The following is a 71,885-nucleotide window of genomic DNA, read 5'->3' as shown; positions in this document are numbered from 1 at the left end:
AGCTGGTTCTCCTTATACATGGGAGGCAGCCAGAAGCCAGTAGCTCAAAAGAAAGCTTTGCCAACAGAATCTACTGCCACCTTTGAAGTCCATGAAGTTGGCCCAGATGAGCAATTCCATTGTAGCTATGAAATCTGGGAGGCTGGGAAGGCAATCCGCTCTCCACTCAGCCAGCCTGCAAACATCACAGAAGGTGAGTATTAAGCTGAATCTGTCTTCTCTCTCCCTCCCTCCTTCCCTCTCTCCCTCCCTCTTGCAACAAATTGTTATAAGTCAAGTACTACCTGTACATCCTATAGTTCTTCTGTGCAGAAAGCTGAAAATTGGTTTCAATGAACCTCATTTTATTTGCTATTCTCTGCAATCAAGGCTAATTTACCTCCAAAGCTAAAAAAAAAAAAAAAAGTAAGAAAGAAGAATCCCTTTTTTTAATTTTGAAAAGCTACACTATATTTCAATCCTAACTAAGTATATGTTGTTTGAAATATGTACAGATGAGATCAAACATCAACCCTGATCCAAACTGGGGCAGGATAGAAGAGCACCCAGACCTGTGGAAGAGCAATTATTTTCAGTTGTAAAATTACTTCTGGTTTATAAAGTCTTCAATTCCCATTGTCCTCAGCCTGTCCAGCTAAAAGAAGGCTTGGCTAGGAATGCCGAGTTCTAATTGCAGATATAAAAACTTGGTTTTTATCTACATTTAAAAAAAAAACAATAAAAAGCCACACTTTATTTAAATTAGAAAAGCTTGCTTCCAAGGAAACAGATCTCGCTACTATTCTTAAAGAAAATATATTGTTTTCCATTCCTTCCTGCCTGGGGTACTGGCATACACTAGGCAGAGATTAATTTTTATTGTGTTTTGCTTCATTTGATGCTCTGGAGCAGTGTTTCCCAACCTCAGCTGTTAGATCTGAGGTGGATCAGTTCGAATGAGACGCGAGACCATTCTAGTGAGTTCAGCTCTTTATTTAGTGCAAGGATAGTCTGAAGAATACAAGCTGCGGCAGCCCTTCATATAGGGCTGGCTCGCGGCTCGGCAGCCAATGGCAGCGCTTTGAATCTCCCGCGATCGGCACAGCCAATCGCGGTAGATTCTTAGCGCTCCAATCACGGCCGGGGCTTCGACCAATCAGGTCGCTGTCCGTCTGGACCAATCAGTTGCGAGGGTTTGGAGTATGCTAATACAGCACATCAGCAGTTTTAAAGTGTGTGGATTTCAACTCTCAGAAGTTCTTAAAATTGCTGAGGTTGAGAAACATTACTGTAGAGCAGGAATATCCAACCCTGGCAATATGTGGACTTTAACTCTCAGCATTTCACAGCCATCATGACTGGCCGGGGAATTCTGGGCATTGAAGTCCACAAGTCTTAAAGTTGCTGAAACCCTGCAATAAGTAGAGAGGGTGGGCCACATACATTATAATAACCATACCATAATCAATTAACTTGGTTAGTCCTGAAGATAAATGTAAGGCTTTTGTCTCCTCCAGTGCATTTCCTGAAGCCGTCAATTGTTGCAAGTCCCAGCACAGAAATCTCAGTGGGACAGGACTGGATACTCCATTGTTGGGCTCCCTTTTCAGGTGTCAGCTTCGTCTTCTACCAGGCCAGGGACTTCCGATATGAGGTCACTCCTCAAGGGAACTCCAACATGGCTGAATTCTCCCTGAAGAATGTCTCAAAGACTGATGAAGGACGGTACACGTGCTACTACCACAGCCTCAATGACCCTGTCATCTGGTCCAATGCCAGCAACCCTGTGGTGCTGAAAGTCCTGGGTGAGGAAAGGCAAGAAGGTTACATCTTGCCGAAATTAAAGCAGATGGATCTTTCCTGAATTGTACAATGGGTGGGGAATGGTGGCTCCAGGTTGGGATTGACTGAGACAGAGTTTGGTATAGTGGTTAAAGGCAGCAGGCCAGAAACTAGGAGATTTGAATTCTAGTCCCACCTTAGGCATGAAAGCCAGCTGGGTGAATTTGGAACAATCACCAGGAGCTTGTGAGCTCTAGTCCTGTAATAGGCATGAAAACCGATTGAGTGACTTTGAACCAATTACCAGGAACTGAATTCTAGACCAGCCTTAAGCATGAAAGCCAGTTGTGTTACTTTGAGCCAATCACTAGGACAGCGATCACCAACTGGTGGGCGGTGGCCCACTGGTGGGCCATGAGAAAATTTTGGTGGGCCGCAGAGAAATCTCACCCCCAGAGCACCCCCTGTGCTGTCCAGACAGTTTATAGTTAATGGGGAATTGGGATAGTTAGTTAGGAATTGGGAGCTGTCCCCTTAAGGAAATGCATCGTGGTAAATGTAGTTAAGGTATCCTAGGAAATGTAGTCCATGTCATGTGGCCACATCTGTAATCCTGATTGGTCACTGAATTGACCCTTGGTGGGTTGGGGGAGGTTCTCTCAATCTTGCTCGGACCCCAGCGTCGTGCTGGCGTTTCTCACCTTTGCTCCACTACTATGGGATGAAAAGAGCACTATCCTTTTACATCATAAAGTTCAGCTATGCAGAGAATTGGACATTGAGATGAATCTCGATGTAACTGTGAGTTATATTTGAGGATGCCTGATGAAACAATAAGAAGACTTTGTATGGATGCCTTTGTGGAGTTTAATCTGTCTGCTTTATAATCAGAAATGGGTTGTAAAGTCCAGAACAGATTAAACTCCGCAAAGGCATCCATACAAAGTCCTTTTATTGGTTCATCAGGCATCCTCAAATATAATTCACAGTTACATCGAGATTCATCTCAATGTCCAATTCTCTGCATAGCTGAACTTTATGGTGTAAACGGATCGTTCTCCTTTCATTCCGATAATGGTGGAGCAAGGGGGTGAGGCAGCGGCATGCTGCTGGGGTCTAGGCAAGAGTGAAGAAACCTCCCCCAACCCACCAAGGGTCAATTCAGTGACCAATCAAGATTACAGATGTGGCCACATGACGTGGACTACATTTCCCAGGATACCTTAACTACATTTACCATGATGCATTCCCTTAAGGGGACAGCTCCCAATTCCTAACTAACTATCCCAATTCCCAATTAACTATAAACTGTCAGGACAGCACACTTCCTGCCTGGAATTATAAATTCCACTACCAACTAAATATGAATTACCTATATAACTAAGAGAAACAGTAAGCAATAATAAAGCATCAAACAAAGCAAAGCATGCAAAGCTTGAGGTTCAATCTTCAAGTTCAGCCTTTCTCCGCAGCAACATTAGGTCGGTGGCTGGTCTGGTGCAGAGCTTCTTGGTGAAAGTCTGCTGGTCGCAGGAAGAATCTTGCGACCTCACTATCAGGACCTTGACTTGGTGGACTAGTCCATCAGAACTGGGTAGGACTTGTTGCACAAGTCCCATAGGCCACAAGTTCAGATGCACATCCTTGTCTTTTAGCAAGACAAGGTCTCCTTCTTTGAGGTTCAGTTCTTTGGTCTTCGATTTACAACGTCTTGTAGGGTAGACAGGTACTCTTGCTTTCAACGGTTCTAAAAGGTATTGGCAAGCTGTTGAACTTGTCTCCATTGTTGTTTGTACAAGTCCTTAGAGTCAAGGTTCCCTAACGGTGCGGGCCAGTCATCCATCTTCTGAGTTAATAAGGTAGCTGGAGTGAGAATAGTCGGATTCTCAGGATCTGAGGAAACCGGAACTAATGGTCGACTGTTGATGGTGGCTGTGACTTCTGCCATCAGGGTGGATAGAGTCTCATGTGTCAGCATAGGTGCCTTCATCAACATGGAATCCAGGATTCTGCGAGCTATTCCAATCATGCGTTCCCATGCCCCTCCCATATGGGATGCATGGGGAGGGTTAAATATCCACACACAATTGTTAGATTTAAGGTAGCCATCAATTGGCGAGTTAGGGCGAATGCCTTCCTCACTTCAAGACAGAACTGGGATGCGGAATCTCAGGAATAGTCTGTGTCGATCGACAGCAGACCCCAGCCCAGGCAGATGCCTTTGCACCATCCATTCCAACAGCCTTCCAACGCCCTTTGGCACCATTGGAAGCAAGAATACCGGTCCACTCTTAAAGGCCTCCAGGAGCGACCAGCAGAGTTTCACCAAGACGTTCTACATGGGCAGATGTCTTCACAACATCCATTTCAACCACTTGTCAACACCCCTTAGAACTGTTGGAAGCAAGAGTACCTGTCCACCCTAAAAGGCCACCAGAAGCGACCAGCAGACTTTCACTATGAAACCCTACTAGGTCATCAGAAGCGACCAGCAGACTTTCACCAAGCCGCTCTACACCAGACCGGTCACCGACCTAGTATTGCTGCAGAGAAAGGCTGAATTTTAAGATTGAACCTCAAGCTTTGCATGCTTTGTTTTGTTTGATGCTTTATTACTGTTTACTGTTTATTTTAGTTTATAGTTTAATTGATAGTTAGTTAGTAGTAGAATTTATAATTCCAGGCAGGGAATGTGCTGTCCAGACACTTTATAGTTAATGGGGAATTGGGATAGTTAGTTAGGAATTGGGAGCTGTCCCCTTAAGGAAATGTGTCATGGTAAATGTAGTTAAGGTATCCTGGGAAATGTAGTCTATGTCATGTGGCCACATCTGTAATCCTGATTGGTCACTGAATTGACCCTTGGTGGGTTGGGGGAGGTTCTCTCACTCTTGCTCAGACCCCAGCATCATGCTGGCGTTTGTCACCTTTGCTCCACTACTATGGGATGAAGAGAGCACTATCCTTTTACACCATAAAGTTCAGCTATGCAGAGAATTGGATATTGAGATGAATCCTGACATAACTGTGAGTTATATTTGAGGATGCCTGATGAACCAATAAAAAAAACTTTGTATGGATGCCTTTGTGGAGTTTAATCTGTCTCCTTTATAATCAGATATGGGTTGTAAAGTCCTGAACACCCTCCCCAAAGCAATTAATCCAGGCTGCGCAGAAACACAAGGCTGCCCACATGGCCCATGGGAACCCTCCCTGCCCATTCACTCCTTACCCGGCAAATTTGCCTGTTCAATTGCTATTTTTCCTTTTTTCGACCATCAGTTGTTCTGCTGTGCCAGGGAATTTAGATTAGCTAGGAAGAAGGAAACGGTTGGATTTCTTGCTTTCTAGCTAGTCTTTAGATCTTTGGCTCTGCTTTTAAGCACAGCTGAACCTCCCTTAGGACTGGAGGTTCTATTACTCAGTGCAGACTCCTGGCAAGCAAATTTGAGAGACTGAGCTAGCTGATGGCAGATAGACAGATCACTGAATGATTCTGTGAGCAACTCAATCTGCCTGCCTGCTTTGCCTGATTTGGGGTAAAAGTTGCTCTTTTTTTATAAAAAAAATATCAATATTTATATTAATATTTATAATATTTACATACAAGCCCTGCCCAGTCATTCACATGACCACAAGCCACACCCACAAATTAGGCCACACCCTCAGAACCAGTTAGTGGTCCCTGAGATTTAAAATTATGAGTTTGGTGATCCCTGAGGTCCAAAAGGTTGGCGACCCCTGCGTTAGGAGATTGTGAGTTCTAGTCCTGCCTTAGACACAAATCCAAAAGAGGGTCTTGAGATCAGTTCTTCTCTTTCAGCTCCAGAAAGAAGAAGGCAATGGGGTGGGAAAACCCACTTCTGAATATATTGCTGAGTCAAAACTGAATTTAAAGGCATATTCGGATATGATTAAAATGGCTGATTTTATCCTGATCTCCCACCTAGTAAACTCCCTTTGTGAGGTTACTCTTTTGAGTTATTTAATATACAATTGCCATTTTCTGGAAGATCTTTTGTTTGAAGTAAAGAAAGGTGGCATAAGAAGGGAAAATACTGGATTAGTCATAATTTAATTCCTGCACTATTCTCTCTCTTACTCATACATACACACATAACACACAACCGTACCACAATATTTATTTCAGAGAACTGCTTGTTCTCTTGCTTTCTTGGTCCTTTCATTTGTTCCTTTGTGTGAAAAAAGTACACGGAAAAGTTCATGTCTGGACACCCTACATTATCAGAAATTCCAGTAATCTTTGCGGGAATGACTGTAAATTAATAAAACCATCCAGCTTTTGTTTCTGCAATATGATCTGGGGAGTAAATAAAAGGATAACAAAAAGAAGGCTGAGTTCTTACTTACCAGCTGAGAGGACAAAACTGCCACCACAACTTTACAATCCAAACCTCATCCTCATGTTGACTTTTTTGACCTATTCCTGGCAAACTCCCTTGCTTACTCATTTTATTGCCTTTTTACACAATTACTGATTTTTTTTTTTCAGGTGGGTCTGATGTTAGCAGATATCAAGAGGTGTTGGTTGACCCTGAAGGGAAGCATCGAGTGAATTGTTCAATGCCTCCCATAGCTGAGGGATGGTTCCATCTCTATGTTGATGGGGAGTTCTTTGCTGAAACCAGAGCATGGCAGAATGGGACAAGCGCCAGCTTTGGGCTCACAGAAGATGCCCTCAGCAACCTCAAGGGAAAACTGAGCTGCCAGTTTGGGGAAAACCAACTCAACGACACCATAAGGCAGACACAAGGTGAGTTCAGAGAGAATGAGGGCAGGAGAGACTGAGAGAGCGGAGGTGATTGTGATGTACCATCAAGGTAAATGAGGGTTTGCAAAGCCTTCGAGGAGCTTACAGTCCAAACTTTGAAGAAAGTACTACAGTTAAGGAGGAAGTGTGGGGACCTTGGTGCCTCTCTGAGCTTGGTTGTTTTCTTGCAGACGTTTCATTACCCAGCTAGGTAATATCATCACTGCAAATCCCATTCCTTTCTAGCACTGATGATATTATCTAGTTGGCAGGGCTGTCTTAACAGCATTATGGGCCCCAGGCAAAGCAGTGTACTGGGGCCCCTGCAACAACTACTCACAGGAATAAAAAGGAATGGTATGAGTGGCTGACATTGCACATGTGTTGAACCACAATGTTAATTTTGGAAGTTTTCTAATTTTCAGTGTTAATTTATATTAATGCATGTTAGTATTAATAAAAAGATGCAGTAAAATGTAATAAATGTGGTGCTGTATTTATATGATACAAGGTGCATTGAAGGGTTAATATACACAGATTAGTATGGGGCCCTTGTACTGGTCGGGCCCACGGGCAAGTGCCCATCAGGCCCATGCGTTAAGATTGCTAGTTGGATAATGAAACGTCTGCAAGACGCTGCCTGCAATTTGCCAGTTCGAATCTCATCAGACTCAAGGTGGACTCAGCCTTCCATCCTTCTGGGGTGGGTAAAATGAGAACTCAAAATTGTTGGGGCAACATGCTGACTCTGTAAACTGCTTAGAGAGGGCCATAAGGCACTATGAAGCGGTATATAAGTCTAAGTGCTACTGCTATTGCTATCATTATGGCCTTCCTCCCCACATTGCTGGAGTCTATCCTGCAGATGTTCCCAGTGAGTGATGCTTTCCTGAGTCTGCATATGTAAGGAGAGTTAAGTAAATGGACTGGTTGATGCCTCCAGCTTTGTATCCCAATCTCTCTTGCTGTCATAAGGATCTAGTTTATAAGGAGGATGGCTTTGAAAGAAAGGGGGAAGATCTGTTACCAAAACCACTAAGAAGGAAAACCCAAACAGTGAGGGAGGATTACAAAAGTGTTTCAGACACCACCACCCTAATTCACATCAGTATAAAAGTTAGGAGGGGTTAAGCCTAATCAGATTTACAAGATTATGTTGCTATAACCAATCTAAATAAAAGTAGTTTTTAAATGTTCTATAGCAGGGGTCCCCAACCACCAGGCCCCGGACCAGTACCGGTACCGGTCCGTGGATCATTTTCTACCAGGCCGCCGGTTTGCTGGGCACCGCCATCTTGTTTTGACGAGAAAGTGCTTCCGGGTGAGCTTTTCTGGTTGGAAAGCGGCGTTTGGGTCCTGAAGGAATCCTCGCGCCTTAGTTTCATCGAAGGGGGGGCGGCGGCTTCGAACGAAGAGCTGTCCCGATGGCGGAGGAGATTAAGAAAGCACAAAAAAGCACAAAAAAGGTACAAAGGAGGAGTTGAAGATGGTGGGGAGAAGCGGGGGACGGCTGGCTGGCCGGTTGCTTGGCTCGCCTTGCCATGCATGCTGATGCCGGTACCGGGCCGTGGATCATTTTGTGATGCCGGTACCGGGCCGTGGCACAAAAAAGGTTGGGGGCTACTGATCTATAGAGTCTACAGGTAGAGTCCTCGACTTATGATTACAGATAGTCCTCAACTTACAACCACAATTGAGCCCAACATTTATGTTGCTAGGTGACAAACTTGTTAGGTGAGTTTTGCTCCATTTTACAAATTTACTGGCCATGTTTGTTAAGTGAATCACTGCAGGTGTTAAATTAGTAACCTGTTTCGTGAATCTGGTTTCCCCATTGACTTTGCTCATCAGAAGATTGCAAAACTTGACTCCGGAATGCTGCAACTGTCATAAATGTGAGTCAGTTATCAAGCATCCGAATGTAAACCACATGACCATGGGGATGCTGCAACGGTCAGAAGTGTGAAAAATGGTCATAAGTCATTGTTTTCACTGCTGTTGTAACTTTGAACAGTCACTCCATGAACTGTTCTAAGTCGAGGACTACTTGTAGTCTCTTAGCAACCATTCAACATCATAATGGGAGCCCAAAAAGCTACTTACAACCTGGATTCAAAATTCCAATGTTTGGGTCCCCACTGCAGTTACATGCCTACATTTTGGGTGCTTGGCAATTGACCCACAATTATGGCTGTTTGCTGCGTTCTTTGATCACATGACCATGATTAATGATATTTTTGCTGAAACTGGCCTTTATTTCTGATTACTGGCAACAACAAAAAAGTCCCCTGGTGAACAATGGGTTTGCTTAACAACCTCAGCATTCACTTAACAAACACCATATTCAATTTACGAGTGCCATAATTCCCTAACAACAGCCACAAAAAAGGTTGTAAAATTGGCCACGTTCACCCACTTTAGTGGCTCGCTTTTGAACCGTCACGACTTAGGAACAAAATTGTGGGCTCAATTACAGTCGCAACTTGAGAGCTATCTGTATTTCCTGATCTGGTCTATTCACCCAGAAAGACATTTGTCAAGAGATTGTCCTCTGTAGGGATCTCACTGGGTGTTGGAGAGAAAATGGGAAATAGGGGGCTGGGGGGCAGCCAAGGGCCTACTTATATTAAATCTCACTATGGTACAATTTCAGCTTTGGACAAAGCACTCTTACCAGTACAGACAGGGCAAGCCACTAGAATGTAAATTGAGAATAAACCCATTCCTTACTAGCGCTGATGATGTTATCTAATTTGGGTAATGAAATGTCTGCAAGAAAACAACCAAGCTCAGAGAGCACCAAGGATGTTTCATGAGTATGCCAACTCAGCCAGCTGTTTGTTCAACAGTTATGGTTAAGCACATCATGGCAATGATTTAATTCTGGTTATGAGTCGATTACAAAAGTTTGAAGGATCAGTGGCAATTCTGTTCCTTTCTGGGAAGATTTAATCAGTTGTGCTCAAGCCAGCCAGAACGAAATTTAAATAACAGTCTTATAATTAAACTATTAAAGTTCAAACCATTAAAAGCTCATCAAATACAAAACATCATTAAGAAAGTCAGATTGCGTAATAAAGATCTATTGTGGAAATGCTTTCCTTTTTACATTATATCTATATATATATATATACACTTTTTTTTTTCCTTTAAAGAGTCACTTCTGCCGAGCACTGATTTCACGGCAGCCCATTCCATTCGGCTCGGTCTCGGGTTCACAATCCTTGTTGCAGCTCTGGCTTTTGTGGCTAATGCATTTTGGACTGAGAGGCATCCGGAAAACTGAGCCAGGCAAAAGCTTCTGAACCAGCAAGATATGTGGAGTCACACAAAAGCGTGGCTTGAAATGGTCTTTTCTGGCAGTTGAATCTAGTGAGAAGAGTGGTAACAGTCAAGTCACTGAAAGTTTCCTGTGCAGATTGAAGCTTTCATTATGCAAAACTGTTTATCAAAAAGTCGTATTGAACTGGAGAAGTGATTGCAAGTCCTTTTCTTTAGCACCTCCATAACTTGGAACAGCCTCTGAATGAATGGCCTTAACTCGAGGACTATCTGTATCATAAAAACAATGTCATCTGTATGTCATTTCAACAAATTACCTTTAGTAATGTCATCCATTTTCATCTTAAAAGGAATACTTTGGGAGTTTTGAATGTATTTTAGCACATGTGGCAACCTTTAAGTCAATTTAAATTTAATTGTCCTGCTGTGATGGGTAATGGATTCATGCATCATTACCCGAAGAAAAACCTTCTTTTACCCAATTTGGGATAATTTGCCCAGATTTAGGAAGCTGTAGAAGCTGGTCTTCATATCTGCAATAAAGGCTGTTTTTATTTTATTTATGCACTTGTCTGTCTTATGGAAGATTGGAGGTAGGTAGGAGTTTTATAGAGAATTATTGCAGTAACCAGAATACTGTCAGAGCAGTCCTCAATTTACTCTCTTACTTCTGGGAAGCTATATTGAGGCGAACAAAATTCCCTGAAACAGGATTTTTTTTTCAACTTTGTGTTATGGATGCTTGTTAAAAAATATGGAAGATAGTGTTATCTGTTGAAGAAAATTACAGTACCGCTGATATTTCTCCCAGTGTAGGCAGTTCATCCAATCAGAGCACAGAATCTCACTGAATGGCTGAACTGATTGGGAGTAAAAGAGTGGTGTCGAACCTTAGAAGCAAATAGCATCTCCACTGGCCCTTGCAGCTTGGAATTATGGGATTTGCAGTCCAACCCTCTATAAAGATTCCCATTTCTTGAGGGACTGTCACAGAGAGAAGTGGGTCAACCTATTTACCAATATATCTGAAGGCCAGACAAGGAATAATGGATGGAAACTGATCAAGGAGAGATTCCACCTAGAAATAAGGATAAATTTTCTGACCATGAGAAAAAATTAACCATTGGAACAGCTTGCCCTCGGAAGTGGTGAGTGCTTCATCCTTGGAAGCTTTCAAGAAGAGACTGGACAACCCTCTGTCAGAAATGGTGTAGGGCAGTGGTGGCTAACCTTTTGGGGCTTCTGTGCCGAAACTTGTGTGTATGCTTGTGCGCGCACTCTCACTCACATGCCAGCACCCAGAAGGCAATGCACGCTGAGCCTCCTGCCCCCTGCACATGTGCACGAGACCCCCCACACACACTGCACTTCTCTGCACATGCACATGTGTCTCTTGCGCCCCTGCACATGCACACCAGATACCTGACAATTAGCTATCAGGTGGGCGGTGCGCACAACACATGTTTAGTGGGGCTCTTACGGGTGACCTCTTGCGTGACAGCTCTGTGTGCCTCTTCCAGCACACATGCCATAGGTTTGCCATCACGGGTGTAGGGTCTCTTGCTTGAGCAGGGGATAGACTAGATTATCTACAAGATCCCTTCCAACTCTGTTATTCTGTTACTATACGTGCCGTCTTACCTGACAATATAAACTAAAAATGAACCCTTATAGGGAAAAGGTTCAGAGTTAAATATGTGGGAAGCAAAATGGAGGGGTCTTACAAATCCACAAATCCCATGTCCCATTTCTTTTTTTCTACTGACACATCAGAACTAGTTTCACTGGTTTAATCAGTAATTCAATCAGTAATAGAACCCACTGGAGGCATCTATAACCAAGAAGACTTGACCTGGTGCTAATTAGCATTTCCAAACCTAAATCCTGTGGCTGGTGGAAGAAATTGTGTTCTTGGAAAGAGACCACTCATACTGAAAATGATCTTTGTGTGTCTTTGTGAAGAAGATGATTGCAATGTGCAATCAAACCTTGCCATGTTTTTCTATATGCCACAAGGCATGTAAAAAAAAAGAGAGTCAGGGCTCCAATTGTGTGGTTGCTGCCACCATCTTGACTTTTTTGACCTCTTTTTGGATACCCATGGGTTGTACATCATTTGCACAATAATATCGCAATGCCCTCGACACCACTTGCCTAATTATTTCTTGAATGGACATTCATGGATGAATGTTTCATCCATAAAAGTCTTCTGTACTTTTGTCTTGATTATTCTTTTGCTTTTAGCTTAGCAAATCACAAAATTGAGACCATGGTGGCACAGAGGTTACAATGCAGTACTGCAGGCTACTGCTACTGACTGCCGGCTGCTAGAAGTTCAACAGTTCAAGTCTCACTGGATCAAGGTTGTCTCAGCCTTCTATCCTTCTGAGGTCAGTAAAATGAGGACCCAGATTGTTGGGGGCAATAGGCTGACTCTGTAAATCGCTTAGAAAGGGCTGTAAAGCACTGTGAAGCTGTGTAGAATCTAAGTGCTATTGCTATTTATAAACCATAATATACAATTTCCAGATAATTATTTAACACTAAACAAGTCACAGCTTAGCATAAGCCAATATAAGAAGAAGAAAAAAGAACATAAGGCCCATATTTTGAATATAGAAGAAATTAAATTAAATACTAGCTATCCATCCTTTGTGTTAACTCAGAAATAGGTCCAGTGAATGTCACTGTTATACATATTCTTGGGGTTTAGAGAATAGGTCAAATGACGTTTACTTGTAACTAAGGAAAACATGCTTAGAAATTAGCTAAATATGCTAAAAGAAAGGCTGAGTGAAGTGTGTGAGAAGTCACAAGGTCTAAAACTAAAGCTGTTTACTAAGATCTATGAATGTTTTCATCATTAAAGCAGAATGCTTAAAATATGGTTTGCTACCTTACTATAGCACAAATCAATCATTTATTTAACGTATCAATAAAAAAAGCATGGATAGCCAAGATTTTTTTTTTAAAAAAAAGCATCAGTTTCACTTGAGGCACAACTACGCTCAAGTGACCATGTTCAGGATACATTATTCAAAGTCTTAACTCCAGAGGTGGTATTCAGCAAGTTCTGACCAGTTCTGAAGAACTGGTGGCGGAAATTTTGAGTAGTTTGGAGAACCGGCAAATACCGCCTCTGACTGGAGGTTTTAAGTATCCTTCCCCTGACATGCCCACCAAGCCACGCCTACAGAACCGGTAGTAAGAAAATTTGAATCCCACCACTGCTTAACTCCCTGGAAGAATCCATAAGGCTGGGAAAGTTGGAAGGAAAGAGAAGAAAAGGATCTCTACAACAAGGTGCAGATACTCAGGGCTCAGAATGGGACAACTCGCCACAGCAGGACGATTTAACAATTCAATTTAATTATTTAAAATATTTTGTTTTAATTTTTATCATCCACCTGTTTCATTTTATCCCTCCTTTCTTTAATGATTCTATTCCGCTATTTCTTTGATATTAGTGAAACTCTTGTTGTGCAACGAGTTGTCCCACCACAAGTTGGCTGTGGTGAGTTGGCCATTGGAAGACCTGAAAGACCAGCTTGGAAGCAGACCACTTTGGAGAAGGCCCTGGGGGCAAATAATCAATAAGCATTAGAAATGTGAGTTTAATGAGGTAGTCTCTGCTCTCTGCCACCAGCATGAAGCTATGTTGGGCTGCCGCTTAGAAGACAAAGATCATGTCCACCCTCAGCAGTAAAAATTCACTGGGAGATATTGGACCATCCACAATCTTTATCTCCACTCAAGCACTCTTACAAGGCAGTTTGAGCACCCCTGGAGAGAAGGTGGTGATGGGACTTTCTTCCCATTCTTCCTGATTTAGGATTGAAGGGAGACACCTCTCCTCCCCCCCCCCCAAACATATAATACAGGTAGGTACAACCGTTCATTTAGTGGCAGTTTGAAGCTGAATGGAAAAACAGAGACTTACAACCAGTCCTCACACTTACAACCATCACAGCATTCCCACAATTACACTGTCAGGTTCCAAGTAATGGAATCATCATAAAATGAATTCAGAGGCATTGCAATTCCTCAAAGAATCATTTTATTTAATTACACATCTTGGCACGAACTGGTGAAAGCCAGTACTGAAAGTTTCCCAGGCTTCCACATCACTATAGCTAGAATCTTCTCATTTTCCCAAAACAATATGTCACAATGTCCAACCAGGAGATGAAATAGTTTCTTGGCAACTTCACTCCTTCTTCTGCTGAGTAGCAGTTGGAATGCAGCTGACTCATTGCCCAGCTATGTTTTATTTTATTTATTTATTTTATTTGTCAAGCAAGTATTAGATAACAGGCATAAATATGAGCATGGTTATGAATACATGAAATGGATACGAATAAAAAAGAAATAATAGGGCAGAGAAGGTAGGCACGTTGGTGCGCTTATGCACGCCCCCCTACAGACCTCTTAGGAAAGGGGTGAGGTCAATAGTAGACAGTCTAAGGTTAAAGTTTTGGGGGTTTGAGGAAGAAACAACAGAGTCAGGTAGAGTATTCCAGACATTGATCACTCTGTTGCTTTGTTGTTTTGGCTGGAGCTTCATCCACTTCAGTTCTCCCCAATTTCTCAAGTGTGTCAGGATTCTGGCAGTTACCCCAATTAAATCATTAGTCTTAAGCAAACTTCCCAAACTTCAAAGGATTTATTAGAAGTTAACATGTCGGCATGACCTGGATGTAGCTGATTCTGAGTTTCTATGCCTGTTTTAGAGTTGCCAAAGTGTGTCAAACTGAATTCATATGATTCCACCACTAATCTAAATTCAGGCTTGACATACATGATCAAAATTCAGGCACTTGGCAACCAACCCATACTTATGATGGTTGCGGTGTCATTGATTGGTATTCTCAACCTTCCCAGCTGACTTCCAACAAGCAAAGTCAATGGGGGAAGCTGCATTCGTTTAACAACTGAAGTGATCCAGTTGTTAAGTTGTTAATTGAGTTGCTTAACCTTGGCAAAAGATGTCATAACATTGGGTGTGACTCACTTAATAACTGTCTTGCTTAGAAATATAAATTCTCTTCTCAACTGTGGTTGTAAGTCAATGATCACAGCCCTGGGGGTGGTGACCCTTTGAGACTTGTATGCAATGAAATTTCATTTTAATGTATGCCAATTAGTGTAAATTCGAAGTGACAATAGTCCAGCCTTTCATGTTGTCTCTCTGAAAAGGACTATTTTCTCATCTGTCTTTGAAATAGCATCATGAAAATGTTACACTCTTTTTGATATAATGAATAATTAAAAAGTAATAAAGAATACAATTGACATTTTTATTAGTTGAGTTATATTGCAAAAGTCAAAAAATGTAGAGCGGAATCTTCTTATTATTTCACTAGAAACAGGAAATATACTTTCTCTTTAACAAACAGGAGGAAAGGAAAGAAAAAAGCAAGTCCACTTTTCTCTACATTTACAAAGAAAAGGTTTCCTTCAAGAAAGAAACATAGTTAAATAGTACTTCTTGTTTATTTATTTCAGAATTGCTCATTTGTTTTTGAAACGTTATATATTTACACTGCATCCTGAGGCTGCATCCAAATTTCTGCAGCTTTAATCAAGATAAATATAATTTTATTCTATCAGCTATTCAGTGTTAATAAGTTTGTTTTTATCAGTAGTAAGCATTTTGTAAGTGGCGGCTAATAATATATTTCTTCTTATGTAGCTGTTCTGCCGCTTGTTTTCTTTGCCTGCTCCAATTTTAATTCATGTTTGTAACTGGATAATCTTTGATACATCAGATGGACTGAAATCCAAAAGCATGTCTGATAACAAAACTCTTATTTTTAAGATTTCACCTTTTTGTTGCTTTAGAACAGGGATCTTCAAACTTGACAGCTTTAAGACTTGTGACTTCAGTTAGCTCAGGAATTCTGGGGGTTGAAGTCCACAAATCTTAAACTTGCCAAGTTTGAAGACCCTTGCTTTAGAAATAAACAAGCTACCACATTATAACCCTAATTTCTTTGATTGTGCAATTTTATTACTGTACAAAAAACACTGATGATTTTAAAACATTCAAATAAATCATTGCAAAACCAGAAAAATGCATAGCCTTTAGAGGGGAGTGTGGGAGTACAAAAGAGAACAAGCAACTGTAACACATTAATTGTATTCCCAGGTGGAACCTATTACAGCTTAATGGGAAGTGAAAGATATATAAATTGCTAGTTAACGAACCGTGAAAGATAGAAATATTTTCATGGTGTTTGGGCTTAAGACATACCAGTGAAAGAGAAAAAACAGCATTTTGGTGAGTTCAGATGACATTTTTGCTCTGAAATCCAGTTTTCTTCTTTCCAAAAGCTCTGTTCTTTAAAAAAAAAATGAAGCTGTGATTTTGTTTATCTGAGTATTTATAAACCTGTTGTGTTTAATTCCAGGATTCTCAGATTGTGCTAACTCTAACATGGTCTGTTTAAATTTTTGTTTTATAAATCATTCTGTAGGGCTCAGCAGACTATCCAAAGATTATAAACCTTGATAACCAGTAAACCATGGCTAAACAAGCTATGACTTAGTGTCTCTTGTTGGCTTAATTATATAGATTTCTCCATTGTGATTTAAGAAAGCTTTAAGACTGTGTGTTATTCTTACTCATGATTAATTCAAGTGTTTGATTAACCGCTTTAATACATGGGACCATAAATTAACCACATGACTAAGTTTGACCGGTATACTACTGTAGGCTAAAAGCATAGTTCGCCTTTTTATGATTTAACATGGTATGCTAAAAAGCTTAAGTGTTGATTTGTGAGGATGCTGTTCATCTAATATCTTGAACACTTCTTCCTGTAAAATGGATAAAGCTAGTGAACACCCTCCACTTCCCATCTGGTGTCCTTTAATTGGATTAAGTAAGCGCCCCCATCAATTCATGATTGGAAAAGTTAGTTTTGACTCAATGCAGGGATACTGAATTGGGACTGTTGGAACCTGAATGACCACAAGATGGCAGCAGAGTGTTTCTCAATCTTGTCAACTTTAAGATGTGTGGACTTCAATTCCCAGAACTCTCCAATTGACATGGCTGGATGGGGAATTCTGGGAATTGAAGTCTGCACATCTTAAAGTTGACAAGGTTTGGTAACACTAGCATACTCCAACTCTGTTTTTTTCCTAGCGGGGAGGGGTGTCTGGATTTGGTATGCCCTGTAAAGCACACAGTATCCATAGAAAGTTTGATCCCATATTTGCATTTTCACACCCTCTGCAGAATTCACAGTCCTACCAGTCCCAGCAGAGTTGAATTCCCCATCTAGGCAGCTGGGATCACAGATCTAATTTTGGACCCCTGATTAAATAAACCGCCTTGAATTTCCTCAGGGGTCCAAGAGAGCATGTGTCCTCTTTAAAAAGTTGTCACGGTGTATTGCTGATAGAACAAGAAGTGATTACAACTCTTCTAACGCAGCTCTGTACAGTTGTCAGCAAGTTGAAGAATCAAGGGATGGCTGATGAGGTGGGAAGACAACCACAGATCTCAGTTCATGGCAAGAAAAAACCTCAGATGGGCCAGAATGCTCCAACCAAATCTGACTCTTTAAAAAAAACCAAATCAGGTAAACAGAATAAAGAGGTGGGTTTTGACTCAAAATCTCCCCATGAGTGGATGATAAAAGTTACCTGTGGGCTTACATACCGGGTGACAATGAAGAGAAACTCCCATCCTCGTGTAACCCATCCTTCTATTTCATCCTTGTTAATTTTCATTGTTTCATATTCCCCTTTTATAATTTTGTAAGCCACCCAGAGTAGCTTCAGCAGTGAGATGGGCACCCTATACCGGTAAGTAGCCCTCATCTTACAATCATTTTTAAGTTACAATGGCCCTGAAAAATGACTTATGACTGGTTTTTACATTTAGTATCCCTGCAGTCACATGATCAAGATTCAGACACTTGAGAACTGGTTCATATTTATGACAGTTGTAGTGTCTTGGGGTCAGGTCACCCCTTTGCAACTGTTGGAAGAAATATCCTTCTGGGTTCAGTTCCAAGTGGGGAAAAAGACACTGGAAACATGGAGGCTGTTTGGAAAGATGGTTTAATGATGAACAAGACCACATGGCTTGGAGCTCCAAAGTGAAAAGGATGATCACATGCTCCAAGGTGAAAAGAGAAGATCAAGAAGGGCTGATATGCTGAGAGTGCTGGAGTTTTATAACCTTTGTTGGGATTTGAATTGGAGCTTGTATTCCGATTGGTTGTCAGACTCCCATGGGGCCAAGCAGAGGCAACTCTGTAGGCTGTCCTGAGTTCCTGGCTTGGTTGAGCCTTGCTGGATGATGATGCACTGAAAGGGCTTTTGGGCAATTGCTATAGCTTTACCTGGAGATCTTTGTTATGTAAAGTATTCTGGCAGTTGGCAGAGTTTAGCCTGCAATACTACCTTCTAACCACTGTACCTCCACAGCTCCTAAAATCTCCTGCTTTGGCATTCTGCACAGATTCAGCCACTGAGGTTCCTGGCTTAGCCTCTTGTGTAAACCAAGTCAATGGTGGTATTCAAAGCAATGATAATTAAAAGAAACCGTGAGATAATAGGAAGTGTAAAGTTACCCCAGTCTTATTGGCTTAAAAACTTAAAATGTTTTGGGTTATCTTTATACCATTCAAAAGGCAGCTTGAATTTTCCAGAGAATGCATTGCTCTCCTGTTCTTGCCATTGACTGTCTGTTCCTCATTATGATGTCAACAATAAATTGTGAATTTGCAATGTAAAATGTGCCTTTTCATCCTTGTGCCATGAGATCACCTGCTGGTATAAAGGAGGCTGAGTTTACACTGCAAAATTGCAATGCAGATTTTGTCACTTTGCCTCTTGCACTGTGCTGTTGCTTATTTCTCTTGCATTCTTCAATCTTCAGACATTACCTGAAGCCAGAATTGCTCTTCAGTGCATTTAGCAGTGGAGTGAAACTCAATATGACTTTAAACACCTTTCTCCTTCGCTCCCACTTTATCTTTCTAACTAGCTGCAGTATGAGAAGGGTGGATTAGAGAGACAGGGTGATGTTTCATCTGGCACTGAATTGGCCATTTTTTTCCTTAAATGAGCTCCTGTCTTCTTAAATTAGATTTTCTGCTGAAGTTTCATTTTTTTTAAATGCGTGCTATTTTTAATTTGTTGCAAGCTGCCTTGTAATGTGTCAGGACATAAATATGATAAATACCTGTAATATTGCTGCTTGGTGGTAAGGCAAAAAGGTGGCATTATTTTTCAAGGGTGTGTGTGTGTCGAATTAATGCCTTAATGTATAGGCTGAGAGCTCCCCCTGCTGGAAAATTAGACATAGTCATCAAGAACTGAGATAATTTAACTTGAAGGAACTTTTATCTCCATAACTGCTGGGAAACAGGATAGGGTGAAAGGAGATAGAGATCACAGGTGCATAAGGAACAGGTAAATTCCTTGTTTCTTCTCCACTTGTGATCTAAAGTGCCCCCTGCCTACTTTTTTAAAAATTAGATTACCTGGTTTTGCCTTTACTTTGTCAACAAATAAACTTAATTTCAAATTTTGTCAATGTTTTTTGTCAACCTGACTCTGTGGTTTCTTCCCCAAACACTTTATCCTTAGACTGTCTACTATTGACCTCACCCCCTTCCTAAGAGGCCTGTAGGGGGCGTGCATAAGCGCACCAATCGTGCCTGCCGTCCCTGTCCTATTGTTTCTTTTTATTTTTCTTAAAAGTATCCATCTCATGTATTTGAAACTATGTTAATTCATATACCTATATCTTGTAAGCAATTGACAAATCAAATAAATACATAAATAAATAATGTATTCCCAAATTCATCCCCTGCTATGGACTTTCCATCTACAAACTGCCCTAAAGAGAAGATACTGGCTGTATTAACCCATGTACGGGTAAAGCTTAATTAACATATTGTACCTCCCATTGCATTCAGCCCTTGACCCAGTGTCTTCCAAATCCGAGTAGCTAGGTATAGAAACCACATCTCGTAACCAACATGTATCATTGCTGACAATGCTTTTTTGTGCAAAACCAAAAGTCCAGATCAGTGTTTCTCAATCTTGGCAACTGGAAAATGGATGGATTTCAACTCCCAGAATCCCCCAGACATGCTGGCTGGGGAATTCTGAGAGTTGAAGTCCACCTACCTTCTAGCTGTTAAGGTTGAGAAACACTGGTCTACAATCTAGATGTAAACCACAAAGTTAGTTTAAAATGCTATGCTGTGCAGCTTATAAAATAAGGCGCTGGCAAATGCATGTTGATCAATATAACTTTTTGGCTAAATATGTTGCACATCTGGTCTTTTTTGACACTATTCTTTGCCTGCATGAAATATAATGAACGGACTTCAATTCTCTCTAGGTCTCCCACAATCCTGGAATACATCACTCAGTTCCAGCAATGCTTGTTCTACGCAGAAGAGACTTAAAAAGTCATCTCAGGTAGTAGCAACATCTCACATCCCAGTCTTCTCATCAACATATGTTGTCAAAGAAGAACCCAGGCTGACTCTTCCTGCCAGGGCCTGTCTCCCTGCTAGTCGAATTCCTTGTCATATCAGCAGGCTTCCTAACCCGGGTCGTTCTTCAGGAAGTCATATAAGACTGAAGGGTGGCCAAGGAGAAAAGTCGGAGAAGGTCCAGAAGCATCAGAATCCACCTCTAGGAACTCCAGGCTTATATATGAAACAAGCCGTACTTATCAAGCATGGAAATGAGGGTAGGTTGCATCCTGTGTTTCAAGGGTGGACAGCTGCTGAAGCCACTCTTTTCACGTTTACCACTCCAATTCTTGCTTCCTTAAACCATGAATTCTTCTGTCAACTCTTCATGGTTAGTCACCAAATTTTGATCTTCGAGGGCTTCAGAGAATAAAACCAGAGGGCTATTCAGCCTTGTTTATTTATTTTTAATCATTTAAATTTATTATTACAAATAACTCAGGGCAGTGAACATATCCAACACACCTAGCTTCCTCCTCGTGTTTTCCCCACAACATCAACCCTGTGAGGTAAGTTTGGCTACTAGAGGAGGACTGGTCCAAAATCGCCCAATTGACTCTACGATGGAACTAGAACTCATGGTATCAGGCTTTCTAGCCTGGTGCCTTAACCACTGGCTCAAATTGGTCCTTTGAATATTGAGGTGAGCTTTACTTCAGACAATTTAGAAAGCATCAACAGAAAGAAATACCTTTTGGGCATTCACTGCTTGTAAAACCCCATGTGTTAGTCTACAATTCTCATCATTCCTACTCAACCTGTCTATGTAGCAATGATGGAAGCTGTAATCCAACACTCAAGTGTATGTTTACAAATGGTAAAGTAGCATGTTACCTAAGGGAGAAAAAATGTTACCTGTAGTGCTGCCTTAATCAGCACAAGACCAAATGAAGGAATGCTATTGAAAGGCTAATGATCTTGAGCAAGGGTTCTGAACCTTGGCAAGGTGAAGATGTGTGGATTTCAATTCCCAGGATAGCCCAGCCAGCATAGCTGGGAATTGAAACCCGCACATCTTCAACACTGATCTTGGACAATTCCTAAAACCTCAATTTCTTGGCCAGGGTTGGTACATATGAAAAGGGAGGGGAAAGATAATTTCAAATCAATAAATATTTACACTACTCTTATATCAAGGGTGCTTCAGTTCTGGATCAAACCATAGATAGGGATGGGCAAAAATACTGCAATAATTCTACAGTTAGTTTAATTGCGTGGATCAATTTTTTAAGTGCCCTTTCCATATGCAGGACGCAAAGCAATTGCTGCCTTATTCCCACAAAAGGGCCTGGCTGTAGTATTTAATAAATTCAGCAATGAGAAGAGAGTTATTTCCTCACTAGATGGAGAACTAGCCGTAATACTGCTTCTGTAGAAATTAGATATGAAGAAGGCAACCAACTCTAGTGCGTGGAAGCCACAACGTGTTATGAAGTACAGGTAGTCCATGAGTTAAGACCACAATTGAGCCCAAAATATATGTTGCGAAGTGAAACATTTGTTAAGAGAGTTTGCCCCATTTTACGACCTTTCATGCCACAGTTGTTAAGTGAATCATTGCATTTGTTAAATAAGTACCTGTATTTTTCGGACTATAAGACGCACATGGGCCCATTTTTGGCCTGCAGAGTGGTTCCGGATGCCAAGGAGGGCAAAAACAGGACAAGTGGAGGCAAAAAACTTATTTTTTTTCTTGTTTTCCTCCTCTAAACGTAGGTGCGTCTTATAGTCCAAAAAATATGGTAACACGGCTGTTAAGGGAACCTGGATTTCCCACTGATTTTGCTTGTCAGAAGATAGCAAAAGCCGATCACCTTGAGCCTAGGAAAGTGCAGCCGTCATAAATATGAACCAGTTGCCAAGTATCTGAATTTTGATCATGTGACCATAGGGTGCTGCATTAATTGCAAGTGTGAAAAATGATAACTTTTGCAGTGCCATTTTAACTTTGATTTAACTTTCCCTGTATATCGTGAAATGTTGGATTAGCAGAATGAACAAGTAATGAAACTTTGTTTCTCCTCAATCAAGTGCTTCCACCATCTGTTCGTGGAAAAGGGCTTCCACCATCTGTTCGTGGAAAAGGGCTTCCACCATCTGTTCGTGGAAAAGGGCTTCCACCATCTGTTCGTGGAAAAGGGCTTCCACCATCTGTTCGTGGAAAAGGGCTTCCACCATCTGTTCGTGGAAAAGGGCTTCCACCATCTGTTCGTGGAAAAGACACTTTGACCTCTATCAACCTTCCTTTGAAGACAGAAAAGACTTCTAGCACACTTATTCAAAGTAGCCTTAAGAGTAAGACCTTCAAGAATGGCCCTGCCTTGCTCTCCACTTACCACGTTCTGAAGAAGCAACATGGAAGCGAGATACCTCCCGTCCCACCAAGTAGTGATATGAAGGCTCTCTGTCCTCCTGATGACCTTGATCTTTCTACTCCGGAATTTGTTGCTGATGAAGTTGTTATCTCTGAAATCCCCCCTTGCAAAAAACACATTTCAAAACTAGCCCTCGATTTCCCAGAGTTGAATGTTCAGATGGAGATGATGCCAAGCAATCTGTCAAAAACTGCAGTAGTTCCACTTGTGTATCCCCATCTGTCCACCCTTCCTAAGCGTCCCATTCCATCTTCTCTCACTATTCTAGATTTTTCACCCAGAGTAGGCCAGAAGAAAGGCTCATCCGAGAAGAAATTAGAAATGTTTGGTTCAGCTTCTTCCACATTTTCTACTAAGGAATTTGCAGAAAATATAACAGGATCCCCACCTGGTCAAGATTCTTCCTCAAATCATAATGATATACCAGACACCAAAATACTAAGTCCGAATTATCCTGTTTCAGGGGTGAAGGAAATGGTCCTCTCTGTATTTCAAGATGTAAGCAAAGAAAATGAGTTACTGCTTTCTTCCAGCACCCAAATATGTACCGGTATTGAGTCATCTAATGCTTCTGCCTTAAGTTCAGAAGAAAAAGTACTGGGAATAATGGAGGAGGAATTTGATTTTGAAAATGAGTATGAAATAGATGAAGATTTATCTAAAGATAATTTATGTATTATTTTCTGAAGCTGTAGAACAGAGGTCTCCAAACTTGGCAACTTTAAGATTTGTGGACTTCAACTACGAAGCTATGCTGACTGAGGAATTCTAGGAATTGAAGTCCACAAGCCTTAAAGTTGTCAAGTTTGGGGACCCCTGCTGTAGAAAGACAGGGATGGTGGTGAAGAATATCAACAAGATGGGAAGTCAGCCCAGATGAATCAAGGCAGCACAAATTTAGGATGAAGGGCTAAAAGTTCAGGTTGAATCAGTTAATAGTTGATGGATCTTATTGGGGTTGGGGTTTGTTTTTGACTTTTCTTTTGTGAAAAATGAGATTATTTTTCTCTTATGCATGGTATATAAATGTAGATACAGAACTGTGTCTCCACCATTTTCTTTGTTATCCAAGACAGAGGAAAAGCCCCTGAATTCTTTCACGGTGGCTTCTGAGTAAGCACACGTCTACCTGACGTGATGTTCTTTAAATATGGAATATTACAATCCCCGGAAGCTACCAGAGATAATGAAGATTGCAGTGCAGCACATTTAGTGGAGGCAGGTGTGCGAGAGATTTTAATAAGGAACTTCTGAATATTCTGAATATAAGAGATGGAAAATAAAAATTTCTAGGACCTCCTTGGTCTATATTTAGAAATCTAGACAGGAGGTTTTAAGCTACAAATAAATGAATCATCTTTGGAATCCAATAGTCACATTTTTGTACAACTCAAAAGTTGCCTAAAAATAAACCACCTCTTCCTTCCTGTTTATAGTGTTTTTCTCCTCTTTGGTTGTACTTTCCTCTCTATTCTCATCCCTAAAGAGCACCCTTGCCACGATACACATTCTCTAGACTTTTCATAAATTCACGTAGCTGATAATGACTGGTTGCCAGTCTACAGGTGTGGGGACTGCTTGTTTTCCTTCCTGGGGAAAACAAAAACAATAAGTCTCATAAACCCAGTTTTCACATTTTTGGACATGTATTATTTGGTTTTGCCATGATGTGCTGTAAAAATAATTTGGACAAAAGAAGCTACAGGTAGTTTTTGACTTACTACTGTAATTGAGCCCAGAATTATGGTTGTAAGTTGTGCCAGTCATTAAGTGAGTTATCACATGACCATGCTTGATTTTATGACCTTTTGGGGGGTGGTCATTAAGCAAACAACATAACTGTTAAGCAAAACCATTGTTCACAAAAACAAAAGCCATTCTTTTTTGCCAGAAACTACGGTATCAAGGTCACATCACTGGGTTGCTGACCACTCATGTGATGGTGGGGAAAAGAGTAGGTGTGTTAACTTTGAATTTGGGTCCTAAGTGTCTTTTTTGCAACTTCTGTAAACATTCTGTAAGCAAGCGGTCGTAAGTAAAGGACTTACATCTGTCGAAACCCTGACAGACTACTTATACTGAGCTTTGCATAGAACCAATTGTATCTAAGAAATCTCCCTGAAATACAAATGAGAAATTCCTCTTACTGAATGCATCTGCAAAATCTCAAGCAAATGCTTGGTCTCAAGACCCCCTTTGGAGATGATTAGACTATTTTGTGGAAATAAAAAGTTTGAAATGTGGAAGGCGGGAGAGAGTAAAATGGAGTAATTTCGATGGCTGGATCTAAGATAAAATCTTTCCCAGTTCCCACATCAGCCCTGCATAGTTCTGGAGCATCCACACATCTTAAAGTTTAGGGGGGAAACCCTGAAAGAACTCTTGAGATACTTGAGCTTGTTTTTACCTACTTTGGGATGCCCACGTTCTCTCTGCTGAGGAGACCTTGATATACTTTATTATATTTTGAAGCTGATGGAAGGGTGTGCTGTTCATTAGGCACTCTGCTATCCCATATGGCAGGGTGAGCAACCCATGGCAACATTATGACTTGTGGACTTTAATTCCCAGAATTCCTGAAGAACTAGGCAAGCTCAGGAATCCTGGGAGTTGAAGTCCACAGGGTGTAAAGTTACCAGAGTTGCCCACCTGTCCTATAAGCCAGTGATCCCCAACCTTTCTTATGCCGCGGCCCAGTATCCCCAACCTTTTTTATGGCGCGGCCCGGTACCGGCATTAGCTGGGTGCCGCCATCTTTTTGATGAAAAAGTGCTTCCGGTGATCTCACCGGAAGCACTTTTTCATCAAAAAGCGGCACTAGCGCTTCGATGAGCTTTCGGGTAGAAATGGCTTTCTACCCGGAAAAGCTCACGAATGCTGGCGCCGCCATCTTTTTTGATGAAAAGTGCTTCCGGTGAGCTTTCTACCGGAAAAGCTCACTGGAAGCACTTTTTCATCAAAAAGATGGCGGCGCCAGCAAACCAGCGGCCCGGTAGGACTTGTTCCACGGACCGGTACCGGTCCGTGGACCGGTGGTTGGGGGCCCCTGCTATAAGCCAAGATTCATTCCTGTCACTACCAATAAGTCCTCAAAATGATTTGACTGCAGAGAAAGACCGTGGGAGGAAGTAGATCATTGGACCTTGGAGGAGAAAGTCTAGCAAACTGGGCCACGCAATAGCATCAGCCTTAATAAAGCACAATCAGAAGACTAGAAATTGGGTCATCACACTATTAAAAAGATGTAGAGACTCTAGAAAAAGTGTAGAGAAGAGCAATCAGGATGATTAGGGGGCTGGAGACTAAAACGTGAAGAATGGACGCAGGAACTGGGCATGGCTAGTCTAGTGAAGAGAAGGGCCATGGTAGCAGTGTTCCAACATTTAAGGGGCTGCTACAGAGAGGAAGGGGTCAAGTTACTTTCCTAGGCACCTGAAAGCCAGACAAGAAATAATGGATGGAAATTGATCAAGGAGAGATTCAACCTAGAAATAAGGAGAAATGTTCTGACGGAACAATCAACCAATGGAACAGCTTGCCTTCGGAAGTTCTTGAAGCTTCATCACTAGAGGATTTCAAGAAGAGATTGGCCTGCCATTTGTCAGAAATGGTATAGGGACCCCTGCTTGGATGGAGGGTTGGACTAGGTGACCTACAAGGTCCTTTCCAACTCTGTTAATTTGTAAAATTCCTTGGAAAGTTTGATAGATCAGGAAGGACATGGAATGAAGCAGCAGGCTTTCTTCTGTAGGTTCCACTGCAATCTTTTGGCTGGGTAACCTTACAGCCTAGATTTAGTGCTCTTTCAGAAGAGCGCTAGAGAAATAGCCCAAGTGGCAGTCACCGGGATGGAGCTCTTAGACTCATGACTCATGACATGTCAGGCAAGTTGACAGATGGCTAAACCAGATACTATAAAATCTGCCTATACTCATCCTGCTTCTTCCTACCTGGCAACTGGTGATGGTTTTTCTTTCCAAGAAATAATCTGCATCCAAAATACATCCCCCCCCCCTTGACAACACACGTCCATAAACTTTTACTTGATGAGGTAAATGTAAGTTACAACACCTTCTCTCACACATTTTGACATAGTGCTTATATCCAACTTTAAAATAACAGTGGTCATGATTAGCATGTAGTGGTTAAGGTAGTATTTCTCAATCTGGACAATTTTAAGATCTGTGGACTTCAACTCCCAGGATTCCCCAGTCAGGATGCTGATTAGGGAATTCTGGGAATTGAAGTCCACACATCTTAAAGTTGCCAGGGTTGAGAAATACTGGGAGAGCCACATTCTAATTCATCCTTAAGTATGGAAAGTCACAAACACTACACACTCTCCTGGCCCAGCCTGTCTCACAAGACTGTTGTTGTGAGGGAAAAAATAGGAGGAATGGGTATATCACCTTGAGCTGCTGAATAAAAGATGTATATAAACCTAAGAAAAAAAGTTGTCTGAAAAGATCTGCATTTCTTCCTTTGTAATCAGCATTTTATGAGAAAGAGAAAACAGCCACTCAGCAAATTTATTTTAGTATTCACACCTAATTCCTAAACTGGGGTTGTGGGTCAAGATTACAGCGGATGGGAAGTTGGTGGGAAACATGTAGTAGTAATTCAAATTATTACGAAAAGAATATAGATCCAAATCTCTGTAATCCAAGATGAGACAAAGCAATCTTTTGAGCATTAAATTTCCCGTGGAAATAGGTTTTGTGAATTAGATTCATATACTAGAACAAATAATGATTTTCTTTTAACCATAGTTTCTGTTGTTTGTTGAATAATTAATAATTGCCTGGTTCTATGGAATACTAAATCAGAAAGAGATTTGTAGTATATCTTGGGGGGGGGGGGCTTGTGAATTATTAATTGCGACTTTTATGGTTTGTTGCATAAACCATGGTTTATTTCTTAAAACACAGTTGACTAATACCAATGGCTTACTTCATAGCCTGCATTAAACTGAATTCCAACAAGCTCCATTGCAATATAGAGCCATGCCACCAAATGAGGCAGGGGTGGGAATGTAAACTTTAAGAGAAAAATCCAACCGAGAAACAATTTCTTTTATTTTAAGCTCCACCCTTACATCACACCTGCATACATATTCGTTTATAAAAGGGCAATCAGGAGCTCTTTCCCCTTACTTTTTTTTTTTACATTATTCCTTTCTGTGGTTTGACTTTGGTGGAGTTTGTTTCTTTTGTGGTCTTGTGGGAGGCTTTTCCCCTCCTGGGTAAACTGACTCCTTAAGGTCCCTGCATTTCCTGGAAAGGAAGTTGGGGGTGTAGAAAGTATCAAAGAAAGGAGGCGCCTTAGTCTGGGCCTCACAGAAACGGCACCATGCAAAGGAAGCCCTTGGAAGTGTTAATTGTCTCCAGCAAAAAAAGGCCTTGTTGCAAGCGCCCAGCAGAAACCTGGGAAGAAAACTACCCTGTGTATAAGAAAGCTCGTTCAAATTTATTGATTTGTCCCGTGGAGCCAAAAAACAGAAACTGCAACTCTTCCAGCATTGGTGAGGAGAAAATACCATGGGAAGCTTACTTTAAAAAAAGAAAAGAAAGGAATGGACTCTAGTGAGCAGGTGGAAAGCAAGAACTCTTGTCTGCTAGCATGTGTTAATATGCATTAGCCAATTTGGTTTAGTGGTTAAGGTGTTGGCCTAGAAACCAGGGGACAGTGAGCTCTAATCCCGCTTTAGGCATGAAAGCTGGCTGTGCCTTTGGGCCAGTTGCCATCACTTGGGCCACCTCATAGGGGTATTGTTGTATGTCACCATATAAGCATGTCAAGTAATAAAGGTAAGATACAAATCTAATGTTAGACAACACATAGTTTAATTTCAGGGGGTGTACTGTACTCAGAACTATGCCATGGGAAGACTAGTTGGGCAAATTACGTTTGTTGGAAGAAATATCCATTTGGTTCAGTTCCAAGCTGGGAGAAAGACACTGGAAACATGGTGGCTGATTGGAAAAGGTGGTTTAATGATGAACAGAATCACCAGCAGTCCTGGCTGACCAATTGGTTTGAAGAGTACATGGATTTTTATACAGTTTTTTTCATAGCATTTTGTAATTTAGAGGCTTGTGTATTTTGTTATTTGATTTTAATTAGTTTGTCTTATGGAAAGCCTGCAATGAGTCTAAAGTGTTGGCTTCCTTGGGTATTTAATCTTGTTTAAGAATTGTAATTAATCCTAGATGCTGGCTTCCTTGGGGTTGTAATCCTGTCTTGAATTGATTAGTAAATCTGCATTTTAAAAAAGTGGCCTCCTATCTTTGGGGCTATTGAGAAAGACTGCGTCTGTTTCCTGCCTCTAAAAAAACACGTTTCTCCATTTCTCATTTAGGGAAATATAATATTCTGCCTTTTTAATATTTCTCAAAATATTTCATTCTTCTGGGGTGGGGTGCTAACTTTCTACGGGTTCTTCTTGGGATAAAACCAAACGTGCAACTCAACTTTTGTTTTGGGAATTGCTGAGCTGAGAAGTTCTCTGGGGTGGGAGTACCGCCTAGTGCTTTGCACACCAGAGTGAGCAGTCAATAGTTTTGTTTATTAAGAGAGGAGAGGACATTAACTGGGATATCTAGGCTTTCTGCAAAACAGAGCTTGGGGTGATCAAGGTTGGAGCAAAAGATGTAACTGCAAATGTTTGTTTAGAGGTGTGTGGTGAGTTCCAATGAGCTGGGGCAGGTGGGGACATATCTATGAGGGAATCAGGTAATATGTTGAGGATGATAGGGAGATGAATGATGCTGATGAAAGAGTTTTGCCCGTTCCTAAAAGGGCTATCAATTCCCAAATAAGAATTTTATTAAAAGCGAGATGGGCATGGTGCTTTACTGCCCCCCCCATCCTATTTCCTTGCACTCCAATTTACCAGTAATCTCCCCTTCCCATCAATAGGTGGGCACAAATTCCAAACACCATACAAATGTTAATTACTTGGCATTTTTATTTTCAACAAATACCTCCAGGGCTTAGGAGCATTCTTGGGAATTAGTAAGTGAGAAACTGACATCTTGCTTTGAAGAATGCCATTATTTGTTAGTAAAAACATGCTTTTTAAAAAATTTAAATATTAAAAGTTTTACAAAGAACATAAAAGCTAACACAAACTAATAAAGAGTAAAAGAAGCAAGGAAAGAAAGAAGAAGAACAAAGCATAGAAAGAAAGAATAAAAATGAATAGAAGAAGCTTCCAGTTCTCCTTGCAGCAAATATAAGTACATTACAAATTTATCTTAGTTGGAGATAACAAAAACTAACTTATTTACATTCAATATTTTTTTCTAATCATTAGAACCACTAATAAATGCATTCTTTCCTCATTTCATGGACACACAAAAAATCTATAAGGGGTTTTCAGGCAGCCATAAAAGTAATGTATTTTTGATCTGATCAAAGAAATTAAGTTAGGTATATCTGCATGTTCAACAATCATTATTTGTTCATTGTGGAGGAATTGTGTTGGATTTTTCCATTTTTAGCATATAATAATCCCACTGGTCATCTACAAAAATAAACTTCCATGACTTTCTTCTCGTTGTCTGTCCATTAGTCACAAAAGGAATGTTTTCAGATTCAGATATACTTTAATCCAGGGTTGTCCAACCTTGGTGACTTTAAGACTTGTGGACTTCAACTCCCAGAATTCCCCAGCCAGCCATGAGTTTCTGGGAGTTGAAATCCACAACTCTTGAAGTTGCCAAGATGGGACACCCCTGCTTTAATCTTTAACACTTTTGAATTCAAATAAATTTCTGTGATTTTTCTTTTCATTTAAGTGGGGCAGGGAGGTTGGCAAATGTTGAGGAGGGCACTGGTGGGCGCATTGTTGCCCACAGATGCCATTTTGGAGGATTTAGAGTATTTGTAGTAGTTGAAATGGGACTGTAAATTGGCAGCTTGGGAGCATGGAATTTTCAGAGCAAGATTCTAAGGGATTCGGGAATATGCCTGAAAAGCACAATCCTTCTCATTAATCTTGATTTCTGTATTTGATCCCCATAGATACGCCTGTTACTTCCAGGCACATTTGCTCCACAACAGAGCCATCCCCCATACATCAATTCAAGAAGACTCTAACCAGCAGCAAAGGTTATAATCCCTTTGATTTTACCTCTGATGAGCTGAACCCTGCCTGTGAATGGCTAAGAAACACTTCCTCAAGTGGAAAATGTAAGTTGTGTCAAGAAACCAAGGAAAGAGGGGGGGGTTGGACTAGATGACCTACAAGGTCCCTTCCAACTCTGATTATCTGTAAGATCTGAATGATCATCAGTGTCTCAGAGTTTCAAGAATTTATGTTGACCAAGATGGGAGAACACGGAAATTGGGGTGTTCAGGGCTGGATTTGTGTGGATTAGGTGACAAAAGGCAGGATGCTGGTAATATTTTTATTGTTTGATAGTCTTGCTTTAATTATTAAATTTTAGAATTGTAAACTACTCAGTAGGTTGAGATGGGCAGTTGCAGAAATAAAATGAAAGAACTAAGGAATGAAAGAAAATAGGCTATACCCCTTCACATGTATTCTGACACATGTTTAAAAAGGTTAAGATAGCAGCCTCAATGCTTGATTGTCATGATCACCATCTTTTTCATTTTTTATAAAAATATTAATTAAAATAAAAAAGGCACAAATTAGCCTCCCAAAGTTGCTTTATCAGTGAGATGGGCAGCATATAAATTTAATAAATAAAAATTTTAAAGAAAAGGGGAAGAAGGTTAACAAACAAACATGTACAAAGACATATCATATTCATAGGCATATCAATAAATAAAAGCCATAATTTGTTACAGTCATCTATACTTAATTATATTAATTCTACAGATCAGTGAATAATTTGTCCACCAATATCGGGATTGTTTGAAATAAATATAATATTTTAGGTAGAACATTCATTTTGATTCTATTTATCCAGGCCATATCTATTCTGGACCATGATTTGTGTGGACTGGAGTAGAAAGTGAACTGTGATATTCCAGGGTTCCCCATACCTGAATCCAATTGAGCACATCTGGTACATCATGTCTCACTCCATCCACCAATGCTACATTGCACCACAGACTGTCCAGGAGTTGGGGGATGCTTTAGTCCAGGTGTGGGAGGAGGTCCCTCAGGAGACCATCTGCCACCTCATCAGGAGCATGCCCAGGCATTGTAGGGAGGTCACACAGGCACGTGGAGGCCACACACACTACTGAGCCTCATTTTGACTTGTTTTAAGGACATTACATCAAAGTTGGATCAGCCTGTAGTGTTTTTTTCCACTTTAATTTTGAGTGTAACTCCAAATCCAGACCTCCATGGGTTGCTACATTTGATTTCCATTGATAATTTTGTGTGAGTTTGTTGTCAGCACATTCAACTATGTAATGAACAAAGTATTTAATAAGAATATTTCATTCATTCAGATCTAGGATGTCTTATTTTTGTGTTCCCTTTATTTTTTTGAGCAGTGTATAATACTACCCCTCTTTTTTTTTTTCCTTCTGCCAATGTTGCATACATTTTCCCCAACTTTTTGTTTCATAAGTACCCTTTATCTCTGTTCTTTATATGAACCCCTTGAATATCTGCGTTTTGTTTTTCTAGCTTAAAGAATATTCTTTTTCTCTTAGCTGGGTCGTTTAACCCATTAATATTTATAGATATCAAATTAACTCCTTTATCCATTCCTTTCTTACTTCTATCCTTCAATACTTTTGCCCGTCGTTTTACTTCTCGTCCTCCTATTTCTTCTCTTCCCCATCTCCTTCCCTCTCCTTCTCCTTCTCCCTCCCCCCTGCTTCTGGGTTGTAGCTCTTCTTGACTCGGAGTTTCATGCTCGTCTCTGCTGCTCAGTTCTTCCTCTGTTCCTGCTATTTGATCGAAGAATTCTTGAGCTTTGGTTAGGTTATCTATTCTCATCCTTTTTTCCTTCCATATTGTTAGTATACCCTCTGGGGTAATCCATCTGAAAGATATATTTTTTTTGTTTAAATAATTCATGAGAAATTGATAGTCTTTCCTTTGTTCGCAAATTCTTCTCGGCACCTGTTTTAGAACAATCACTTCTCTACCTTTGTATTTTATTCCTTTATCTTAGAACAATCACTTCTCTACCTTTGTATTTTATTCCTTCATCTCTCGTAACTCTATAAATTATATCCTTCACTCGCCTCCTTGCAAATCTAATATGCACTTCTCTGGGGAGTCTATGCTGTCTCGCGTAGCTCGTGTATACTCTGTATATGTCATCCAGCTCATTCACCATCTCATCCCTATCTCTGTTCAGAAGCTCTGCCAACATCTCCACCATTACCAACGCTAAATTCTCTCCCCTCTCATCCTCCACATTCTGGAATCTAAGATAATAGGAGGCCTTGTCCATCTCAAGCTGAGTCAGGGTCTCATTGATCTCTTTATTCTGTTCCTTCATTGTTTGTTCCATGCCTTCTAATTTCTTTTCCATTCAATTGGCTTGTTCTTCAATCACTTTAATCTTCTCTTCGTTTATTTTAATTAATTCTTGAATCTGGCCTATCTTTCCATCTAAATTTTTGACTTCACTTCTCATTTCCCCTAGCTCATTTTTTAGTTCTTCTTTTATTATTTCTCTTTCTGCTTTGCTTTCCGTATGGTTTTTGGACATTGATTCCTGCAAGGCCAATATCATACTTTGAATAGTTAATAGAGTAGTTTGGACTGATTGTGTATTGGTTTGAGCTGTAGATTTTTCTGGCTCCAACATCCCTTCGATTGTTTTTTGGGTCGATGTTGCTGTGGGGATGGATGGTGTTACTGCTGGTGTCAGTTTTCTTCCTACTTTAGTAATGGTGATAGATGTGCTGGTCATATATTTAATAATTCTTTGTTGTTTCTCCACTATCCTAGCTATATTCTCCCAAATCGTATTGCGTACTACCATCAATTTTATCTATATTTTACAGTTCGATTTTCTCAATTCTCTTAAATTTTTATATTACTGTTTATCTGCTTAATTTAATTTCTTAGCACCGTTAGGTGAGGAGATTTTTACCAGTTAATAAGTTATGTTTTCAAACTTTCCAGTCCACTTTATTCATTATTACCCTGATAGTTCACCACGTTCTGTTAGTATTATATCTAATATTAATAAATTCAATAAATCATCAACTCTTAGATCATCTAGCAGGTCAAAAAATCATTCAACTATGTTTAAGTATATAACAGTGCTACAACCCCAATTACTTCTTTAAATTAATTACAATATTTCAATTAATATTACCTTAAATATATAGGAATTTAAATTCTAATTAATATTTTTATATATACATATATACATATATACATATATACATATATATATATATATATACATATATATATATATATATATATACACACATATATACATATATACATATATACATATACATATACATATACATATACATATACATATACATATATATACATACATACATACATACATACATACATACATACATACATATATATATATATATATATATATATATATATATATATATATATATATATATATAATGTTTTCTGAGGTTCTCGCTGGTATTTGTATGTGGCTCTTTGGTTATTCGGGTTTTCTCCCGCGTGAAGATTGGAAGTATCTAGGCAACGTTTCGATAAAGTCTCATTCATCATCTTCAGGCTTCTGTCTTCAGCTCTGTGCTTCTCAGAGAAGCACAGAGCTGAAGACAGAAGCCTGAAGATGATGAATGAGACTTCATCAAACGTTGCCTAGATACTTCCAATCTTACGCTGGAGAAAACCCGAATAACCAAAGATCCATATATATATATATATATATATATATATATATATATATATATATCAATAATTCACAGTATTTAATATAAGGAGGGTAGGAGAGAGAGAGAGAGGAAAGAACAATTAATTATCTCATCTTTATATAAATCAATATATTAAAGTCATTAATCTATAGTCAATCAAATATGTGTAATGAGTAAAAGAAGAGAAAGATATAAAGATATAAAATATACTCTGAAGGGATTAAATATTACCTACTTAAGTTAATACCTATTTCCAAATAACCAATCAATCTTGTTTTCTTATTAATTAAATATATACTTTAAGTAAATAGAAAGTGAGATTATACCGTTCCAATCACTTTTGAGGGGAAAAAGAAAAAAGAAAAAAAAAGAGAGCAAAATAAACACTCAGTGAAGAGAGGATTTACAATCTCCTTTTTTCCTAATGTTTCCTTAATAATCCAATTATATCCAGAAATAGGTTCAAGTCTTAATTCTCAGTTCTCAATTCTCAGTTCGGTCTGGTACCTCTGCCGATTCACTCTGCTCTTCCTGTCACAATGTCTGCCTCCACGAAATGCACTGTCACTCCTCTGATCATTTACAAAGGTCTCAAAGTTTCACAGTTCTTCTCCACTGTAGAATATTCTCTGCGATATATTCTGTGACTAGAAATACAAAACTTTCTTCACTCTTCTTTCCTTTCCTTTCCACTTCCTTTTTAAAAACAATTTCCCACTTTATCCAGAGCTATGGGTAAACAGCTCAATCTTGCTGCCACTTTCCACTTTCCCCCTTTCGCTCTGGCACTTCACAGACCTGTCAATTACCTTTTGATTTATCCGTTAGTTATAATCCAACACCGATTCTTTTGGACCTCTTTCCTGGACTCCAAATTCGATCTCCTCTCTCCGCTTCCTTCTCAAAGTTGTTTCGTCGCGTCTTTGGGCCAGCCTAGCTGTCTGGCTTCTTTTGCCCTATTCTTCGGGCTCCCTTCTTCACCTCCGGGATTGCACTTCCCATTTGGCTCCAAGAGTTCTTCCTCACTTGAGTGATCCCACCAGGATCTAACTTCGCCTCGAACGGCTGCCCACGAGCAAAAACCCTGATGTAGGAGAACAGATCAAGATTCTCCTACCTCGCCATGCCGCAATGTCACCGGAAATCCCTCAAGTAGTTTTTAAAGCTGTTTTCTTCCCTTGCCAATGTCACTCTTTTGTGTCTAGATAATGCAGACATCATTGCATTGCTGAAAGATATTCTGACCCCATTCCCTTTGGGTCTGCGATTGAACAAGCTAGAGGCCATGATGTGGGATAAATATAAGATCCAATTGACTAAGCTAAGCGTGGACCAAGGTTACAGGAACAGCCTTCAGTTGTTAGAAGCAATGCCTGAGATCATCCTCAGATTCCGCAAGAGGCCTTTCCGATGCCTTGTACAGCTGGATCCAGGTTAGTCTCTATATATTTAGCTGGGATCTTTGGGCTTTTTATTCAAGGATTTTATGTCTCATTTGAGATTAGAATTCCCCAGTTAGAAGTTCAGATAACATCTCAATTAGATATTGAGGTCATTTTAAATAATTTGACCCCAGTTTAATATTAGCCTTTGCCAATCTATCTCCTTCCAGATTTGTGGGACAAACTCTCTAATTTTAGGTAGTGGTGTTCCATATCATGGCAAAGCACCACCATGGTAAAGGAAGAAATATGGCTGGTGTAATAAACTTCAGGTCACACATTATGATGTAAAAAGTCTTAGGCTGGGTAATTCCTGTCAGTTCTCCATTAAGTTGGTGAGTGATCCAATCAGATTTAGTGAAGCAGGAAAATTGGACTTATTCTGGAGCCTTTGACTATCTAATTATTTATCTCCCTTGCCTCTTTTGTAGATGGTGACAAAGTTTCATACCGATTATTTCATCAGAACAGTTACATCCAGAAAAAAACGGTGATATTGCAAGATCCCCGAGAGTGTTCATCATAAAAAGAATCTTGCTCAAATCTTAGATTTAATCTCACGGTGAAGGTGGTTTAATCTCAAATTGAAAGTGGTTTAATTTCAAGGTGAAGTTACTCTTGAAAATGAATCCAACCTATAGAGGGCACAATATCCTTATTTTTGTAAGGTCTTGTAAAAAAATGCAATGTTAACCTAACATTCTGATGTTTGGTGTTAATAGCTAAATGAGATTGTATTAAAAGAAGCTTCGGAAATTAGTTCCTCAGACCGGAGCAGGCTAAATGTCTATTTGATTAGAATGAGGCATAAGAGATATCATGAATTATTCAAACCTTTATAACATTAGCATTTCTTTTGTGCTGCTTAAGAAGGGGCACCTGGCATGTGTTCACCTACAGGGTTCTTAGAAAAGAGTAATAAAAATTGTATTCTGCATTACATAGCATCCTTTTTATGAATTTATGTGTGTTGGTAAATCAATCAATCAATGAATGGATATGTGCAGGTGAGACAGCATGACTGGTGGTGCCAAGGACAATACCCGTAAGCATATTGATGTCTCCAGCTTTAAAACCTATGGAAAGTGAAGTATTTACATTCATTGCAGCTTTTCTTCCAGGGAGCAATAGAAGGCAAATTAGAATGTAATGAGAGATTGCAGAATGATCTCCAGTAGATGGCCAAGTGGTCTAATTTCCATTCCATTCTAGGCTGCTAAAGTGAATCTCTCTGTCTGAAAAACACTACAAACATAATTCTTGTATTCAAAGTAACCCCTGACCTGAGCATGCACACAAAGGCTATTTCTTCATCTAAAAGATGGTTGACAGACAGGGTTTAAGCAGAAAGAAAAGTAGCTTGAAATTTGAGGCCTGTGTTGTAGAAATACCAACAAGAAAAGGCTCTCTTTGTTGGACTTTCTCTGCAAGGATTACAGACTCTTGGGATGAGTTTTAGTAAGCATAAATCTATTTCCTAAAATTGCTGTTTGATATAATCGCATTCCCTTTCTTTGCACTCAAGAATCTCCATTGTGTATTTTCCAGTTATTTTAAAACACTAGTCAGTCAGGAACACTGGAGCTTTCTTAATAGAATATAAAATATAATAGATTTGTATCAAACTTCCAATTTAATTACCTCGTTCTTTTGCTCCCTCATTCTCTTTTTAGTTGGATTCAAATACTTATTAATCTGTTTTCCATCTTCATTGAGTCAATGAACAAAATAGTAAAGGAAGTTTTATTGATCCATAAAGAAAGGCATCTAAAATATCTTAACTAACATAAACCCTGCATTAGGGCCAATCAGATGTTGCAAAATGATTAACATAATTTGAAGTATTAACCGAAAGCCAACATGGATTTGTCAAAAACAGATTATGCCAGACTAATCTTATTACATTATTTGACAAAGTGACAAAATTAGTGGTCCAGAGGAATGCTGTGGATATAATTTACTTGGACTTCAGTAAGGCATTTGATAAAGTAGACCATAGCTTACTACTTGATAAAATAGAAACGTGTGGGTTAGACAGCATCACCACCAGATGGATTTGTAACTGGCTGACCAACTGCATGTACTCAATGTGTAGTACTCAATGGAACTGCATCTTAATGGAGTGCAGTGCGTGCAGTGCGATACCCCAAAGCTCTGTTTTAGGCCCAGTACTCTTCAACATCTTCATCAATGATTTGAGGGAATAGATGGGGAACTCATCAAATTTGCAGATGACACAAACTAGCAGGAATAGCCAACACTCCAGAAGATAGGCTTAAGATTCAAAAGGATCTTGACTTGGGCGTTAACTAAATGAAATTCAATGGTGAAAAAAGTAAGGTTCTACATTTAGTCAAGAAAAACAGAATGCTTTTTGTTTGTGGTACCTTGCTCAATAGTAGTTGCTGTGAAAAGGATCTTGGAGTCCTAGTGGACAATCATTTAAATATGAGCCAGCAGTGTGCTGCAGCTGCCAAAAATCCCAACACAATTCTAGGCTGCATAAACAGAGCAATAGAATGAAGATCACATGAAGTATTAATACCATTTTATAATGCCTTGGTAAAGCCACACTTGGAATACTGCATCCAGTTTTAGTTGCCATGATGTGAAAAAGGTGTTGAGGCTCTAGAAAGAGTGCAGAGAAGAGCAACAAAGATGAATAGGGGAGTGGAGGCTAAAACATATAAAGAACAGTTGCTGGAAATGGGTATGTCTAGTTTGATGAAAAGAAGGACTAGTGGTGTCATGATAGCAGTATTCCAATATCTCAGGTTGCCACAAAGAAAGGGGAGTCAAGCTATTCACCAAAGCACCTGAGGGTAGGACAAAAAGCAATGGGTGGAGACTAATCAAGGAGAGAAGCAACCTAGAACTAAGGATAAATTTTCTGGCAGGGAGAACAATTAATGGAACGACTTGCCTCCAGAAGTTGTGAATGCTCCAACACTGGAGATTAATCCTGTTATTCTATTCAAGTGTTTCATTCTTGTGCAAAGAAGGGATGAGGTTAAAAACAAATGTAATCTTGTCTCTAGATCTATGTATTATCTCAGAATTATAGAGAGTCCATTAAGGACAACCAAGCAGCAATTCTTTGCTCAGGGAAAAAATCCAAAATTAAAACATCCCTGACAAGAGGTTATCAAGTTCCCCTTGAATAGGGGTTCATTGTTGTATTTCACATCCTGTTAGGGTGTTTTCCTAGCAATTAAATTGGAATTTGCCTTCTTGTAACTGAAGGCACATCCCACACTTTGAAGAGGCAAAAAACAGATTGTGAGTTTCCTCAGACATTGTCACATTCCTCCTCAGTCACAACCATCTCTTCTCAAAGCTAAATGTATTCAGGTATCTCAGTCTGATGCTTCCCAGAACAATCTCTGTAGTTATCCTATTGTTTTGCCTTAGCATTTTTTTTGGCTAGAATTTAAGATGATCACATCAACTGTGGTTTTGAAATGGAAGGTCATGCCACTCCCATAAGACATTGGACTGTGGTACAATTAAGTCTTCCCTGCAAACACATCAAGGGAAGCTGGAAACTTATGGTGTGATGAAATGAGATGCTCAAGGATTGGGATTTGGGAGCAGGGCTGAAGAGTTGCAGAGAACCTGAAAGCTTTGCTCCAGGGGGATCTGCAAGGTATGGTCAAAGGGTCAAGATGGTAGACTCAATGATGCAATCAAAGCTCTGCCCATGTTGTGTTGTGGCTGCCATCTTGACTTTGTTGACCATAAACTGGGAACATTCCTGCTTTGCTCCCTGTATATACTCTATAATAGTGTTCGATGGACTTTAAAGCAGATTGCAAGGGGACTAGGAGGTCTTTCTCTTCCATTTCCATTAAATATTTATGGAAAGATATGTTTTTCTTCTATTTATTGGTTTTACCCAGAATCACTGGGTTTTTTTCTCTTTTTATTCCATTTGTGTCCTGAGATTTATAAAACGCGCTCCATCACTCCTCTCCAAATGCATTCCCCCAGAAACCAGTGAAGTTCAACATACTGACTCTGATCCCTTAAATCTCATTCTACTTTCTGCCTGCCTTCAATTAAATCCCATACCTTGATAGGAGAAGAGAGTTTAAAATACAATCTAAGGTAGATAAAGCAACTTCCTCTTTTTAATTCCAAACACAGGAATGCATGTGAAACTTCTGTTTTTATTAATGTGTAGAGGGGAAAGGTGGCTTAATATTGATTCAGGGTGTTTCAGCAGCTTCACCCCAAATGGTTGAATAGATGATAATCCTTCTGAGATGCATGCTGATTTCTACATCTTCCTGCCCCATTAAAAAAATTGTTCAGCTTGCTTGTTTGGCTATACAAACATTTGTCATTGTATAAACAGGAAGCAAGTTTGGGGCTTAATTTTGCAATGGCATCATAGGAAAGGTCATTAGATTAAAAAAAAAAATCTGTAGCAGAATGTGTCAGGAATTCCATCTTGTAATCAAGCTTTCATTCTTCCTTGCAGTTGAAGTAATCATATCTAATGCTTCCAGTTGCATTTGGGTTAACCTCAGATATCTCTCCCCACCCTCCACCTCCAATTGCCTCAGAACTTCAAAAGTAGTTCAAAATCTTGGCGGATGCCCATACTGAGGATTTGGCGGATGTCCCCAAGTCCTGGCTAGACCTATATTGGGAGGCTTATGGTAAAGTTGTCCTTGTAGTCTTCCTAGGGGTATGTAACCAGGGGACGGATTCATGCGCCCATGGACCATGTAAAAAGGCATTCTTGCTTCTTCTGGGACATGGCCAGATTCTCGATGTTTCATCAATTCCTTTGCTGGTGTAGCTTGATAGCCCCATTTCTATGAAAAAGAAAAGAAACAACATAATCAGATTTAAAACCAATGTTTGGGTCTATGTCTATAACAATGTTCCTCAACCTTGGCAAATTTAAGATGTGTGGACTTCAATTCCCAGAATCCTCCAGTTGGGGGAATTCTGGGAGTTGAAGTCCACACATCTTAAATTTGCCAAGGTTGAGGAACAGTATCATAGGCCCCTTTGGGTTTTAATAACACACTATTGTATAATTGCCTAAATTGCGCTGAAGTAAAACATGCAGGTAATCCTCAACTTATAAACACAATTGGGACCAGAATTTTGGTTTCTAAACAAGGTGGTTGTTAAATGAATTGCATCTAATCTTATGACCTTTTTTGTCATGGCTGTTAAGTGCATCATTGCAGTTGTTAAGTGAACCATGTAGTTGTTAAGTGAATCCAGATTCCCCCATTGACTTTGCTTGTCAGAAGTCAACTGGGAAAGTTCCAAATGGTGATTGTGTCATCCTAGGATGCGGCAACTGTCTTAAATACATGCTAGTTGCCAAGTGCCCAAATTTTGAGTACGTGATCATGCGGATGCAACAATGGTCATAAGTGTGAGTAGAAGTTGTAGTTACTTTTTCCAGTGTCGTAACTTTGAACGGTCACTAAATGACTGATTGTAAGTCAAGGATTACCTGTAGGTGCCTGAGTCTGTTTATCATACTAACTTTAACTAAGTTAACATTAAACATATGAGAATCAAATTTAGACAAACATTGAAATTCTCATTATTGTCAGAAGCCTGGCCAATGAAAAATAGCATGGATGCTTCTATGTTCTTCCCTGTAACTATTACCACTAAAAACATAATGATCAACTCTTAGATTCTAATGGTTATCTATTCATTATTCTAACTTATTATTTAGGTTTGTTATTCTAATAAATTCTCGGCAGCCCACTGACTATAGCTACTGCGAAGCATTGTCATCAAACGCTGCTAATAGCTGACAGAACAGCAGCTCCTCAACATGTGCAAAGTATATCTTAGCAACTTGCTTTTACAGATCTGGTGGGGTTACAGGGCTGGGTTTCCAGATCAGCCCGAGGAAGCAGATAATCTGTCTTCCCCATCTTCACTCATTACTGCTGCATTATGGCACAAAGGGATACAAAACTCCTTACCTGTTGAATGCTGCCTACCACACAACCTTCAAAGTACAGGGGGAAGTGGCAACTCTAGGTTTTGTCATACTCTGGTTTTCCTGGTTCAATCTGGGTGTAGCCTTGATCAATATTGACCAAAGGTGCTATGCTGTCTATATCTATTGGTTGAAGGTGGAGGCTGGAGAAAGGCAATATTATTAGATATCATTTTTTTCTGTAGGCACTTCTCAGAATTGAGCCTTCAGAGTGGTTTCTGGAGCAATTAGGGTACCCAAATTAACAAAGGCACTCCATTGTGAAGTTTGAATACCACCATCTGGCTTTTTGTGGTTACGAAGGCAAAATTCTTCAACCTCAGCAACTTTAAGATGGGTGGATGTCAATTCCCAGAATTCCCCAGCCAGCCATGCCATCTTGTAAGACAATACATGAGCCCAGCTAGGGTTCTATATAAAAGATATACCAGACCATATCCCCATGACCCTGGACATCCTTCTAATCTGTGGAGTTCAATTCCCAGAATTCTTTCTGTGGCCATGATGGCTGAGGAATTATGGGAAATTAAATCCCCACTTATGGAGGGTCTAGGACAACTCGCTACAGTACATGACAAACTACTCCTAAAACTAAAATCTTACAGTATCTCTGGACACCTGCATAACTGGATAGAAGCATTCCTGTCAAACAGACAACAAATGGTCAAAATTGGGAGCATCCTATCAAATTCTGTACCTGTCAACAGTGGTGTCCCCCAAGGCAGTGTTCTAGGATCAACTCTCTTCATACTCTACATAAATGACCTCTGTGATCATATCAATACTGCTACCCTTCAAAAAGACCTTGACTATGTATCAGAATGGTCAATCAAATGGCAACTTCAAATCTCAACAAATAAATGCTCTATCTTACATATTGGCAAAAAAAATCAGAAAATAAAATACAGGCTGAATAGTCAAGACCTTGTTGATGATCCAAGCTCTGTAAAGGACTTTGGAATACTCATCTCTAATGATCTAAGTGCTAGAGCCCACTGTAACTACATAGCCAAAAAGGCATTAAGAGTTGTTAACCTAATCCTACATAGCTTTTTCTCTGGTAATATCACCTACTAACTAGAGCATACAAAACATTTGCTAGACCAATGCTCGAATACAACTAATCAGTCTGGAACCCACATTACGTATCTGATGTTAATACAGTTGAGAAAGTCCAGAAATATTTCACGAGAAGAGTTCTCCACTCTACTCGTTGCAGAATATCTTATGCCACCAGACTCGAAATTCTAGACCTAGAAAACCTAGAACTAAGCTGCCTTCGGTCCGATCTAAGTATAGTATATAAAAGCATACATTGCAATGTCCTACCAGTCAATGAATACTTCAGCTTCAACCATAACAACACTAGAGCAAACAATAGATACAAACTCAAGGTTAATCGCACCAAACTTGATTGCAGGAAATACAGCTTCAGCAACAGAGTGGTCAATGTCTGGAATACTCTTCCTGACTCTGTGGTTTTTTCCCCAAACCCCAAAAACTTTAACCTTAGACTGTCTACTATTGACCTTACCCCTTTCCTAAGAGGTCTGTAGGGGGCGTGCATAAGTGTACCAATGTGCCTACCGTCCCTGTCCTATTCTTTCTTTTTTTTTCTTTTTCTTATATGTATCGATGTATTCATAACTATGTTTTTACTTATACCTATTATCTTGTAAGCAATTGACAAATAAAAATAAATAAAATAAAATAAATAAAAATAAACTTGTCAAGGCCTTCTTGCCATAGTCTTTTCACCGTCACCAACCTGTCTCAACCATCATGCTACAGTCACCTCGCTGTAGCCAATTTGTCCTGGATAATTCCATGTGAGATAATGCAACAAATGTTATCCACCACTGTTTCTTCGACATTATTTCCATTTTTCTCAATGGAAATAATGTCGAAGAAACAGTGGTGGATAACATTTATTGCACTGAGTTATCCCATGTGGAATTGTCCCACAGCGAATTGTTCCGCGGCAAGAGGGCTGTGGCGAGATGGCGAAGGTGGATTGGCTCTGGCAAAATGGCTGCAGGGAATTGGCTGTGGCAAGATGGCTGCGGCAAATTGCTGTGGTGAGTTGTCCCATTCCAAATTCTGGATTCTGTCTAGCCTAAGAAAAGCTGGTGTATAATAAAGCAACCCTGTTTTCTATGTGTAGCATCCCCCAAACCCACCCATGAGGTAATTGGCCTGCCCCTCAAATAATAGCAAAAGAAGACAATGACCTATAGAAGTATAGAGTATTATTAAAACAACTTTGTTATACATTGTCTAGCTCAGGGGTGTCAAACTCAATTTCATCAGGGTTGTATTTGACTCGGGGGGTGGGGGTGGAGGGGTGTCACCAGGGTGGGCGTGGCCTGCATGTCACTCGTGTTGGGGTGCCTGTGGTGGCCCAAGCACTCTGCCAGTGAAAATGGGCTCCTGAGCTCCATTTTTGGCTGCGACGGCCTTCCTGCAACCCTCTGCCAGCAAAAACAGATCTCAGGGGAGGGGGAACGCATGGCCCTCACAGGCTCCAGGGCAAGTTTCCAGGGCAGCCCCATGAGCCGTATCTAAGTACACCATGGGCCAAATCCAGCCTTGAGTTTGACACCCCTGGTCTAGCTGTTCAAAGCACTCTTTGTATAAAACACTGTTATCCCTGTTGTATTATAGTTCGGCTAGTAGCTGGAAAAGGTCTTTCTCCAATTTTGTCTCTCCAGGCATCCTAGATTAGAACATTTCAGACTTTTTCAATCTGTAAAACCTGTTAAAAGTTTCCCAAAACTCCAATCAAGGCAAAAGTTTAGTGATCCAAAATGATCTCTCCTCTCTCTTCCTTTCGTTTTAGAATACAGTTCAAAAACCCAAAACTATTCATTGAGAAATACCCCTCTATAGAGGGATAATATTCAGTTACAACAACATAATATGTAGGTATTGGATTTTGAATACGTAAACATGATCCACTGATGCTAAATATTTATCCTCATCTGAGGCCTGTGCTTACAGGAAAGATGCCAAATTCTGTGCTTCTAAAATAAGAATACCTAATCACTTGCCAGTTTTAAATAATTAACTTAGCTTGATTAGGAGGTAGGAACATAAATGGGAAGGGGGAGGTAGTTAGTGGGGATGTCTAGCTGCATGAAAATATCTCAGGTTGGCCTGATTCACACAACATACAAGGCTAAAATGTGGTTGGCCCAGAAACCGTCTACACCCAGCCAGTTCATTAAAAGATGGTTAAGGAGATCGTGGCTTAGTATGTGGTGTAAACATAGCCACTAAGAAATCAATATCCCCATCTCTTTCTTTCTGTGTGTTTTAAGGTAATAATACTGTTTAAAATTCACCAATCATATTTGGTACCTTTAATTCATGTCTTTAAAGTGGGGAAATATGGTCCTGGTATGTGTGGAGTGATAATTTGGTTTTCACAATAATCGGAACTCCTGACAACACAACACCCCTAAATTTGATTTTTGCAGCAGCTGGAATGCCTCAAGAAACACCGAATGTTGGTGCGACCACAGATGGAATTTACAAACAGCCAAGCCTTTTCTTCTATACACATCCAGAATTCATGGGGAAAGCAAAACCAGAAAACATAATTACTGCTCTTTTCAGGGTCTTCCATTTGACCTTCTGAACAAACCAGGATTAGGCAGCACTGAAATTATTGGTTCCTATGGAAACCTAAATTACAAGAGATATTTGGATTCCTGGGGAGTTGAGAGTTTAAACTGCGAAGGAGAGGGGAATACGCAGAAAATCAAATGTGCTTTATGGAAAAAAGAGTGGGGGAGGAAGGCATAAGCCATATTTTTCTCTGGAAACTGATTCATGCATCATTTTATGAACAACATGATAACGACACTACAATCACATTTGCCACGTAATTTGAAGAACATGGATCTGTGTCAACCAGAATAACTGAATTGGAAAGAACCTTGGAGACTCTATACGACTCTGGTCAAATGGTTGTCCAATCTCTTCTTAAAAACCTCCAGTGATGGAGCCACCACAACTTCCAGAGACAGCCTTTTCCATTAGTTAATTGTTCTCACTGATAGGAAATTTCTCCTTAGTTCTACATTGCTTCTCTCCCTGATTAGTTTCTATCCATTGCTTCTTGTTGTGCCCTCAGGTGCTTTGGAGAATAGATTGACCCCCCTCTTCTTAGATATTGGAAGACTGCTATCATGTCATCTCTAGTCCTTTTCACTAGACTAGACATACCAAATTCCTGCAACTGTTCTTAATATGTTTTAGGCTCCAGGCCCCTAATCATCTCCGTTGCTCTTCTCTGCACTTTTTCCAGAGTCTCAACATCTTTTTTATAATGTGATGACCAAGACAGTGGCTACATTCGCTTATCTAAGCTATGGTTATAAAACATAATGCAGTGTATATATAACATGTTAAAGCCATGATTTCCAATCTGCAATGGATAGGTTTGCACAGTATTTATGAGTGTATGGAATGGTGGCTTGACAGCTTGGGAGCCCCCCCCCCCGAGTGACACAAGTGAAGCCAACAGGGGTGAAAAGAATACAATCCCGTTTCTTTCCACCTTTTCAGAGTGTAAACTGCCACCCGCTTCTGTTTTTATTCTTCCCCTCTTGAGTGAAATCAGGGTGAGCCATTGATGCCGTCATTGTTTTTGAATTGGCAGAAGTGAAAATGATAACAACTTGTCTTCCAACTGCTTTGGTGAGGATTGTGAAGTGGAAATGGGGCCAGGGGACAATTTGGTTTATTTACTCAGAGGTCCCAAAGTCCAGTGTCCATGATCTGGATGATCATGGTTGTCCCAAAAGTGCTTTTTGAAAAGCGACTGGGCTTCTTTGTGTTTTTTTTCTTGACAGCATCTCACTTCTCATTCAAAAAGCTTTCACAGGTCTCACTCAGACTGAAGAAGATATTTGGATGAGAAGGTTTTCAAGAAAAAACCCCAAAAATTCCAGTTGCCTTTTGAAAAGCACCTTTGGGAAACAGTATGGTAACTAAATCAAATTATCCCCTTGCCCTATTTCCACTGTAAAAAGCACTGTGAAGTGGTATACAAGTCTAAGTGCTCTTGCTCTTGCTATCTAAGGTGGGTGACTTCAACTCCTATAATCCTGGGAATTGAAGTCCATCCATCTTAAGGTTGCCAAGGTTGCCAAGTATTGCTGTACTCCGAAGAAACCAGTATTTCTCAAACTCGACAGTTTTAAGACCTGTGGATTTTGGTTCCCAGAATTGAGATCCACGTGTCTTTGTAGCCTGCAATACTGCATTCTAACCACTGCGCCACCGTAGCTCTTAAAGTAGCTCAGGTTGAGAGACATTGAATTACAAACTTGGTTGACAGGGCACAGGGTTGAATGCAGTTGCCTCATTGCAGGCTAGAGTATTTGGCAAACATATTTGTAGCCTTAGGAGGAAAAATCAGCACTACTTACTTTAGCTTCCTCAGCAGAGTCTATGCCGTTTCGTCCCCAGCCTATTGTGCCAGACCCAGACAGCTGGCTCAAACAGCTGAGGTCCCATAAGGACTTACTAGGGCGAGCCCCGGTAGTCTTGGCAGTGGAGAGTCGGTTTCGTTGGACGTTCCTGTAGATATCGCTAAGAGCACTGGGTCCATCAGGAGGTCCCTGCTGGCCCCCTCCAGAATAGTCCACACCCCGCCATGCTGCAAGCTGATTTCGGAGAGATGGTTTGGGAGCAGGGGCAGGCAACATGGGATCTTCAGCAGTAGCTGGCGAAGCTAACACAAGTTCCCACGCACCAGCCTGGCTCTTGGCCACAGGTTGGGGGGCCACCGAACGTCGCTCTGCAATTCGATTGGACAGCTGCACTCCATCCAACACACTGATGTATGGAGTCACATCTGGCCCATTGGTGCTAGGTAGAGGTGCCGCAGAAGCAACCTCGAGGTGAGGGGTCGTCTCCAGAGCTGGCAGGGGGCAGGAAGCTGCGTACAGAGTGCGAAATTCATGGTCAAACACTTTGGTCACTTCTCCCGTAAGGCGAGTGACCAGGTGGCGGTTCAAGCGAGCATCAGTCCAGGTGAAGCTGTTGGGGAAAAAAGAGAATTTTTGACTATGCATTTTAGCCACTTCAGTTTCTGAACTTTCTCATGGAAATACAAGAATAGCTAAACAATTGCTAAACAAATGGTTGTAAGTAGAAAACTAGCTTCATCTAGACTGATTTTGCCCTATCAAAATCATTGCTGTCCAAAGAGATAATAGATAAATATAGAGATGGAAAAGGCATACACGAAAAAAAATATAATTAAGAGAGCATGACAGGAAATTTATCAAATTATGCATGGTACCTCATAAGCTGATTCTTTTTCTCCAGTCACATCAGAGCACTCACTGGAATGATTAAGCAATAGATTCAAGACGAGACAAAGAAATTTTGTGCATGCAAGAAATTCATTTGTAGGATGTATGCCATCATTTGTGGTAATACTGCAGTATTTTTGATTAAGATTGATGGGGTTTTGTCTTCAAGGGCTTAGAACTCCCCTCAGTTTTAATATTGAAAGTAAATTTTTATGACCAAAATACACTTAGCTCTTTTTCACCTAGCTCTGGTCAACCACTCATTGAATTTCAGTAAGATAGAACACAGATCTGACAGATTGAAGTTAGTACGTTCCTACACTAGATGGCTTTTAAATACAATCTTACAAATTCAGCACAATTAAATGAAGCCTCCATGGTCTCTGGCAGTATACCTGTCCTTTGGCATGACCTGCAATACATCTGACCTAAAACTAATGGGCATTAGTCATTTTTTAAAAAAACATGCTTTTTAAAGTTGGCATCCTCCAGCCATTAATTTTCCTTAGCAATTTTTGATGGAATGCTTTTAATTTTGATTTTGAAATCTTAAGATTTGACAGACTTATAAACCACTTCAAGATTCTTTGCAATAAGCAAGAATATAAAAAATACTTCTAATAAATAAACTATAAATAAATAAACCTTTCAACCCCAGTTGCTTGGAGACAACAATCTGGTTACTGTGCTGCCATGCTGGGAAATGTTCACAAAGCATGATATTTGCCACTGTGGGAAACAGGATCTGGCAAAGTTCATCTTGCATTTTCTGAGAGGGATAGGTCAAGCAAACATACTGATATAGTCCTATCATTTTACTGTTAATCTGTTTACGATCAAGGTTCTCTGCTTAAGCTTAAGTGTATTGTGTGAACGCATCCATTCAGTTATGTTGAAAAAGGATGCATTCGTCCATTTCTTGGTTTGCCCTGTACGGTAACCACAAATTGAAGTACAAACAATCCAGAAAAACAAACAAACCAGGATAACAGCAGTGCAAATGCAACTCAAAATCTTTAAGTGGCCCAGTTATTCAAGTCAGGTATATAACGTTTACTGATGCATTTCCCAATCTGGATCTTCTGTATGAAGTATTAGCAGAAAGCAGTTGGGACTGCTGAATGGTAGGGTGGATTAAGTCAGATTCAATTTGTTAGAATTGGATGAAGTTTAGACTTAAGAGACAAGCTTGTCCCACCTTTTATCCCAAGACAAAATCCGCAAGGAAAGATGTTTCTGTAGCCGTATTATAAAGCCACATCTGACCAAACCGTAACAATCTTACTCCACCACAGGAGCACCTATTACCTCATGAAGGAGGGAGAGTCACTGTCAGCCCTCTCTGACCATTAAAACAATTTCTCCCAATGTTCAGTCAAAATCTATTATTTGACTTCTATTTATTGCTTATAAGTAATAGCCTTAATCATTGAGGATCAATGGAGATTAGCTTTGAAGGCCATCTGCTGAGGGACTAGTGGATTTCTTTGTGAAATTGTTAGACCACTGTGAGAACTGACTGCTGGAATAGATGGCAAAGCGTCCAATCCAATAAGGCCCTGCTTGTACTCTTTCACTCTTAATCCTGATCTCCACAATGACAAAAAATGCACTGTGGGTTTACTAGGGGCAATTTGGCTTTTTGACCCAGTGATGTATCGCTAAATCACCAACTGTTGATCTGGTGAGATCGGGAGCAGCCATCTTGGTTAATATCACATTCACAACTGTCGCCTCCCCCCCAAACATTTTAGGAAAAGAGAGGAAACAAGGACAAAATTCACACAGATATATAGGGGCAAAAGAGCGGAGAGTCTGTTTTACCTAAAAAAGGAAAAACCTAAGACAAAACAAATCTGAGCTGCCACACTGGGAAAAATCTTCATTTTATGGGGTCACTTTAGCTTTCTATCTCTGCCAGAAGCTCAGAGACAGGACTGATTTCTTCTAAGTTAGATTACAAAGGAAAAAAGAGATGAGTCACTCAGTAACTAATCTTGCATATTTTAGAAGGGGTTGCTCTCAGTCTTAACTCAGAAACAAATGGGCTACTATGTCGAGATGAAATTCAAGGGTATCTACAGAAAGATGTTTTTAAAAAATCATGACAAGCAAACCCTTATCCTAAAGCACTATTTTGACTTTTTTTTTTTTTTTAACCGTCACTGCAGACACCCCAGCTGACATCTTAGGCCTTTGACTTGATAAGTGTGATGTGAATGTTTCATTTTCTGAGGTAGTCCTTCAGATACTTGAAAACAGCTGATGTGGCCCCTGCTGTTGTTTAATCTTCAGCTCTCTGGGCTAAACATAACCTATTCTAAGTATTTCGTTTCTGTCCGTTGAGCATTTCTTTTGACACAGATACATTTAGTTAGAGGAAGTGTTTTTTTAAAGGAAATTTCTCAAGATGTAATAGACAGATAGCAATCCCGTTTTGCTAGTTTTCGTACAGATTTCCCATGTCTAAGCCCTACTGCCATAACGTTCCCTCTTTAACCAAGATGTAAGAAGAAATAAAAAGCCTTTGGCATCTCTTGCTTGCAGTTTAAAAATCACCATAATGTTTTATTCACATTGTAAAAGCCTAAAACATGCAGAAAAGAACTTTAGCACTACAAAGGCCTACATTTACAGACCAAAGATTTAGTGAGAAATTCCTGTTTCAGCAATAACAGGAAATAATGAGCTGAATGTGCAGATATAAAATAAGGTTTATTTCAGAGGAAGTAACAATCATATAGGCAGAATTCCAAGGGAAGGCATGGCTAATTGCACATTCACTACTCAAACTGAATTTTGTATTTCAGAACAAAATTTCTTCTAGAAAGAGAATGGGTTTGACTTCCTGATTAGATCTTGTTAGGAGAACTTTGATATTTCCACAAAAATACAATAATACCGTGTTTCTCATATAATAAGGCTGGGTCTTATTTTTTTTTGAGCCCCGAAAAAAATGGCTAGGCTGTCTTTTCGGGTGATTTAATTCCCCCTTGCATCTTCGGGCGGGTGGGCGGCGACGGCTTGAATGTTGACCTCGGCGTTGGTGGGGCACTTCGTATTGGGGTCAACGCAGGCAGCACCATATCCGGGTGTGCAACAAAAGTACTTCCTAATGGCAAGCCCCACCATTCCCCCCCACTTCACGTTTTAATATAGGCCTTAATTTGGGGGGAGGGGCTTAATTTCATTTCATGCCTATAAAACATGCTGGGACTTCCTATTGGGGGAGGCCATATTGTTGGAGAAACAGGGTATCATTTTAAAGTGTTTTGGCTCCCCGCAAAGATTCTCACTGGTGTTGTCTCAATCATATTATACAATGTTTTCTCTGCCCGGCTGTGATAAAAAAAAAAAAAAATCTAGATTCCCAAAATTCGAGAGGAACAAGAGACATCGTAGTTTAGATAGTTTGTGTGGGAGAAAATGGGTGAAAACAGCTCTTCCTTAATAGTTTCCCAGATTATTTTATTTATATCCTTTTATTATTTTTATAAATAACTCTAGGTAGTGAATATATCTAATTTGTCTTCCTCCTTTACAACAACTCTGACATGAGTTGGGCTGAGATAGGGTGACTGGCCTAAAGTCACCCAACCAGCTTTAATGCTTAAGGAAAAACTAGAACTAGTCTCCTGGTTTCTAGCCTTAATCACTAGACCAAACTAGTTGTATGTTTTATGTAATTATGTTTTAATGTGTAAGCAGTCTGCTTCAGTTTGACAAGATTTCTGTCTTTAGGTGAGGAACAATAAAGGAAATGGCTCTCAGAATCTCGACGTGGTTTTCTTTTTTTGGAGCCCGACAGTGGCCATGAGAAGGGCTTATAAAATGGCAACAGGCCTTTACTCCTTTCCCCACCCATTTCCTCAATTTTGCCACAATCATTTCATCAGCATCGTAAAAAGAAGCCAAAATGCCAATGAATGGGGTACATAGCAGAGCCAGTCCTATCTCAAGATAAGGGGAAGAACAGCAGGGTGTTAGGAAAAGGGCATTTCCCCAGCAGTGAGAATTGACCTCTCTGTGACTCCAGAGGAAACACTGCAAATGTATCTTCTGGAGCAAAACCCGAGTCGGAAATTAATTGACTAAAGCTGCAGAAGTGTTTACAGATCAGAAGATGATTCATGGCCTTCCAGACCAGTCAAATGTGGCTGATTTGTGCAATCAAGGTGAAGTAATCGTGGGGGAGCTTGTTGAAGGCTATTGTACAACTCTGTGAAACCACCTATAGAACCACGTCTCTGATACCGTATGGGTCTATATATGGGCAAATTCTATTTGCCTCCCATCCATAAGGCAGCTGAAATGGTGGCATCTGTCTCCCTTTCTGTGGGTAATCCTAATGAAATTAAAATGTCCCTTCCTTTAATGGACTGTCATTATGATTAAATAAATTCATTATTCTTAAAAAATAAAAAACAAAAAAACCTTCCCCTGAATTAGATCACACAGGACCACATTTTGAATTGAGGAAGTGGGAGATCATTTTTCTACATGCTCAAGCAGGACTAGAAAGCTTTCAAGATCTCTTTCAACTCTATGATTCTAAGATTCTACGATCCAGGTGTAGGCTGCTAGGGGTTCACAGGGGTTCGGGAGAGCCCCTAGCTAAGATTCTGCATAGATTGGAGACCCCCCCCCCCCAAATCCCACTCCTGGCTGGCCCCGCCCACCCCTCCCCTCCCAGGAGTCCCACACAGCCCATTTGGGATGCAGGTAAGTGCAGGGCCATGTACAGAGGCTCAGGGAAGGTGAAAAACGGGCCTCCCGGAAGTTTGGGAAGGCCAGAAATGGGCCCATTTTCGGATTCCAGAGACCCTCCTGAGCCCAGGGAGGCTGTTTTCGCCCTCTCAGAGGCTCAAGGAAAGCCTCCGGAGCCTGGGGAGGGCAAAAACACCCCCCCCCACCATGGTGCAGGAGGCTGACTAGGCTACGACCACCATGGCCACACCCAGAGGTGAGATTCAATTTTTTTTAACAACCAGTTCTGTGGACGTGGGCATGGCTTGGTGGTCACATTATTGGCTGGGCGTGGACAACTCAACATCACTCACATTGAAGCACGCATCTCCTCTCCTGGCCTCTCGTGACTGTGGGGATGCTGCAATAGTCGTAAATGTGAAAAATGATCATAAGTCACTTTTTTTCAGTGCCATTGTAACTTTGAATGGTTACTCCACACAAGCAAAGTACCAGCAAAGGAGGGGGGGGGGGAAACTCCAGAGACGTTCCTGAGACAGGAAGTCTAGTCCTGCTAAGAATGTGACAAGGGTTAATGGAGAGGCAGTTTCTGTAAGCAACACCAGAATGTTTCCTTCCTGCCTTCCTTATTAGCCCAGTAATTTCTTCTAACAACCGGTTCTCCGAACTGCTTAGAATGTTAACAACCGGTTTTAGCAAATAGGTGCCCACCCTTGGCCACACCCATCCAGCAACTGGGCAGAGAACCCTTAGCTAAAATGTTTGAAGCCCACCCCTGCTATGGTCCCATATTTAGTTATTAGTGCATCCAGATGAAAAGATCCAGGAAACAGTGATGAAAAGACAGGAAGTCATTGCGACTAAGAATTGGAAGACTAAGGCACTACGTAACCTAAAACCATCCCTATCTTTTGGCCCTGATGGATTATGTGCATACTTCTTAAAAAAGCTCTCCTCTGCCATAGCAGAACCCCTAAGCATTATATATGAGATATCATTCAGAGCCAGCTCCTTACCAAACCTATGGTCCTTAGCTACGGTCATCCTTATCTTCAGAAAAGGTGGCCCCAGCCTGGTTGAAAACTACAGACCAATCTCACTGTGTTGCGTCATGTGCAAAGTCATGAAATCAATCATTAACCAATTCATCACCCTTCACTTAGAGTCAAACAACCTACTCTTCAAAAAACTATTTGGTTTTAGGAAAAAAAATATCCTGCAGTCTACAACTCCTACACTGCAAAAACATATGGACTACTCTGCTCTTGATTATGTGTCTGAATAGTCAAACAATTGGTAACTCCAAATCTCGACCAACAAATACTCTGTCCTTCACATTGGTAAAAAAAATCAGTACACCAAATACAAGTTGGTGGATATGACCCTCACTCTGTCAAGGACTTTGAAGTACTCATATCAAATGACCTACAGTGCCAGAGCTCACTGTAACAGCATTGCCAAAAAGGCATTAAGAGTTGTAACTCTAATCTTATGAAACTTCTCCTCCGGAAATATTGAATTGCTAACTAAGGCATACAAAACCTTTGCTAGACCAATACTCAAATGCAGCTCATCTGTCAGGAATCCACACTGTATATTGGACATTAATACAACTGAGCGAGTCCAGAAGTATTTCACAAGAAGAGTACTTCTCTGCTCGCAACAGAATACTCTATGTCACCAGACTTGAAATGTTGGGCTTGGACAACCATGAACTTAGTTGGACTTAAGCATAGTGTTCAAAATTATCTGCTACAATGTCCTACCAGTCAATGATTACTTCAGCTTCAACTCCAACAATACAAGAGCACACAACAAATACAAACTCAATGTAAACCGCTCCAAACTTGATTGCAGAAAGTACGACTTTAGCAACAGAGTGGTCAATGCCCGGAATGCACTACCTGACTCTGTTGTTACATTCTCTAACCCTCCACTCCTTTAACCTTAAACTATCCATTATTGACTTCACCCCATTCCTAAGAGGTCTGTAAGGGGCGTGTATAAGTGCATAATCATGCCTACCGTCCCTGTCCTATTGTCCCCATTTATTCGTACCTATTTCCTGTATTCTTACTCATATTTATACTTATACCTATTATCTTGCAAGCGATTGACAAATCAAATAAATAAATAAATAAAATAAAGTTCAAGCCTTTAACCTGAATCTGAAAGAGGAGTAAATGCACAAACTGACTGACCACAGGAGAAATTCATGGCCCAAATTTGAAGAAGCAGAGCATTGGGATTATTGCAAGCTGGTCTGCATGATTCACTGCCATCAAAAAGCAATGAGGAGAAATTGTGCCTGAACTTGGGAGACAGGAGGGTGGCAGTGTTCCACACAGCAATCTGCTACAACCACCACAGGGAACAAAATGTGATGTGTTAATGGACTCAAAGGACTTGGCGGTAAACATAGAATCTACATATTCTGAATGAATTGTGTTGTTGTCAGAGTATTCCTGGGTTTTCTTTTAGTGTCTTGAATGTGCTGTTTCCATCAGTACAGCAAACCCACCTATAAACATAAATCACCCTAGGTAAGAGAACAATTGACTAGCGGAACGGCTTGCCTTCAGAAGTTGTGAACGCTCCATCACTGGAGGTTTTTAAGAAGAAATTGGACAACCACTGATCTGAAATGCTATAGGGCAGGGGTGTCAAACTGGATTTCAATGTGGGCTGGTCAGTAGGGGGGCGTGGCCTCTTGCAACACCTTGCTGGCCAAAATGGGATGTGGGGACCTCGCATGGCCCCTTGCCCCTTTTTCGGCCCAGACCGCCTCCTACAGCATCCTGCCAGCCAAAATGGGGACACCCTGGAAACAACGAGGGACCGGGCCGTGGTGCCTCTGCCAGTGAAAATGGTGTTCGGGAGGGCCTCGTGCAACTCTATCGAGCTCTGTTTTCTCTGGCAGAGGGTTGCAGGAGGCCGCCACAGCTGGAAGCAGAGCTCGGGAGCCCGTTTTCACTGGCAGAGGCTCAGGACCCCATAAGCACCCCTGACACAAGTGACGTTGAGCTAGCCATGCCCATCCTGGCCCCCCAAAATCAAACACAATCCTGATGCGGCCCTCAATGAAATTGAGTTTGACATCCCTGGTTTAGAGGCCAAGTTAGGAATGAAGAGCAAGAAAACTCTGGATAGAGATCCACAGCTTTTCCTTTCTCCTCCTTCTCCTCCTCCTTGCTCGCCATCTGACCATAGCATTGCTACCAAAAACTACAACTGAAAAAAAAAAAGCTGTGACATAAATGCAATTACAGGCAGTGCTTGACTTATGACCAATCATTACCTATCAAAGTTACAAAACGCCGCCCCCCCCCCAAAAAAAGTATTTACGACTCAGTTCTGAAGTTCTGATGGCAGCAAGTTATGGGACAGCCTTTTGGGCATTTGGCAGCCAGCTTGCATTTACGACCATTTGCAGTGTTCCACAATCACATGACACAATGTATGTTGTTTTGGGCAAAAATCAGTATTTCCCTCCAGTTTTCAGCCAAAATATTTCCTTAGCGAACAATAATGACCGTGGCACTTGCTTAATGACTGCAGATTCATTTAATAATCATGTTGATTCACTTAATGATGGCCGTAAAAAAAGGGGCGAAATCAAGTCGATCACATGAAGACTGCTTTACAACCATCATGACTTAACGACTGTAACGGACAGGCTCCATTAAGGTTGTAAGTGGAGGACTACCTTTATCCTTCACCTAATGCCAGGATACATCACAGACACAAAGATTTAACATTCCAAAAATATCCCAATTATTTTATTGCTTGAAACTTTTTTTAAATCAGAGGAAGCCCGTCAGGAGGCTGATGAGGGCAAACGGAAAGAAAAGGGAAGGCCCTCTCAGGGACTGAGCCCTGTTGCACAAGTTTCCCTTACAGCAGTTGGTCACCAAGCTGTAGGTGACGCCCATGTAGGCAACAGGTTGCTCTTTGCCACAGTTGATGGAGCGGGTACACCCCTTGTTCAGGATGTCTGAAACCCCCAAGGCAACTCCTTCACCCACAAAGCAGTCTTCGTCTTCAGCGCAGCTCATCCTGAGGCCAGGACATATTGTGGAGGAAGTAATTTCGCAAAAGATACAGTCCTTGGAGAGAGTGGAAGGCAGCAAGCAAACCAAGATGCATACCAGGCTAAATTGCAAAGAGCACTTCATCGCAACTCAGGGGAGATGGCGCTTCAGCAGTGTGGACTCTTTATTGCTTAAGAGTGGTACCAGCTAATTTCCTTTTTGTAATGCTGGCATCCTCACGAGCTTGCTAAAGGTTGTGGCTTCAGAGACTTCAGAAATAGTTCAACTTTTCCAGCTTTCAATCAAAATGTCCAAAGGAAAAATATTTGGTTGATGGTATTATGTTTCTGTTCTGCTTTTTACAGCTTCTCTTCATACGGCTTCAACAGGAGATTGCAGTAACTCATCTCTAATATTCTGAGTCTCAGTTGCTTATATCTGGGAAGTCTGCCCAGCATATAATGGCAACTAATCAACAGAAGATATTTGGCTTTAGAAATAAACCAGGATGCCTTGATCTGCACTTCTCAAAGAGCAAGAGTAGTATTTGTTTTTATTTATTAGGAGAAAACTAGACTTATGCACTCTCTAGTTTCAGAAATTCAAGTAAATTTCCACTTTGCTCCTTGGCTAACCTCCAGCAGTGATTTATAAAACCCACCAGATACAGAAGAAAATTTTGGACTGGTACAGGAATTTCCCAGACACTTAATGTCAACTGGTCTTTCTTGAGGTTGATTTTTTATTTAAAGCTACAGAACTGGATCCCAGCTTTTGGCTCTCCACTCTCTCTCACTATTATATTACACAGTGTACAGCCTTGCTACTCTAACCCGCTGAAAAAGTAGAATGAATCTCCAGCAACTGCCTCCTAGAATCTGATAACTGCTTAAGCAATGACATCACAATGGGTGCCAAAAGCTACAGTATTTGGAGGCCTGGGTATAAGGCCACAGGGTGACGTCACAGAGGAGTGATGTCAAATTACATGATATCATATAAGAAAGGAGCAGCACAAAATATACTAGTATTCCCATAGGCAAAAGATTGGATGGAATTTCCTGGTGGGCGGAAGATGAAAAGGAGAGTCAACGGACAATTTCTGAATTCTTAGAAATGGTAGTATTTGAGATCTCAAGAAGAAGAATGGACAGGAAATTGGGAAGTGAAGCTGGGTTCCCTGAACCAAAGAAATGACTGACCAGAGGGTTACTTGGACTAATCTCATAATGGATTTCAATAGATCGCGATCCATTTAGCACAGAGCTCTCTCCAATTCTGCTACCCATATTCACTCATCAACCACGAATGAAGGCAAATATATGTGTCCCGGGATAATGATATGAGATCGATTTTGGATCATTCACCAGGACCAGGGATTTACACTTCTGATTGTAAGAACACAAGTGAGCAGTCAGACGAGGAGACCCGAACTCATCACATTGCAATGAATAAGGACACTCATTTAACTTTGCAATTACTAAGATCGTTGGCCATGCAGGTACAAAGATAGGCAGGGAAATGATTGAAGCCTGGAAAACAGGTCCCTTCTCAGTTAAAAGGAGTGCTGATTTACCATCAGCTTATAAGGTGCTTAGGAGCCAAGGACTTGGCAGCACAAGGAAACGACAGTCAATTGCCAGCCATCAACACACCCATCAGCCAATAGAAAGGCACCACATAAACACAACTCACAGAACAACCCCAAGCACCTACTCCTCTAGAGAGAAGTTCCCTGAAGATGGGCTCCAATATGAGCCCGAAAACTCGGAAGCATAAATCTGTAGTTCTGGTGACCAACCCAGATTCGATCTTGTGTCACTCATCAACCATCTAATTTCTGCTGCGGACAACTAAAAAGCGAACCAGGAAAGACCTCACCAGTTGCATCAAACTTTTCTTCCTCCAGGACTTGTATGACTCCCCAATGAGGGAGGCTTTCGATTAAAACAGCAGAGCTTTGAGCTCACATATGGGTTCTCATTCCCTCCCCCCCCCCTTTTTTTTTGGCATACCCAGAGGCACCTAATGTGTGTAAGGCAGGCTGAAATGGAAGACAGGCGGCGTTTTCTCGAATACCATGCTGTCAAAAGCATAACTTCCTGTATTTCTTATCCATTACGCATCTCATTAAAGCCAGAGAGATTCTGCCTTTTGGGAAAGTGACAAAATAATCTGTCACTCAACTTGGCAGACTTCACTGTGAGTAGTTATGGAGAACAGGCAGATCAGTAGCAGAGCTTCCAGCGTGGAAACAGAATGAGAGACAATCACTCCACTGGGTATGTGTGTGCGCACACACAACAGTTCATACCTAATTCAAGGTTTTGGAAGCTCAAGAACAAGACACGCTCGGAAGGAGAGGCAAAGCCCAAAGTCAAATCAAACCATTCCCTTAGGTAGAACTGACCCACCTGCACAGTTCTTATAGAAAAAGAACATTGGAACCATGGAAGAAGAGGTAGCTCGATCCTGCTTGCCAATTTTTGAATGTACTGTTATTTATTACAAGTCCCTTTTCCATTAGCAAGCAACTGAATTAGTGTTTTTTTTAACCCTGGTAACCTTAATTTTGGAAACTGATGTCTACACATCTTAAGACTCATAGAATAACATAGTTGGAAGGGACCTTGGAGGTCATATAGTCCAACCCCCTGCTCGAGTAGGAGAGTCTATTCCAAATATTAACCTCTACAGGTTGAAAAATATGTATCTATACAGACACTCAACTGTGTGATAATGAGTTAATGATAATGAGTTTTTTATCACTTCAATGTGGACTGAGTGATATTATGAAGATGCTTGAAATCACTAGGAGAGAGGTGGCCATTATTGGACCCATGGTAATCATGTTACCTCAGTTCTTAAATTTCATGAATTATCCTGAACCTTCTCCATTCACCTGTACTTTCTGTAGTATCTTTGGAACGTTAGGTCCTGGTGGTTGTTTCTCCTTACAGACTGACATGGGTAAAGAACTTCTGTTTGAAACCTTCATTCAAGCATCGTAGAGCTGTTCAGCATTTATGGTGTCCGCTAATTTCCCCCCATAACTAATACTTGATTACAATATCTTGATGTTCCACAACCTCCTGCAAGGTCATCCAGCAGCCCCTAACCATGGTACAAGATGCCCTGATATTGCTCTGGTCTCTTCCCCAGAACTCAGCTGAGAGAACTAAAGGTCACCCTCAGTTCTCGCAGTTTCAAAGTAATGGTTTTCCTCTTCTTAATTTTTACCATGCGCACAATTTAGGATATTTCATCAATGATGTGGTGGCTAATACAATTAGACCTGGGATCTATTATTGATCACTTGTAGCTACCGTGGGCACGCTTTCTCCAGTCACAGAGCATTGCTTTGTATGAGCTTTTGGCTTGGGAGTGTAGGAAAGAATGGGCACCTGACTTCTGGAAAAGGATCTGTCCTTTTTAATATCTATCTGATACTGTCTTTGCCTTGCATTAAAAAGATAAGGACAGCCACACATGCTCATTTCCTTCCTGAAGCAGGATGGGGCTCAGCCATTGGATAATGCAATTTAGGCTGGAATATTTTTCTGATGATGCAGGGAGTAGGGAAAAGCATGTTAACACGAGCATATGGCTGGTCCATTTCTTTAGGTGTTTCCTGGCCCACGTTGTGGTGTATCAAGATAGTTCTATGGTGCTCTCAATGTTATCTCCCTGTCTCCAAAAACCTAACATCTCAAAATCATAGTGGGAAGAAATATGGTAAGAGTATTTATACACGAGAAATGTAGGCAAATCCAATCATATATGTTTTTATAAAACTAAGATTCCACTCAGAATGGAAAACTGGTGTCCCTTTATTTGAGCCAATGTTTTTAGAGAAAGGCTGGTGAGCCTCTGCACCCTTCAGATGTGGCTGAATTCTAACTCCCATGACTTCAGAAACCTTACGTATCTAGAGGGATACAGTCCCTTTACCCCTATTCCAATAAACCTTGGTGTACCATTCTGACATTATCTATCCCCAAACACAGTGCCATCTGGACAACCCCTTCACTGGGTTGATCCTAGGAGTTAGGATGAGGAGAATATAACCAAAGGCTGAGCAGAAGTGATGAAGATTGAAGAGGGTGGTTAGTTATGTCTTTGGCTAATATGTGTTCTGCCCCAAGTGTCTTGTGTTATTTTCCATTATATCATAATTTATCATCCCATACCACGAAGAGCATCAATTTCCCCTTTGGTTTCATGGCCATAACCATCTTCATGGCAGCCAGCAGAATTTAAAATCATCTCATGCTTATCTGAGCCTGGAAGCAATTTGATCCAAGGAGATTCCCAGAGTTATCTGCATGGATCAACCAACCCAAGGAATCCTCTTTTGGAAAATGTAACCATTCAGCACGAACACCCCATTAGAGCAGAACTCTTTTTGAATTATCATTTTCTTCTATCACACACTATTCCTCATCAATTCCTACAACCAGTCTCTGTTTTGAGCTGTAAATATCTCAATTTGCATTTCTAGTGTCTTGTAATTAATCCCCTATAATTTGCTTTTTGATGAAGCAGTAAACTTACTTAGGTTTTTGAGAAACTTTGGAAAGTTACCAAATTAAGCTGCCTGTTAATTGAGAGTCACACACCTTCCCAAGAGAGAAGAATATTACACAGAGCTTAATGAGTGATCGGATTAATGCTGAGAAAAGCTTCACTTGCTGATTTCAAATACTCTTAAGGGCATAAGGCTGTTCTTGATCAAAAGCTGACATCCTCAGAGAGGCAGTTTGCAGATCTTGCAGCCATAAACTATTTATGATTTTGCCACTTTCTGGATCAGGATCCACAACAACTCCATTTATTGCACAGAAAAGCAAGGAAGAGCTCTTACCTATAGCTGCCGGTGATTGCAATTTGTCCATCAACCAGCAGAAATTTCTCCTTCAGGGTTCCTGTGACCTGTTTTTGGTTTCTGCTTTGGAAGGTACAGCCACTAAGAATTCTGACTCGCAGGTTCTATGCAAGAGAACAGTACAAAAAGGCCTGTTTTATATATATATATATATATATATATATGAGCAGAGTTGGTCAGTGACATTTCTTCTAGATCAATTCTAGGTCATTGGTTTTTTTAATATATATATAAAAAACCAATGACCTAGAATTGATCTAGAAGAAATGTCACTGACCAACTCTGCTCATCTAGAAAACAGTATCTTTTGAAAAGATGCTCCAACTGATTGATTCACTATCAAAACACTGTACAAAGGTCACAATTAAAGATTTTGAAGATCTGGCACATGTACCCCAAAGGGGAGCATTTTAGCTCAATCATATTGTTTTGCCTGAAAAAATGGTACCTTTAAAAAAAAATCAGTTGTATTTTTCTATTGGCTGAGATACAAGAAAGTACCCATATTGTATGCACCACATATGTACAATTAAAATATGCAAATCATATTTATTCTATTTGCATGTCCATCTTTTTTCAAGGTACTCAAGACTTTATTTGGCTTATATGCCACTCCATTCTCAAGGACTCTGATTGGCTTATGACTAGTAAAACGAAATATATATCATTCTCTCTTAATGTGAGACCCCTAGTAAGCCCTTCATACTAGATCTCACTGGGTGGGCAGATTTAACAATCTTGCTGTGGTCCCTTCATCTTTTTATTAGCACTATAACTTGATAAGGTAGTTTTCACAATGGCTATCTAGTCAATTTTGTAGCCAAGTCAGGAATTGGATTGTCATCCAGTACGTTGGAGATTATTTTGAAAAAATACAAATTAACAAACTTTGCAAATCCAATGAGAATAGAACAACTTTACATTTAAAATCAAAGGTAGTTACAGCTAGGAATTTGACGGTGATATAAATCCATTCTCAACTCCCCTACCTGTTTTGACCAGAGACCCTTCAATGTTTCAAACTATTTGCTCAGTAAAATTAATTCTAAAGATTCCGTTGACAAAATCTTGACCCTACATTCCGTTAATGCCGTCATTAATGTATGTGTATTGGGGGAGAGGGCATTTAAAAGCAAAACATATGATAATTAATTGAATTGATTCCATGCCGAGATTCTGCTCTCCAGTGAGTGCTGCTTAGAAACTGAAGTGTTCCTCTATTCACCTCTGTGTGACGGACATTAAGGCAAGTTTTCTCAGCCATGGAGAGGAAGGAGTGAAGATGCTGCTGACTGAGTATAAGATAAACTGGTATCCGCTGCCTGATTGCTGCATCGTACAGATCTAAGAGAATATCAGGATCTGTGAAAATGTCCATGACTATAGCAATCACCTAGAAAAGAAACAGTTTGCTTGTGAGACCAGCAAAAGGTTTGCAACCTTGATTTCCAAATTAAAATCTCCTTAAAATAACAGTAAAGTGGACCCGAATCCAGCTTGCAGAATTATATGACTCAAGAGTGGCCACATCAGGACATTGATAGAGGAGGTTTTAAAGAAGTCAATACTTTTGATTCAAACATCTTGATTTGTTTTTGCCAACACCTGTGGTACACGTACTTCTTTGCCAACACCCGTGGTACACGTACTTCACTTGATTTATATTTTATTGTGTGGGCTCAGAAATTTTTGGCTTTTGGCTTTGATTTCAACTTAAGAGAATATTCTTTTTCTAATTGACCCACAGATGCCTTTTCAAAAGGCAAATGGACTTTGTTTTTCCAGAATTGAAAAAGCTTCTTGGATGAGAAGTAAAAAGTCTTCACAGAAAAACAAGGAAGCCCAGTTGCTGTTTGAAAAAGCAGGTTTGGGACAACCATAACCTGGATGACTGAGAATCTCCACAGACATTTTTGTAACTGACTTTCCTGGATAAGGTACAACTGTTATAGGCAGGTTCTATTATAGTCATAACTCAAGGACTACCTGTATATTATGGTTGTATCTTTTACTAGCTAGACTAATGTATTAAATATAGTTTTAATTAATCAGAAGCCACCTCGTTATCAGACCAGTACATTTAAACATGCTAATATTTATACTTTTCAAAAGTGGAATTGGCAGACGTTATGTACCATCATGGTGTATTACCAAATATGATGTACAACAGTTTCTTCAAACAAAAACATACTTATGCTTCTAAACTATTATTTTACAGATATGCTGACTTACATTGCACATGGAAATTGACAATGCATTGCCTTTTTGGAAGGGAAGACAATTTAACGAAGATTTTTCTATGGCAATAATATTGAAATATCTCCGTTTTGGGAATATGCTAGTTTCTGCGGAATAGCTTTGTTAAAACTCTCCACATATTTTCTCACTCTTTTTTTCCATCTTAAAGAGGAAAATGCCCAGTGCTACCTTTCCTTCATACCTTGTGGGCTTGTTGGATACAGCTGCGTACCAATTCCTTAATATGTGGTGCTCCTTCTCCTGGTGGGTGGGTATAGACCTCCGCTCGGGTAATTCCTTTCCAAGCCCCATTGTCTGGCCACCCTAGTTCCAGTTCTGGGGGTGGTTCATCTGAACGCTGAGGCCAGTAGCTGAGACTAGATCCCTTTGTTCCAAAGCTGTAAGTCCCTGCTCCACCTGAAGGGGGAGCTTGTAATTCTTCTGCTGTTGCTGCAGTCTTTAATTCCTGCAATTCACCCTCCGACAGAAAGGGGCGTAGCTTTTCACGGGAGAGGCACTGATTGAAAGCTTCCTCACCATTGGCAAGTAGAGCTTCAAGGGCCAACCGCTGTCGTTCACAATAATAAAATTCAGGATTTGATTCAGTTACTTTACTGTATGGCTCTTCGCTCTCCAGGCAGCGGATCTGGGATCCAGCCATGGTCTTTGACAACATAACACACAATTTTAAAGTGTCTACAGGATACCCCTGTTATTTTAGCGAGTTCCAGTCCTTTCTGCCAGTATTTGTGATGCTGGACAGGAGCAACTCTTCCTGGTCTAGCCTTGAAATCTTAGAAAATTAATGTAAACAATTCCTTTAATGTAACTCCTTGTTCCTAATATTTTTCTAAACTTGTGAGAGGAAAACAGATTCCTCAAGTACTTATTAATATTCTTTTACATTAGTGACAACACCCTTGATTATATTATTGTTCTATCTTTTAATCCTCCACCCTGATTCAAAGGATATTAGATGGCCATCTGACCAGAAGAAAAGAAGAATACAGACTAGGCTGGTTAGCAATTAATCAAACAACATAGTAATAGCTGTTTTTTTTCCACCTGAACAGGCTTCGTTTGGTGGAAAACAAAAGTAGAAGGAACAAAATAGGAAAAAAGAAGTTGCAGAGGGTAGAGGACCTTAGCACCTATTTTATCCTATCAAGATCAAATAGTGTACTCTTTTAATCTCAAATCTCAATTCCAGTACCAGAGTAGAGAGAATTAACAGCTTAAGCCCTTATTTTAATAATGACCTAGAGCATATGTTTTAATCTAGTCTATAAAGGTATCTGGGTGTGTTCCTACCTAATATGGTGAAGGCAAGTGCTCTAAAACATGGAATAAATCCTGCATTAAAGACAAATCATCTGTAGTAGAAGCGAATAACAAAACCACAATATCTTCTTACACGTTAATTTAGATGTACAATTTGGCTGTGGCACTTCCTAAACAATTCTGTAGAAACCCACAGAGTTCTCCCTATAATCCCTTCTTTTGCAACTTCTATTCCTTCTCACTGATGGCTATGATGGAGGAATTCATTTAAACCCTGGATTTGGCTACACAAATCTCAAGTTACTGATCTCCTTCTAGACAGCTAACATCCGAAGGCTTCTGATGAGATTATGACATTGAAAGAGCTGGTTGAGCCAGTCTGTGTTTGTACATATGTAAAAAAAAATCATATATCTCCACAAAGTCCAAACATTCTTTCTAATAGTTTATCCTGAGAAGTAGTCCCGGTTTTCTTTTTTCAGGTGTTTTCACACTTGCAGTAAATAGCTCATTTACATTCGTGAAAACATATCAAAAAGCAAAAAAAAACCTCAAAAAAATATTTTTTTCTGGACCCAAATGGGGCTAGATAAGAGTCAGAAATTACCTGCAACGAACCACCACCACCAACAAAAAATCTACACTCATTTATTACCGGGATATTTGTTATACTATGTGGTTGAATGAACAATTGAGAAATATATCTGGATTATTGTGTTTTCTTTCCTGAAGCAAATAAACAATGTTCAGTTCTTAGCTAAAGCAAATTTCTGAATTTTACATGCTTTCTTGAGTCATGTGAAACTCAGAAATTCTCATAGTTTCCAGCCAATAAAAGCCACTTGGGAAAAAAAACTTCAGAGAAGGGCCAGTGAATGACAGACACGAAAATTCCACTTTTCAGTCTGTCAGCAAAACCGTGTTCCAATTTCAGATTATGGGAATTTGTTATATATTTGTCTTGACAGGTTAATCCACAATCTTTCCTTCTTTTAACTGATTAACGAGGGGTTGGCCCCATGTATCCAATCAAATTTCACACCTGTAACATCTGGACTGTCGGTATCAAAGTTTCTTCTTCAACTAGTTTTTAATTCTCTTGTTGTTTGGATGTTAAGATGGTTTCAGAAAAGCTAGTTTGATGTTCTTTCCCATTGTTATATAATCCCAGTCTAATGGTTGGGGGAGATGTTACATTTCTTCATTTGTATAGAAATAGAAGAAAAAGAAAAAAATCTCAGCAAGCAAAAACCGCCAGTTTGTAGAAGGATAGCCTCGCACAGCTGCAAATACATTTACTTGAAAAAGCATCCGTTCTTCAGGTCACATCTCCTATGGTGTTCAGGAAGAGAAAATGGTTCAATAAGATTTTTTCATTTTGGTATATTCTTAAGGGGAGTGCACAAAATAGTACTTTGCAAGAGGGATGGACCAACTGTGGCAACCCAGATATTGCTAGAATACAGTTCTCATTATCTTCTCTGCCCATGCTGGCTGGAGACAATGGGAACTAAAATTCAGTATCTGGAGAGCCAAATATTACATATTTTTCAAGGTTGTGATTATCTTGAGAAATGGTCATTTTTTCCTCAGTTCTTTTCTAACCGCAGCAAGTCAGCTTTGGGTAAGATTTTGGCCTATTTTGTTTGTTCTTACCTCACCTTTTATTATGACTATAAATTTGAAGGCTTTGCAAAACTAGGGGAGAAAGGTTTGGTGATAGAAGCCATGGTCCCAGTTTCTCCTAGAAGGCCAGGAACACGCTATGGGAATTAGGAATAAGCCTATCTTTCCCCACATTTTTAGTCATGCTTTTCCAGGAATACCCTTACACCCCATTCTTTTAAAATGTCCTGTCCCTCTAAAAGGGCAGTTTGACCTAGTGGTTAACACACCAGGCTAAAAACCCAGAAGGCAGGCAACGTCTAATCCGGCTTTAGGCCTGAATAATGTCTGGGTGACTTTCGACTTACCACCACAATTGAGCCCAAAAATTAATATTGCTACTTGAAACATTTGTTAAGTAAAGTTGCCCCATTTAATGACTTCTCTTGCCACAATTATTAAGTGAATCATTGTAGTTGTTAAGTTAGTAACATGGATGTTAAATGAGTCTAATTTCCCTATTGACTTTGTTTGTTGGAAGGTCCCAAAAAGGAGATCACATAACCACATGACACTGCAATTGTCATAAATGTGAGTCAGTTGCCAAGCACATGTGACCATGGGGATGCTGCAACCAACGTAAGTATGAAAAACAATCCTAAGTCACTTTTTAAAATGCTGTTGTAACTTTGAACGGCCACTAAATAAACTATTATAAATTGATAACTATTTGTAGATATTTCTCTCTCTCTCTCTCTCTCTCCAACCATCCTCCCAGGGTTATTGTTATGGTGGGGAAAAAAGCAGGAGGAAAAAATATTAAATGTTTGCCGCCTTGGGTTATTTATAAAAATAATAAAGGGGTTTGTGTAAAAACGAATTAAAAATGGGGTATAATGGAGAAATCTTACTCGTTCTCTGGGGGGGGGATGTTTTCCTCCTCTTAAATGTGCAAAAGATCTTTCGGTGAAAGTGGAGGGATGAAAAACTGTGACAATTGACCCATACAAACCTCAATTAAGATGGCCAGATAAAAGCAGAATTTACAGCCCCATCTGTTGTTTGTAAAGTCACTAGCTGGAAGCCCTTTGTATAAATTCCTCCTGGGCACCATCTCCTTTACAACTAGCCAAATTTTACCCCAACTGTGCCCTCCAGACATCATCTCCCTCTCCCACATCTACTACTTGCACCTCCGTTATCAAAAGTGGAGGGAGAGGTGGGGGGCAGGTAGGAACGGCCAGCTTCTCACCACCTCTGCTGCCCTGCTTCTTATTCATCTTCGCAAGCCCTGCTGAATGCTGCCTGTTTCATTTCCCCCAGTTCAGGAAGCCTAGCGACCCCTTGGAAAACCCTTCCTGACTCCGAAGCCCCTACCTTTGAAGTCATTTCTTTGGCTCAAGAGGAAATTTGGGAGACCTGCTCTTCCCCCCGTTGCGCTGCAGAACACACACTCCACTCTGGTACTTTTGCAAACATACCTTCCTTCTTAAGAGTTCCGGGTATGAATCCTCTTTCGTTTCACCTGTTCCCCTGTTGCTTCAAACGAGAGGGGAGACGGGTGAATCCAGAGGCTGGGTTGGAAGGCTTGGGTCTCTCGGTTTCTCTGTCCTCCCCAATTAAAGTTTGGCGTGTTGGGAGAACTACTCCTTCCTTTGTGCCTGTAACCAGGCACTCCGCAGTCCATGCAACGCACTGATCCAGGAAGTCCAGGGCTTGCCTACAATTGCAGAGCACCTGTTTTGGAAGCCTGGCGGCCAAGGAAAATTAGAGGCATCACCCTCCCTTACGAGCAAATAACGTAACCTGCGGAGAACTGTAATTAATGAGACAAACCACAAAGCAAGCAAGGCTGGAGGAGGGAGGGGAAGAAAAAGCGAGGCTGGAGTACTTGACCTCTTCTTTTAACAAGAGGGGTGGGGAGGGGCTATCCCTGTTCTTCCATCTTAACTGGGGAGGGGGGGAGTGCCAAAGGGCAAAGGAAATCTGTTACAGGGGTTCTATGTCAGGTTGTGTTTTCTAAGCAAGCTTCTCTTTGTGGGTGCAGAATGTCAGTAGGTATTTCTTTCACAACTGTGACGTTCAGCCCTCCTGAACCCCCTCGAGATAAAAGGGAAGCTGCATCTTCCAGAAATTCAAAAACCGCTTAGGAAAAGGCGCTCCTTCCCTCAGAGAACAGAGGACTGTATGATTGCCAGATGGAAAGCGGGTGTAAGTTCTCCAAGGCAAGGGTCTCCAACCTTGGCCACTTGAAGCCTGGAGGACTTCAACTCCCAGAATTCCCCAGCCAGTGCTGGCTGAGGAATTCTGGGAGTTGAAGTCCTCCAGGCTTCAAGCAACCAAGGTTGGAAACTCCTGCTCCAAAGGGTCTCCAACCTTGGCAACTTTAAGACTTGTGGACTTCAACTCCCAGAATTCTGGGAGTTGAAGTCCACAAGTCTTAAAGTTGCCAAGGTTAGAGACCCTGCTCCAAAGTACCTCTTGGCTATGGCTTCTACAAGTTAGTTCTTGACTTACAACAGTTCATTTAGTGACCATTTGAGGTTACAACGGCACTGAAAAAAGTGACTTGCAGCCATTTCAGCATCCCTGTGGCCCTGTGATCCAAAGTGCTCAGATGCTTGGCAATCGACTCATATTTACGGTGGTTGCAGTGTCACGCATCATGCGATCCCCTGTTGCGACCTTCTGACAAGCAAAAACCAATGGGGAAGCCAGATTCACTTAACAACTACAGAGATCAAAGTAACCACTGTGGCAAGAAACATCGTAACGTGGGGCCAATTTCTGGTAACAACTGTCTCACTTAGCATCAGAAATTTTGGACTCAATTGTGGCCATAAGTCGATGGCTACCTGTAATGTCATTCATTAATCTATCTCATTCTCTCAATTAATTTCATTGCATTTGGGTGTAGATCACATGCACAGGTATTTTTTTCAAAATACAATCACTTGTTTAGTGATTGTTCAAAATCACAGCTACATTGAAAAATCGACATGACTGGTCCTTGTGCTTATTATGACTGTCACAGCGTTCCCACAGTCATGTGATCAAAATTTGGGGCTTGGAAACTGGCATGTTTTTATGATGATTGCAGTGTCTTAGAGTCATGTGATTCCATTTATGACCTTCCTAGCAGGCTTCCAACAAGCAAAGTTGATGGGAGAAGCCAGAGTCACTTAACAACATGACTCACTTAAGAACTGCAATGATTTGCTTAATGACCATGGCAAAAAAAGGTTATAAAATTAGGTATAATTCACTTAACAATTGCTTTGCTAAGCAACAGAGATTCTGGTCCCAGTTGTGATTGTAAGTTGAAGACAATCTGTGCTGTCCAGCCAGTTATTGGTATTCCCATTAGGAATTGGGAGCTGTTCCCAAGTAGTTAAGGTATCCTGGGAAATGTAGTTATGTCATGTGGCCACAACTGTAATCCTGATTGGTCACTGAATTGACCCTTGGTGGGTTGGGGGAGGTTTCTTCACTCTTGCTCGGACCCTAGCTTTGTGCTAGCACTTCTCCTTTGGCTCTACCACTATAGGATGAAATAGGGGAAAGATTACTATCATTTTACACTATGATTACAACTATGCAAAGAATTAGACATTAGATGCATCTCAACATAACTGTCAGTTACCTTGAGGATACCTAATATAATCCAATAAAAGAAACTTTTTATGGAAGAATTTGTAGAGTTATCTATCTATCTTTATATTCAACAATTGTATTAAAGAACAGAATACAATCAGTAATGTTGGAAGTAGACATTACTTGACACAGAGTCCCAGATAACCTCAACCAGGGATAGATAGGTGATTCTAAAGACCAGCTACTATCCCTGAATGGACATGGAGATATCCAATTTTTGAGGTGACTTTCCTACATGAATTAACTGCTTACAGGAAAGGTAGAACCTGAAACTAATGGCTGAACCAGTATTTCTCAACATTAACAGTTTAAGATATTTGGATTTCAACACCCTAAATTCTCTAGTCAGCATGTTTGCTAGGAAATTCTGGGAGTTGAAGTCCAGACATTTTAAAATTGCCAAGGTTGAGAAATACTGGCCTGAATTTATCTATTTTATTTGTTTGTTTGTCAAACATGTACAAGATAACAAGTATAGGTATGAACATAAACAAGAACAAAGGAAGTAAATACAGATAAATGGGGACAGTAAGACAGGGACGGTAGGCACGCTGGTGCGCTTATGCACGCCCCCTTTAAGGACCTCTTAGGAATGCGGTGAGGTCCACAGTAGACAGTTTGAGATTGAAGCTGTGACGGGTTGAGGCTGTAACAATGAAGTCAGGTAGGGCGTTCCAGGTGTTGACCACTCTGTTGCTGAAGTCGTATTTTCTGCCATCAAGTTTGTATCGGTTTACCTTGAGTTTGTATTGATTGTTTGCCTGTGTATTATTGTGATAATACTATTATATATAATATTATTGTGAAGCTGAAGAAGTCATTGACAGGCAAGATGTTACAGCAGACAACTTTGTGAACTATGCTTAGATTGGACTGCAGCTGGCATAGTTCTAGATTGTCCAGGCCCAAAATTTCAAGCCTGGATGCATGGGGGATTCTATTAGGAGTGAAGGAGTAGAGTACTTTTCTTGAGAAATACTTCTGAACCTGCTCAATTGTGTTAATGTCCGATATACATGTGGATTCCAGGTGGACGAGCTGTTTTCAAGAATTGATCTGGCAAAGGTTTTGTATGCCCTAAAAAAATTCAATGTTGCTGGTGAAGAAGCTTCACAAAATAAGGTTAGCAACTCTTAAAGCCTTGTTGGCAATGCTGTTACAGTGAGCTCTAGGTTTTAGATCATTTGAGATAAATACCCCTAGGTCTTTGACAGAG

At 40.5% G+C, this 71,885-nt stretch overlaps 4 protein-coding genes across 5 annotated transcripts in view; 2 read left to right on the top strand and 2 right to left on the bottom strand.

Annotated features, from left to right (window-relative positions):
* Positions 1-10,127, top strand: part of LOC113421809 (T-cell-interacting, activating receptor on myeloid cells protein 1-like) — an 11,711-nt gene extending 1,584 nt beyond the window's left edge. Inside the window, exons 2-5 of one of the 2 annotated variants that reach the window (XM_087947638.1) lie at positions 1-193; positions 1,590-1,784; positions 6,275-6,535; positions 9,688-10,127. The exon at positions 1-193 is cut by the window's left edge and continues 92 nt beyond it. In XM_087947638.1, the coding sequence (XP_087803764.1) occupies positions 1-193; positions 1,590-1,784; positions 6,275-6,535; positions 9,688-9,818 (780 nt within the window). In that variant the 3' untranslated portion in view covers positions 9,819-10,127. Of the gene's footprint in view, positions 194-1,496; positions 1,785-6,274; positions 6,536-9,687 lie in introns of both variants that reach the window. The other variant, XM_026682408.2, reaches the window with a different exon arrangement.
* Positions 10,128-17,172: 7,045 nt separating this feature from the next.
* LOC148129315 (uncharacterized) lies at positions 17,173-24,131 on the top strand. The gene is made up of 3 exons (XM_087945516.1): positions 17,173-17,403; positions 20,187-20,543; positions 22,519-24,131. The coding sequence occupies exons 1-3, from the start codon at positions 17,292-17,294 to the stop codon at positions 23,385-23,387; spliced, it is 1,338 nt and encodes a 445-aa protein (XP_087801642.1). The 5' UTR covers positions 17,173-17,291; the 3' UTR covers positions 23,388-24,131.
* Positions 24,132-40,102: 15,971 nt separating this feature from the next.
* SACK1E (scaffolding CK1 anchoring protein E) lies at positions 40,103-68,787 on the bottom strand. Its single transcript, XM_087945163.1, has 6 exons — positions 68,497-68,787; positions 64,332-66,742; positions 63,117-63,284; positions 61,871-61,995; positions 47,378-47,990; positions 40,103-40,776 (listed from the first exon to the last, which is right to left on the bottom strand). Exons 2-6 carry the CDS (start codon positions 64,803-64,805, stop codon positions 40,537-40,539), a joined length of 1,620 nt encoding a protein of 539 aa, XP_087801289.1. The 5' UTR covers positions 64,806-66,742; positions 68,497-68,787; the 3' UTR covers positions 40,103-40,536.
* LOC113421784 (sperm acrosome membrane-associated protein 4-like) lies at positions 56,779-57,150 on the bottom strand. The gene has a single exon (XM_026682370.1). It carries the CDS (start codon positions 57,148-57,150, stop codon positions 56,779-56,781), a length of 372 nt encoding a protein of 123 aa, XP_026538155.1.
* Positions 68,788-71,885: the final 3,098 nt, after the last annotated feature.

Source organism: Notechis scutatus, chromosome Z (assembly GCF_049901735.1).
Source record: "Notechis scutatus isolate UNSWTSFEM ecotype Mainland chromosome Z, rNotScu1.2, whole genome shotgun sequence".
Lineage (NCBI taxonomy): Eukaryota > Metazoa > Chordata > Lepidosauria > Squamata > Elapidae > Notechis > Notechis scutatus.
This window is presented reverse-complemented; position numbering and strand designations above follow the sequence as displayed.

Excerpts from the sequence above, each read along its gene's own strand:
- LOC148129315 (XM_087945516.1), top strand. The coding sequence starts at position 17,292 with ATGGCTGATGAGGTGGGAAGACAACCACAGATCTCAGTTCATGGCAAG. Across the intron at positions 17,404-20,186 it reads TTTAAAAAAAACCAAATCAG|GTCTCCCACAATCCTGGAAT; the intron begins GTAAACAGAATA and ends AATTCTCTCTAG. Across the intron at positions 20,544-22,518 it reads TATCAAGCATGGAAATGAGG|GGCTTCCACCATCTGTTCGT; the intron begins GTAGGTTGCATC and ends TTCGTGGAAAAG.
- LOC113421784 (XM_026682370.1), bottom strand. The coding sequence starts at position 57,150 with ATGAAGTGCTCTTTGCAATTTAGCCTGGTATGCATCTTGGTTTGCTTG.
- SACK1E (XM_087945163.1), bottom strand. The coding sequence starts at position 64,805 with ATGTTGTCAAAGACCATGGCTGGATCCCAGATCCGCTGCCTGGAGAGC. Across the intron at positions 63,285-64,331 it reads GTATCCAACAAGCCCACAAG|GTGATTGCTATAGTCATGGA; the intron begins GTATGAAGGAAA and ends TTTCTTTTCTAG. Across the intron at positions 61,996-63,116 it reads TTAATGTCCGTCACACAGAG|AACCTGCGAGTCAGAATTCT; the intron begins GTGAATAGAGGA and ends TCTCTTGCATAG.